This window comes from Budorcas taxicolor, chromosome 1 (assembly GCF_023091745.1).
Source record: "Budorcas taxicolor isolate Tak-1 chromosome 1, Takin1.1, whole genome shotgun sequence".
Lineage (NCBI taxonomy): Eukaryota > Metazoa > Chordata > Mammalia > Artiodactyla > Bovidae > Budorcas > Budorcas taxicolor.
Window position 1 is genome coordinate 123,446,284 of NC_068910.1, and position 72,089 is coordinate 123,518,372.

At 43.3% G+C, this 72,089-nt stretch overlaps 1 protein-coding gene and 1 non-coding gene across 2 annotated transcripts; one reads left to right on the top strand and one right to left on the bottom strand.

Annotated features, from left to right (window-relative positions):
* Nucleotides 1–9,241: 9,241 nt before the first annotated feature.
* DRD3 (dopamine receptor D3) lies at nt 9,242–55,233 on the bottom strand. The gene is made up of 7 exons (XM_052647037.1): nt 54,964–55,233; nt 43,733–43,845; nt 30,219–30,361; nt 18,677–18,873; nt 17,535–17,612; nt 11,249–11,594; nt 9,242–9,438 (listed from the first exon to the last, which is right to left on the bottom strand). The coding sequence occupies exons 1-7, from the start codon at nt 55,231–55,233 to the stop codon at nt 9,242–9,244; spliced, it is 1,344 nt and encodes a 447-aa protein (XP_052502997.1).
* Nucleotides 31,348–31,419, top strand: TRNAC-GCA (transfer RNA cysteine (anticodon GCA)). The gene has a single exon. It is a non-coding gene; the product is annotated as a tRNA-Cys (tRNA).
* Nucleotides 55,234–72,089: the final 16,856 nt, after the last annotated feature.

Here is a 72,089-nt window from a genome sequence, read left to right on the forward strand (position 1 = left end):
TAGTCTTGTTGTTTCTAAACGGTATCTTCAGAAGTGCAAAATTTTAAATTGTCCTAAGGTCAGTTTATCACTTTTTTCTTTTTTATGGTGCTTATAGTGTTTCAGCTAAGAAATCTTCACCTATCCTAAGGTTCAAAGATTTCTACCTACATTTTCTTTCAAAGTTTTAAAAGGTTTTTGTTTAGCTCTTACATTTAATTTTATGATCCATATTGAATTTGGGGGGATGGCATGAGGTATGGGCCTAAATTCATGTTTATGCATATGAATATCCACCTGTCCTAACACCGTTTGTTTAAAAGATTCTCCTTTCCCCAACAGATTGCCTTTGTTGAAAATCAATTAACCATAAATGTAAGGATTTCTTTCTAGACATTTTCGTTCAGTTGTTCTACATATCTATTATGTCAATAGCATATTATCTCGATAACTGTAGCTTCGTAGTGAGTTTTGAAATTGGGAAGGAAACATTCTCCTATTTTATTCTTCTTTTCAAAAATTATTTTGCCTATTCTGAGTCTTTTGCATTTCCATGTAAATTTTGCAATCTGCTTGTGAGTTTCCGGAAAAGAAAGAAGGTCTGCTGGACTTTGAACTGGATTGCATGAGTTATATAGATCAACTTGGAGAGAATTGCCAATGCAACAATACTGAGTCTTCCAATCCAGGAATATGGGACCTCTAGGTCCTTGATCATTTTTATTTCCTTTTAAAATTAAAAAAAAAATATTGCGTTGAAACTCACATCACATGAAATTAACCATTTTGAAGCAAGAATTCAGTGGCATTTAGTACCTCTATCTACTGTGCAAACACTACCTCTATTTAGTTCCAAAACATTTTCATCAAAGAAAACCATGAAAGAAAACCCCACAGAAAACCATGTACCCATTAAGCAGAGAAGCAGCATTCCTTCTCCTTCTGCTCTTGTCACTATGGACTTACCTATTCTAGATATTTCACATAAATGATATCATACAATTTGTGATCTTTTTCTGTCTGACTTCTTCCATTTAGCGTAACTTTTTCCAGGTTCACCTGCATTATAACAAGTATCAGTACTTTGTCTTTATGGCTGAATAATATTCCATTCTATCTATATCTGTAATGGAATTATATTATATACTATTATGTAATTGTATTATATATACCACAATTTGTTTATCCATTCATCTGTTGCTGTACATCTGTGTTCTTTCTGTACTTTGAGCTGTTATGAATAATGTTACTATGAGCATTTCTATGTACATATTTGTTTGAACTTTTCACTTTGGGGGGTATATACGTAGGAGTGGAATTGCTGGATCATGTAGCAATGCTGTTTAACTTTTTAAGGTAAAGGTCCTTGTTTTTAAAGGAGGAACACTTTCACTAGGGATGAGGATCCCATTTAGTTTTTAAGTTATAGTTTCCACCTAGTCATTTGGAATTCTTTGTGCCAGGAGACCAACAGGCAAGGAATGGAGCATTCTGGCAAGGACAACTGAATCTTGATCATTAGGAAAGGTTAGGGGTATTGTCACACAATGGGGACAGGGGAGGATACATCTGCTACCTGGACGATCCACTGAGGTATTTCTTTGTATCCTCTCATTCATTTTGATGGTAATGGATACGTGTAGCAGCCATGGCCTGAGAAAGTCGCCATGTCCCTCAGGACATTCTACCAAGTAAGTTACCTAGACCAGTACAGTGATAATCAAAAGTGAGGGGAATCTAGAATAGATAGGAGAAAGGGAAATGATGAGAATTACTTTGTTTTTGAAACCAGTTGCTGTGGCAGAGATTATAGTCTATCCCATTAACGTTCCATAGGAAGAAACCAACTAGATTCCTGTGGAAGCTGCTTCTAGAATTTATTATATGAAGAAAAGTGAAGCCAAATGGCATAAAGGGTAAACTGTAGTGAATCCCATGGTTTGCTACCCAGATGCCTCTTCAGGACTGAGGAATGTTTCTCCTAGTTGTTAGGAGTGTTGACAGCTGAAACCCTTCAACGGAAGAGAGCATCCTTGCCTAAATCATGCCTCCCTCCCCAGAAGTAGCCTGCATCCAATTAATGGCAAGGGCCATAAAGACCCTGCCCCTCCAGAAGTCCCTGTAGGATCATCTAAGTTTTTATGTGTGACTACACCACAGTTCCACTCCTCCTTGAAGTATAGGTGTTGTTCCCTAAGGCACATCCCATTAAAACGATCCATTCAGGGTGCAAATTTCCTTCTTAAAGAGTTTCAATATGAGCCCTAATAGTCTATGTAATTTGCGTTGGATCATTAAGAATTGAATATTCCAATCATGTGGAATAATGAGTCCACGGTACTCTGAACTGGTTAAACAACATTTAGAAGATTGTATTCTATTTGGGGCCTCATATTTTAAGAGAAGATCTTCCCTGGTAAAGGGAAGTAGTAAAGAATCAGCTCAGCAGTAAAGAATCTGCCTGCAATGCAGGAGGAGACCCGGGTTCGATCCCTGGGTCGGGAAGATGCCTTGGAGGAGGGTATGGTAAGCCACTCCAGTATTCTTGCCTGGAGAATCCCCATGGACCGAGGAGCCTGGCAGGCTGCAGTTCGTAGGGTCGCACAGAGGTGGACACGGCTGAGGCGACTAAGCAGCGTTTTAAGAGAAACACTAACAACATGGCTACACCCAGAGGAAAGCAGCCAAGGTGGAGAGTGTAAGAAAATGTAACACAAAGTAGAGAGATAGGCATTGAAACTTTGGAGAACTGTCAAAATGTGCAAAGACCATCAGGAAGATGTAATAGGGAGAGAATAGGGACCAAAAGGTGGATTTTATAAGAAGGCAAATTTTGTCTTAAAAGAGGGAAGGATTTTCTAAAGGATATCTTGTTATATGTCTTGGAAAGAAGTGAGCCAGTTTCTTAATACAATTGGGTGATAATGGATCAGCGATGTTGGAGAGAATTTCTACAATAACTAGGAGGCTGGACTAAAGTCCCCTCCAACTCTCAAATCCCATAATTATACACTGTGATGAATTGCATGCTTTCTAAGAGTCTTTACTATGGAGTTTTATGGAGTCTGCTCAAACCATAATACAAGACTCAATTATGTCAGTTTTTCTTAAAGGGAAAAGTACCCTCTTCCATCTTAGTCAGTCTGAAGTGGTGCTACATGGAATAGGAAATTTATGTGATATTCCATCAGCTTTCCTCCTCAGCCCCAGTGAGTTTGCTGTTGAACTCCTTTTTTCCCCTTAAGACACAGAGAAGCAGCTTAGAATTGTTTTTGAACAGTTTTGACTTTTATTAATAAGCATATGCATAGGCTTTTAGGACTCAGAAGATAATTTATATCCCTCTAGAATTATTTAAGTTGTCTCATCATAGGTTAAGAATTCAGACTTATCACTTTCACTGATAATAAAGTTGAGCTCCAGGAAGTCTGCAGACTCAACTTGGGTCACTAAAAGGACCATATGCCAAGGCTGAAATCAGACCTCTTATACTGAATGATGGGTAAAGAATACACCTGCAATTCAGGAGACACAGAAGATGCGGGTTCGATCCCTAGGTTGGGAGGATCCCCTGGAGGAGCAAATGGCAACCCATTCCAGTATTCTTGCTGGGAAAATCCCATGGACAGAGGAGCCTGGAGGGCTAGTCCAAAGTGTCACAAAAGAGTCAAACATGACTGAGCAGCAGCAGGCAATACTGAATAACAGAGCATTTATCACTTCCCCAAGTCTTCCGGGTTCTAAGTCCTCCCTCCTTTCAGATCACCCTCACCATATTTTATGGATTTAGTTGTGTTCCCACAAAAAGATATGTCCTAATTCCCCAGAATCTGTAAATGTGATCTGATTTGGAAATAGGGTCTTTGTAGATGTAATCGAGTTAAAATGGGGTTATATCAGATTAGGGTGGGACCTAATTCAATGACTTCTAAAAAGAGTGAAGCTTGGACACGGACACACAGAAGAGAATGCCATACGGAGATGGAAGCAGAGCCTGGAGTTGTGCTGCCACGAATACCAAGGATTGCTGGCAGCCACCAGAAACTAGAAGAGGCAAAGAAGGCTCTTCCCTTACAGCCTTCAGAGAGAGCATGGTCCTGCCAACACTTTGACTTTGGACTCCAGCTCCCAGAATCATGAAAGAAGAAACTTCTGTTGTTTCAAGCCATTCAGTTTGTGGTAATTAGTAGCTCCAGGAAACCAAAGCACTCGTCTTGGTCAGGAAGAAATAGACAGAGGAAGAGGAAAGTGTGATAGCCTCGGACATCATGAAGAACAAAGCTGGAAATATGTTCGGCTCTCTTTTCTTGGCCGGGAGAGGGACAGAGGCCCCAAGGTCACTTTAGCAAGCAAGCATCTGCTGTCAGTCTGGTGTTAGATCATGCTACACTTGAGCACTTGGCTGTGTGAACAGTGAAAGGGAACTATCCAATTGCCTAACAATCTGACTACAGATTCAGCCAAGGATCCTGGGCACATTTGGGGAATAAAAGACAAGAAAAAAATCAGTTTCATGTGGGAGGCTGAACAGACTGTGCTTAATAACTTGAGACAATTAGAGAACCAGCAAGGAGAGAGAAAGGTGCACTGTGAACCAGATAGGGTAGAAATAGCTGCCTAGGAGGGGAAGTGATAATAATAGTAACAACAATATCAATAATAATAATAATCTCTTACATTCGTTAGAGATTTGTAGTTGACCAAACACTTCTAATGTTAGCTATTTGATCTTTAAATGGCCTATGAGGAAGGCTTAGTCTTCAGGTCACCATTTTACTATGAAGAAGTTGGTGTTCATAGAGGTGAAACAGCTGCCCAAGGTCACTTGTCGCTGCTAGTCCTCCAGTCTTTCTCTCATTTCTGTCCATTGTTTTTCCCAGAAGCTGGTCAGAGACACCTTGGGTTCAGCCCAGCTCCCTCTCTGGCACATATCGATCCTTGGCCACGTATCCTCTCCTCCTGGTATCCAGCAGACTGCACAAAGCAGGGACTTGATGCACAATGGTAGAGGCTGGGTGATTAATTGAAGTGAGGGCAGGTGGAGCAAGAGGTTCCAGGTCTTGTGCTTGGCACAGACTTCGGGTTTGTCCTCACCAGTGTGTGTTACAAAGCAGAGCTGACACTGGCATCACCCTCAACTGAGTCTCCGTGTGTCAGAAGGTAGTCATGGAAACTCACTCCCTTTCTGAGCTGATGAGGAGAGAATTAGGTAGAAAGGAGGAATCAAATTAATTGCCTGTCATCCCCTTGCTGCTCTCTGTGTGTTGATTCAAATTAAGCTTTTTCAGTTTTCTGATGTCAGCAGATACCAGACGATCAGAGCACAGGCCTGGGAGTCAGGATCTCCAAGAGAGAGCCCGTTCTTAGCGAGTGCCTTAACCTTTCTCCCTCTTTAATTCTGACCTGAGCATTCAGGAAAACAAATCTCTTTGTCTGACCTCCCTTGATTTCTGATCTAAACTCCCTTGATTTCTGAACTAAACTCTCTTAATTTTAGCCATCTTTGACTGTACAGCCACCAAACAAGTCATTCCTCTTGTTGTAGAGAAAAGAGCAGAAATTCAAATTGAATTCTGCTTTTATTGAAATTCATCATAATTCAGAGAGAAGTAGTTAGATTAGTCGGCAGTAAATGTGCTGTGATGTGTGTTGCCCACGTGGAGGAAAGCAGAGGCAAAATCTTGAGAGTTTCTGTGAGAGATGTCACCACCAGCTCAGCAGCCATTTTTGCAGGGCTGAGGGGGGTTGCCAACAATGAAGCCCTTTCCTGTCTTATCTCTAGGATCACTTCTCTATAGCCAGATGGAATTATTTGAGGTACCTTGCATGTTCCTTGTTTGTTCTCTTATTCTTTCAGAGCTTTTCTCTGTCTGGAACACTCTTTCTACTTTTTAATTATGTCTCAACTATGGCATGTCTGCAAAGCCCTCTCAAGGTTGAATATGGGATTTCCAGACACCATGAATTCCCTTTAAAATAGGTGACAAGCAGGTCATCACTGTGCACAGGCATTTTACCTCCCCACTGGACCACAAGCTGCTGAAAACAAGGACTCTGGCTTCCTTGCTCCTATTTCCCAGCATCAAGCACCATGCTTAGCAAATAGAAAGTAACCAATCAATATTTATTGAATAAGGGGTTAATTTAGTAAATGAGTAATGAATGGAATTTTTTTTAGGATGGTGTTGTAGAAGAAGAAAATATTTACTTCAGACCTAAAGTTGAATGTTGGTTGTCATCTGTTTGGATATCCACACTGTTTACATTTCACCCAAACCGTATGGACTGCTCTTAGGTGTCTTTGGATTCCAGACCTGGTTTGCCCCAAGAACTCTGCCTACTTTATTCAGGCCAGCATCTCTCCTGGGATACTTGATCATGCTGGTTCTGGAAGTAGCGAGCTCTGAGGTTGAGTGTGCTGATTCGTGCTGGGAATGGAGAGGTGGAGGAGGCAGAATGCGGAACCTCAGGATGAAGAGGCTCAAATGAGTGCTTGGAAGGTGTGTTTGGGATTCCCCTAAGGGGCTCTTCCTGGCTCAGAAGGAAATTCTGGAAAGGAGATGTTGTTTCCCAATAGATACTATGGAGGGGAAAAGTGCCTCAGTTTAGTGATGGAGATGACAGTAGGACTTTTTCCTTGTATCTGTATGGAGTTTATGAACTTTATGGGGCTTGCAGGCAGTGTGGTAAAGTAGAAAGAGTACTGAACTAGGATTCAGCAGATTCGAGTACTTGTCTGTCAACCAGCGGTGGGACAACAATTCTGGGCCTCAGTTTCCTTTTCTGTGAATGAAGGAGAGGATAGAACCAATACTCCCTCAGGTCTGTTCCATGATTCTGCAAAAACAGATTACGAATGTCTCATGTGACTGGTTCAGAGGTTGAACATGAAAGGAGGGTTTGAGTAATGCCTTGGACTTTCAAGGGAGTCCAAGTGGAGGTGGGTGGGGCACGATAAGACTCTTCTGGGGATCTTTGTTCCATCTTTTTCTCCCCACCCCTTTACCACTCTCAGTGGTTAATTGCATGAGTTTAGGAATCAGGCAGACAAACTTTGTATCCTGGCTCTGCCACTTACTGACTGTGTGACCTGAGGCAAACCTGTTAACCTCCCTCTGCCCCAGTTTCCTCATGTACAAAATATTTATCTTTCTGAAGTTATCATAATGGTTGGATGACCTGATATAAATAAATGGTACAAAATATTTGCTATCACTGTTCTTCACATATATTTTGAGTACTGATGCTATTTATATTTCTCCTTTTAGGACTCTGATTTTGATATGAAATTCTATGATCTTTCACCCCATTGTCCCACCTATGTTGCTGTTTGTTTTGCATAGAAAAACTTAGGACTTACATACTTTGACTTCTTCTGATATTTAATTGTCTCAGTCCCTAGTTCTACTTGTTCCATAAATCTATTGTGCCAGATGGCGTCAGGTACAAGAACTAGTGGGCAGACAGGATTGTTATGGACAATAATATTTTAAAATATTGGCAATTAAAGCATTGAGGAGTAACAGTAGCTGATTCACTGGGGCAGCCCCGGGGCAGGGGTGTATATTGCCTCCTTATATACACTTACGGATTAAAGGAATAAGAAGGGGCAAAGGAAGCCTTGGATTCCATATAGAGTTCCTGTGCATTTTAAGGTTTTAACAGCATTGCAGCAAATATCTGTCATGCCTATGCACTAACAGGTCTTAACAATAAATTTATTGAAGCTCAGGATGATAATGTTTCATAAATTATCCACAGATTTTATTGATCCTGTAATCAATAAGAAAGAGCTTCTGTAGATGAAAAGGTAAATGTGAGAATATTCAAGTGTCTTCTAAATGCAATTTTGAATGACATTTACACATTGTTTCTATTATACCTTTAATCTAAATTGTCGGAGGATAATGTTTAGCATCTGCATTAGGACTTTTCAAAGACTGTCCTTATGTTGACTTTGGACAGCTACTTGGTCTCAGTTCTGGGGTCCTCTGGTAGCTTAGGTGAGTCTCTACCACCCTGAGACAAGTGAACAGTCAAACACTGGAGCAGGTGGTGGGTGCCATGAGGGCAGGAGCTATATTATTCATTGTCATATATTCAGAATCTGGGAGATGAATGGCACCTTGTGGACACTTATTACTCAATGGGTTTCCGGGTCTGAAAGTATTGGATCTCTGTTAAACAGGAGATGGAGATGTCTGCGTAGGAAAACCTCACATGAGATTATGAAAAGCACATCCAAAGCTTGTTCTGAACCATACGTTTCAATAGTGATACTATAGAGAGAATTGTCCTTCCTTTGTGACTCCACTCGCACCTTGAATTACTCTGAAGCTGACACTCTGAAAGTAAGGGAATGGAGTCAAAAGGGCTTCTTAGCTAGAGCTAAAATACAGAGATTGTTGTTGTTAGTCACTCAGTCATATCTGACTCTTTTGTGACCCCGTGGACCATAGCGCACCAGGCTTCTCTGCCCATGGGATTTCCCAGGCAAGAATAATGGAGTGGGTAGCCATTTCCTTCTTCAGGGGATCTTCCTGACCCAGGGATCGAACCCATGTCTCCTGCTTGGCAGGTGGATTCTTTACCACTGAGCCACCAGGGAAGCCCAAAATACAGGGGTAGCAGGATTTAAAATGAATCCCAGGTCCCAGTGTGGGACTATGTCTCTCTCAGGATGAGGAATTTCCCAAACTAAATGTAGCCAGTCAGAGTCTATGGAGAGGTGGAAGCACTGTTATATTTTAGGATGCAGTGAATGAAAGGAATGACCAGAGAGAGTGGGCCCATGAAAGTACAAGGTTAGCCTGACAGTTAATTAGAAATTTGAAGGAAGAGAGACTGGCTGTCTGCTAGATGGTTTACTGGCTGAGATTTCAAGGACCCCTGGCAAGCTGAAAATTATGAGCTCTGTTCATTTTTTCCTTCACTGTAATGAATCTTGCCTCTGATGACAATTGTGTTTGTGTGTAGAATCGTGTTCTATCAGCTTCTCTCTGACTTCTTGCTTATCATTCAGGGGCCCTAAACCACTTCAAGACTGCCAGACTGAAGTCAGATTTTAGCTGGGGAGGTAGAACATGCTGTTCTGGAAGAAGAAGTTGGTGACACCTGCCACACAGGGACATCCTTGCTCCAGGGATCTCCTTCCTTCCCCATTCAGAAAACATTGCACCATCGTTCTGAGCAGGTCTTGGCCAGCAGCACTGTGGCCTGGCAGCTAAAGGTGGGCACAGGGAGTCTTCTCTCCTATCCTCCTTCAGCAGGACAATATCTTGAGGAAGGCTTTCCGGAACTCGATGTTGAAGGTGGTATAGATCACGGGGTTGAGGGCACTATTCACATAGCCCAGCCACGTGGTGGCACTGTAGAGCTGTGGGGACACGTGGCATGCTCTGCAGTGGGTATTGAGAACATGGGTCAAGAAGAAGGGCAGCCAGCAGACAATGAAGGTCCCTAGGTTGCAAAGGGAAAAAAAAACTGGGTCAGGGATTTGTTTACTTCCTTTGTCGCAGCATGAAAATGAGTCCCCCTTGTCTACTTAATGGCAGCCAGTGTGCTGCAAGTTTAATTTTAATTTTAAACTTCTAATTTTTACACCAAACCTATGAAACAGGTATGATTAGTCACTTTCTTTCTTTCTTGTTTTTTTAGATGAGAAAACCAGATCCTTACATCTTTGATTCATCCTAGACCTTTCTCCCAAATCAGTTTTCTAGTCTGATCTTTAGATAATTCTTCATTAGCCTTGTCTACTTCTCAGTTCAATTCAAATGTTTATTTTATGTCTATCCATGCAAGATATGATTCTTGGCATTGATAGGGGAAAACCTTGAAGATGCAATTGACATAATTAAGGCTGTTAAGGAGATTAACATAGGGATTCCCTGGATATGAGAAGTCCCTAAGATATGACAAGTTGGGGGCTTGTCTCTGACAGTGAACAGGATACAGTTCAGTTCAGTCACTCAGTCATGTGTGACTCTTTGCAACCCCAAGGACTGCAGCACATCAGGTTTCCCTGTCCATCATCAATTCCCGAAGCTTACTCAAACTCATGTCCATCGAGTTGATGATGCCATCCAACCATCTCATACTCTGTCATCCCCTTCTCCTCCCACCTTCAAGCTTTCCCAGCATCAAGGTCTTTCCCAATGAGTCAATTCTGAATTTCCATCAGCATTAAGATATATTCACAAACTCTTTACATTCTAAACATTCATAAATATTAACATTTACAAGTATTAAAGTTGTTGGATTTCCAATTTTTATTAAATATGGTTACCTGAAACTTCAATACTTTGGCCATCTGATGCAAAGAACTGACTCTTTGGAACAGGATATGGTTACCTTAACTAACTCTATATGGTATCTGCAACTTATCAATTTTTAATTTCTTTATTTAAATAAAGTTTGTATTTTTCTACTATAAAAACTAGTTCCGGTTTTATACATTATGGAAAACTTGATAAATATGGAAAAGTAAAAAAAGTAAAATAATCAGCCACTATTGGAGAAGGCACTGGCGACCCACTCCAGTACTGTTGCCTGGAAACTCCCATGGACGGAGGAGCTTGGAAGGCTGCAATCCATGGGATCGCTAAGAGTCGGACACGTGAGCGACTTCACTTTCACTCATTGGAGAAGGAAATGGCAACCCACTCCAGTGTTCTTTTGCCTAGAGAATCCCAGGGACGGGGGAGCCTGGTGGGCTGCCATCTATGGGGTCGCACAGAGTCGGACACGACTGACGTGACTTAGCAGCAGCAGCATACAGTCAATCACTTTTGACATCTGAGTGAATTAATTTTCAGTCTTTTTTTCTTTATATTTAATCTAGATGTTATAATATCATGACAGTAGTCTTTTTGTATCCTCATTTCCCCCCTCAATATTTTAAAATAGGTAAGCATTTAGTAAATATCCAATATGTGCCAGATGGTTTGATTGAATTGTTGTCTTATTTATTATTTGGTTTATCCATTATAATTCCAAGTGATAGACGCGAAACACAGCTCAGTTAAGTGACTTGTTTGGTTTCATAAATTTCAGTCTAAGTGTTTTGAATTTCCATCAGCATTAAGATGTATTCACAAACTCTTTACATTCTAAACATTTATAAATATTAACATTTACAAGTATTAAAGTTGTCAGATTTCTAATTTCTGTTAAATATGGTTACCCAAGTATCCTCTACCAGCTCCACTGAATTCAGCCTAACCCAACGTAATCCAACCTATCCCAGCTTAACATGACTCAAACTCACCAAGCACAATGACCAGCATCTGGGTTGCCTTCTTCTCCCGCAGTGGCACTGCCCGAGGTTGCAGGGGCCCCAGCCTCAGGGATGTCGATAGCCTGCCATTGCTGAGTTTTCGAACCTCTAGGCTGAGTTTAGGGGCCATGGTAGGGCTGAGGGAGTTCCGAGTCCTCGCTTCCCTTTGCAAGTCTCCCTCTCCTTCTTGGAAGCCTGGTGTTCCCAAGGCAGTGTCTTGGCAGATGCTGTAGTAGCGTTTCAGCTCCATGTGTGTCTGGCCAGGGGAGAGGGGCTGTAGATGTAACAAGAGTGGGTCCTGACGTTTCTGGGGATATTGTTTATCTTCTGAATGTTCCTGAAAGGGAAACAGTGCAATGAAGGAAAAAGAAACCATCATTCTGTGAAACCTACAGAGGGTGCCTCTGAGAGTGGTGGGCTCATGGGAAGTTATGGTAAACAAAATGTGCTTGTGCCTTTACAACCAAAAACACCTACCACACATAGAACATCTGAGAATTACAATAATCCCTTGAGGAGGGGAGCATAGAATTATAGCCTGGACTTTCTGAGGTAGAATGACCTGGATATGTTAAATGACACCATTAGGAGGTAAGGAGAAAAATCTGGAATGTGGGAAAGTACAAGACCAATGACTCAATTTCTTCAACAAATAAATTGCAATGACAACAACAACACCTACTAGTTGCAAAGTATGGGTCTTACCTGAATTTTGATGCAAATAAACCATCTATAAAAATTCACCTGACATTTGAGGAAATTTTGAATGAACATTTAACATTGTGTGTGTGTTAGTTGCTCAGTCGTGTCGGACTCTTTGTGACCCCTTGTACTGTAGCCCACCAGATTCCTCATACTGGAGTGGGTAGCCATTCCCTTCTCCAGGGGATCTTCCAGACCTAGGGACTGAACCCAGGTCTCCTACACTGCAGGAAGATTCTTGACCATATGAGCCACCAGGGAGGAATTATTATTAAATTTGTTAGTGTGATGTGGTATTGTGGTTATATGTTTTATAAAACAGCCCATATCCTTTCAGTTCAGTTCAGCCGCTCAGTCCTGTCTGACTCTTTGCAACCCCATGAATCACAGCACGCCAGCCCTCCCTGTTCATCACCATCTCCTGGAGTTCACCCAGACTCATGTCCATCGAGTCCGTGATGCCATCCAGCCATCTCATCCTCGATTGTCCCTTTCTCTTACTGCTCCCAATCCCTCCCAGCATCAGAGTCTTTTCCAATGAGTCAACTCTTCTCATGAGGTGGCCAAAGTACTGGAGTTTCAGCTTTAGCATCATTCCCTCCAAAGAAATCCCAGAGCTGATCTCCTTCAAAATGGGTTGGTTGGATCTCCTTGCAGTCTAAGGGACTCTCAAGACTCTTCTCCAACACCACAGTTCAAAAGCATCAATTCTTCGGCGCTCAGCCTTCTTCACAGTCCAACTCTCACATCCATACATGACCACAGGAAAAACCATAGCCTTGACTAGACGGACCTTAGTCGGCAAAGTAATGTCCCTGCTTTTGAATATGCTATCTAGGTTGGTCATAACTTTTCTTCCAAGGAGCAAGCGTCTTTTAATTTCATGGCTGCAGTCACCATCTGCAGTGATTTTGGAGCCCCCAAAAATAAAGTCTGACACTGTTTCCACTGTTTCCCCATCTATTTCCCATGAAGTGATAGGACCGGATGCCATGATCTTCGTTTTCTGAATGCTGAGCTTCAAGCCAACTTTTTCACTCTCCTCTTTGACTTTCATCAAGAGGCTTTTTAGTTCCTCTTCACTTTCTGCCATAAGGGTGGTGTCATCTGCATATCTGAGGTTATTGATATTTCTCCCAGCAATCTTGATTCCAGCTTGTGTTTCATCCAGTCCAGCGTTTCTCATGATGTACTCTGCATATTAGTTCAATAAGCAGGGTGACAATATACAGCCTTGATGTACTCCTTTTCCTATTTGGAACCAGTCTGTTGTTCCATGTCCAGGTCTAACTGTTGCTTCCTGACCTGCATACAGATTTCTCAAGAGGCAGGTCAGGTGGTCTGGTATTCCCATCTCTTTCAGAATTTTCCACAGTTTATTGTGATCCACACAGTCAGAGGCTTTGGTATAGTCAATAAAGCAGAACTAGATGTTTTCCTGGAACTCTCTTGCTTTTTCCATGATCCAGCAGATGTTGGCATTTTGATCTCTGGTTCCTGTGCCTTTTCTAAATCCAGCTTGAACATCAGGGAGTTCACGGTTCACATATTGCTGAAGCCTGGCTTGGAGAATTTTGAGCATTACTTTACTAGCATGTGAAATGAGTGCTATTGTGCGGTAGTTTGGGCATTCTTTGGCGTTGCCTTTCTTTGGAATTGAAATGAAAACTGACCTTTTCCAGTCCTGGGGCCACTGCTGAGTTTTCCAAATTTGTTGGCGTATAGAGTCTTATAGCATATTTTTGGTTAAAATGTTATTATGTTTGCGATCTGCTTCACAACAATCCAGTGGGGTGTATGAATGTAGGTAGGCATGTAGTTGAAAGAAGATGGGGCCATGAGCTGATCATTGCTGAGCTTGGCTGATGGCTACTGAAGGCTTAGTTATATTTGTCTTTCTACTTTTTACTTTTGAAATTTTTAATAACAGAAAGTTTAAAAACTCAGGATTTTCATCTCAGCTTCCTACTACTTAGATGCATCCTTGGGCAAGTTAATTAAATGTCTCTGAGCCTCACTTATAAAACAGAAAAAAAATAAAAAGAAATAGGTTTGGGGTGAGCAGACTCAGAGTAGAAAATTGATGATATGCAGATGTTTTGGGTATTTTGAGGATGTGTGTGTGCTCAACAACAGCACTTCTTCCCACATTTGAAAACTCAGATACTGCGTAAATCTTGAGTAGAAGAAAGATTCCCCAACACCTGCACTAAAGCCATGAAAATCAGATATTCACTCTCCCTGACCTCCCCACAGGGCAGCTAGAACTCTGGCTCATGAACACATGAACCAAGCCCAGCCAGTTGGAGATTTGCACCTACAACCTTGAACTTGCTCATGAAGCAAGACTTCAGAATTCATCTAGCAGTGGTGACAGTCAGTGTCCAGTGTCCTTACTATTCTACCCAGACTGTTCCTTAGGCATGAACAGCATCTTCGGAAGCTGTTCTTTAGCCTTCTTGTTAAGCTTGAGCTCCTTGATATCCTTCCAGTAAATTCCTTTTTTACATGTTAGTCAGTGTCAATAACCAAGAACTTTCACTGGTCTCTCGTTAGTTCAAGGAATCATAGTCTTCCAAATACTCAGGGGCAGTATACTGCACACACTCAGAAACATTGTTGAATAAATGAATGAATGAATGCAAGTGGCCTTCAAGATAATTTCATGTTTTATAAACTGCTCACAGATGTGTTTGTAGGGATTCTATCATAATATGTTTTTTAAAAATTTGGTTTTCATTTTGATAGAATTTTCTAATAATTAATATAAGTATATTGTGATGTATCCAGCCTACCATTTGTAAGATTATATTTATGACTGAGCTGACATCTAGTGATCTTCTAAAAGGTGCATTATTTCTGAAACGAAAGGGCCAGGAACAAATTTCTGAGAGTGCTTATGAAATCTCACATTGGAGAACACTGATCTAATGCAGCCTGTCTCCCTTTCACAGATTTGGAAATTCAGTCCCACAGAAGGAAAGTGATTCTTCCTGTTCTCACATTACTGAGCATATTTTTCAGCTCTCTCTACAAACTTTTATCACTACCTCTCTGGCTGACATGAAGAAACACTGGACTCCTTGGGATCTGGCTGGCAGAGCCCTCCATTCCCAGATGGCAGGACAGAATCTAATTCTCCACACTCCAGACAATGCCAGCTTCTTGATTCTCCAATCTCTCCTACATAGTCACTATGTTTCCTTCATTTGCCCTTGGAGCTTTCTCAGACCTTGGATTTGTTGTAGGTAACTTTAAACCTCCTATCTACTAAAAAAAAAAAAAAAAAAAAATCATTTGCAGCAAGAGTCTGTAACTGCTATATGAGGCCCGGGTAAAAATTGTTAGTAAACTATATAGATATTAAGAAAAGTGGCAAGAATACACAGAAGAACTATACAAAAAAGATCTTCATGACCCAGATAATCATGATAGTATGATCACTCACATAGAGCCAAACAAATTCTGGTGGGAATGTGAAGTCAGGTGGGTCTTAGGAAGCATCACTATGAACAAAGCTAGTGGAAGTGATGGAATTCCAGTTGAGTTGTTTCAAATCCTAAAAGATGATGCTGTGAAAGTGCTGCACTCAATATGCCAGCAAATTTGGTAAATGCAGCAGTGGCCACAGGACTGGAAAAGATCACTTTTCATTCCAATCGCAAAGAAAGGCAATGCCAAAGAATGTTCAAACTACCACACAATTGCACTCATCTCACATGCTAGCAAAGTAGTAGTCAAAATTCTCCAAGCCAGGCTTCAACAGTACATGAACCCAGAACTTCCAGATGTTCAAGCTGGATTTAGAGAAGGCAGAGGAACCAGAGATCAAATTGCCAACATCTGCTGGATCATGGAAAAAGCAAGAGAGTTCCAGAAAACATCTACTTATGCTTTATTGACTACACCAAAGCCTTAGACTATGTGGATCACAACAAATTATGGAAAATTCTGAAAGAGAAGGGAATACCAGACCACCTGACATGCCTCCTGAGAAATCTGTATGCAGGTCAGGGAGCAACAATTAGAGCTGGACATGGAACAACAGACTGATTCCAAATAGGAAAAGGAGTATGTCAAGGCTGTATATGCTCACCGTGCTTATTTAACTAATATGCAGAGTACATCATGAGAAATGCTGGACTGGATGAAACACAAGCTGGAATCAAGATTGCTGGGAGAAATATCAATAACCTCAGATATACAGATGACACCACCCTTATGGCAGAAAGTGAAGAAGAACTAAAGAGCCTCTTGATGAAAGTGAAGGAGGAGAGTGAAAAAGTTGGCTTAAAACTCAACATTCAGAAAACTAAGATCATGGCATCTGGTCCCATCACTTCATGGCAAATAGATGGGGAAACAGCGGAAACAATGAGAGACTTTATATTTTGGGGCTCCAAAATCACTACAGATGGTGACTGCAGCCATGAAATTAAAAGACGCTTGCTCCTTGGAAGAAAAGTTATGACCAACCTAGATAGCATATTAAAAAGCAGAGACATTACTTTGCCAACAAACATCCATCTAGTCAACACTATGGTTTTTCCAGCAGTCATGTATGGATGTGACTATACATGACTATAAAGAAAGCTAAGTGCTGAAGAATTGATGTTCTTGAACTGTGGTGTTGCAGAAGACTCTTGAGACTTCTTGAACTGCAAGGAGATCCAACCAGTCCATCTTAAAGGAAATCAGTCCTGAATATTCATTGGAAGGACGGATATTGAAACTGAAACTCCAATGCTTTGGCCACCTGATGCAAAGAACTGACTCATTTGAAAAGACCCTGATGCTGGGAGAGAGTGAAGGTGGGAGGATAAGGGGACAACAGAGGATGAGATGGTTGGATGGCATCACCAACTCAAAGGACATGAGTTTGAGTAAACTCTGGGAGTTGGTGATGGACAGGGAAGCCTGGCGTGCTGTGGTTAATGGGGTTGCAAAGAGTTGGACACAACTGAGAGACTGAACTATACAGAAGTTAAACAAGGCTCTGTCATTCATGATTATGGGTTTTTGAAGCTTTATTCCTAATATTTACTTAGCTGTGGTGTTCAGGGAGAGGGATACTGGTCTTTTCTCTAACACTTTTAGGCTTCATTTGGCACTTGGCTTGCTTAGGGAGTCAGGGCTGGTTTGAATGGGAAGGATAAGAATTAGGGCAACTATGAAAATGTCTTGGTTTACCCCATATTTGATGGCAATTGGGCACACGAAATTCTCCCATTAGTCTCCTTTTTCTACTTTTCTTGGCTCTGCCTATGTCTGTTTCAGTCATGTCCTTTCCCTCTAATGCAGCTGGTTCTGGATAGTAAACTCCACAACACATCTAAGAGTCACTGGCTCCAGTCATTGGGCTCTACCCCAAGAGTCACATGCTTCTGGAATATCACTTGATAATGCCTATTCTGAAGCTTAAATCAGATAGATTCTCAGGTTTGTTATTTATCATAAATCGAGTAGGAAACTGGGGCCAAATTCATTTTGGGGTGGAAGTAGAGTCGAGTCAAGCCATTGTCTTGAGAAAAGGTCTCTTATTCTTTTACTACAACTAAAGGCATGGCTTACTTACCATTTTCCCTGTGACATCTGATGGAAATCTGGCCCTTATTGAAAACTGCCGAATGGGGTGCAACCGTAGACACGAAGACTAGGGTGGGTTGAAGGAGAAACAGTTGTGTGTTAAGCTCTACATAGTTGGGTCATATAGATGACACTATATGAATACAATGTGTTCATATCCTCAGTCTTGGGTCCTGACCTCCTATTTCATGGGGGCTAATATTCCTCTTCCACCCAAGCTTTGGGACTTTCAGTTTGAGATTATGATTCTCACTCAAGTCATTACAGGTTGATCTACATGTCCAGTTTGGACCTACCTTCAAGATCACACTCAGTTCTTACTCTATGAAGCCCTTTTCTGAGCATATTGACTTTATTTTCTCATAACCTCTCCAGCATTTAATATTTATGTGCTTAGTTGTCTTCATCTCACTTTGGCAAACATTCCATTCAGTTTTGGGCTGCTCATTAATTTTGGGTGTAGGTGTGTTTTATTTGCTTATCTAAGGTTTTAAACTCCATGAAGGTAGAGGCTGTATAATATCCCTGCTGTCTCTTGCTTAGCAGTTGCTAGTGGTAGGTATGTATCCATTCATGCTTCAAATGAATACACTTGAACCATGTACTAGGCACTGGAATAAGCAGAATTTACAGCCCAAGCAATTGGAATATTTCAATGAACTTCCTTTTCAGAGCCTCAAAAGACCTAACAAAATGTGCCATCAGCATCCCATTCCACCAGCTGGTTAGCGCCTTGACACAGAGGCAGATCTAGAAAGGAAAAGAAATTTCAACAGACCCCTAGTGATTCTTGATGTGAATGGTCTGGCCAAAACATCATTCCTGGAAACCCAGCAGCAGTGAATGGTAAAGCTGCTACACTGAAATTTCATACCTGTGTGATATCTGAACAGCCCTCTCGTTGAGGGCACTGAGAGACTTTGAAAGGAAGCAGAACAAGCCCAGAAAGGGTGCTCTAGGGAAGACTGTCAATGCACTGTTGAGATTGGATTTCCTCCAAGGCCTAGCCAATATCTGCAGGTTAAAAGGTGGCAGATGTGTGTCCCCGATGGGCAGAACAGGCAAGAGCATGCACTGCTGGACACAAGGCTGGGAGGTCGTGTCTTCCTTCTGCCTCTCCAGGATGCTCACCTGTTGAGGGAAGCCGGGTCTGACACTGAGGCACTGACTGTTCTGTCGAGTGAGGATCCGCTTCCGTCTCCTCTGTCTCAACACCACGTAAATCCTGGCATAGACGAGGACAGTCACTCCGAAGGGCAGGTAGAAGGACACCACTGAAGAGTAGAGGACAAAGTCAGGGTTGGAGATGGAGCAGATGCTGGGGTCTCCTGTGCATGAGAGAAGTGGAGAAAGCAAAGTCGTTGGCCAAGTACGGGATTCAGAGGTGAGCACAGAATAGGCTGCACACCACATGTGGCGTCTCCACCATCACGTCCACAGTGGAAGTCTGAGAAGTGCTGGGAGCTGGTCCTGTCTCCTCCTCCGCATGTCCCAGTTTACATGCTGCCTCCTCTGAGAAGGCTACCTGCCCCAAGTTTCTCAGTCAGAAGCAACTCCTACTTCCTTTGTGCCCCACATTTTCTGCTCTCATCACTCTGGTGTAATTAGCACTCATGGCCTGATTGTTAAGCTGTGGGGGAGGCTATCCCGTCTCAGACACCCACATTGTCCACTTGTCCTCTGTAGGAGGCCTAATTCGTCTTTTAAAAATATATTTATTTCTTAATTGGAGGGAAATTGCTTAACAATGTTGTGTTGGTTTCTGCTGCACAACACAAATCAGCCATGATTATATTAACACAAGTATCCCCTCCTTCTTAAGCCTCCCTCCCATCCCCCCATCACACCCCTCTGCTCCCTGTATTATATAGCAACTTCTCACCAGCTATCTGTTTTACACTTGGTAGTGTATATATGTTGATGCTACTTTCCCTGTTCATCCTACTCTTTCCTTCCCCAACTGTGTCAAGTCTGTTCTATATATCTGTGTCTCCATTCCTTCCCTGCAAATATGTCCACCAATATCATTTTTCCAATATCTGCAGGTTTTCCACCTAAACTCATGTCCATCAAGTCGGTGATGCCATCCAGCCATCTCATCCTCCATTGTCCCCTTCTTCTCCTGCCCTCAATCTTTCCCAGCATCAGGGTCTTTTCAAATGAGTCAGCTCCTGACATCAGGTGGCCAAAGTATTGGAGTTTCAGCTTCAACATCAGTCCTACCAATGAACACCCAGGACTGATTTCCTTTAGGATGGACTGGTTGGATCTCCTTGCAGTCCAAGGGATTCTCAAGAGTCTTCTCCAACACCACACTTCAAAATCATCAATTCTTCGGCACTCAGCTTTCCTTATAGTCCAACTCTCACATCCTTACATGACTGCTGGAAAAACCATAGCCTTGACTAGACAGACCTTTATTGACAAAGTAATGTCTCTGCTTTTTAATATGCTGTCTAGGTTGGTCATAACTTTCCTTCCAAGGAGTAAGCATCTTTTAATTTCATGGCTGCAATCACCATATGCAATGATTTTGGAGACCAGAAAAACAAAGTCAGCCACTATTTCCCCATCTATTTGCCATAAAGTGATGGGACCGGATGCCATGATCTTAGTTTTCTGAATGTTGAGCTTCAAGCCAACTTTTTCACTCTCCTCTTTGACTTTCATCAAGAGGCTTTTTAGCTCCTCTTCACTTTCTGCCGTAAGGGTGGTGTCATCTGCATATCTGAGGTTATTGATATTTCTCCCGGCAATCTTGATTCCAGCTTGTGCTTCATCCAGTCCAGCGTTTCTCATGATGTACTCTGCATATAAGTTAAATAAGCAGGGTGACAATATACAGCCTTGACATACTCCTTTTTCTATTTGGAACCAGTCTGTTGTTCCATGTCCAGGTCTAACTGTTGCTTCCTGACCTGCATACAGACTTCTCAAGAGGCAGGTCAGGTGGTCTGGTATTCTGATCTCTTTCAGAATTTTCCACAGTTTATTGTGATCCACACAGTCAAAGGCTTTGGCATAGTCAATAAAGCAGAAATAGATGTTTTTCTGGAACTCTCTTGCTTTTTCCATGATCCAGCAGATGTTGGCATTTTGATCTCTGGTTCCTGTGCCTTCTCTAAAACCAGCTTGAACATCTGGAAGTTCACGGTTCACGTATTGCTGAAGCCTGGCTTGGAGAATTTTGAGCATTACTTTACTAGCATGTGAAATGAGTGCAATTGTGCGGTAGTCTGAGCCTTCTTTGGCATTGCCTTTCTTTGGAATTGGAATGAAAACTGACCTTTTCCAGTCCTGTGGCCACTGCTAAGTTTTCCAAATTTGCTGGCATATTGAGTACAGCACTTTCACAGCATCATCTTTCAGGACTTGAAATAGCTCAACTGGAATTCTATCACCTCCATTAGCTTTGTTTGTAGTGATGCTTTCTAAGGCCCACTTGACTTCACATTCCAGGATGTCTGGCTCTAGGTGAGTGATCACACTCATCAAGGTTATCTGGGTCGTGAAGATCTTTTTTGTACAGTTCCTTTGTGTATTCTTGCCACCTCTTCTTAATATCTTCTGCTTCTGTTAGGTCCCTACCATTTCTGTCCTTTATTGAGCCCATCTTTGCATGAAATGTTCCCTTGGTATCTCTAAATATCTTGAAGAGATCTCTAGTCTTTCTCATTCTATTGTTTTCCCCTATTTCTTTGCATTGATCGCTGAGGACGGCTTTCTTATCTCTCCTTGCTATTCTTTGGAACTCTGCATTCAAATGGGTGTATCTTTCCTTTTCGCCTTTGCTTTTCATTTCCCTTCTTTTCACAGGTATTTGTAAGGCCTCCTCAGATAGCCATTTTGCTTTTTTGCATTTCTTTTTCTTGGGGATGGTCTTGATTCCTGTCTCCTGCACAATGTCACGAACCTCTGTCCATAGTTCATCAGGCACTCTGTCTGTCAGAGCTGGTCCCTTAAATCTATTTCTCACTTACACTGTATAGTCATAAGGGATTTGATTTAGGTCATACCTGAATGGTCTAGTGGTTTTCTCCACTTTCTTCAATTTCAGTCTGGATTTGGCAATAAGGAGTTCATGATCTGAGCCACAGTCAGCTCCCAGTCTTGTTTTTGCTGACTGTATAAAGCTTCTCCATCTTTGGCTGCAAAGAATATAATCAATCTGATTTCGGTGTCAACCATCTGGTGATGTCCATGTGTAGAGTCTTCTCTTGTGTTGTTGGAAGAGGGTGTTTGCTATGACCAGTGCATTTTCTTGGCAAAACTCTATTAGTCTTTGCCCTGCTTCATTCCTCATTCCAAGGCCAAATTTGCCTGTTACTCCAGGTGTTTCTTGACTTCCTACTTTTGCATCCCAGTCCCCTATAATGAAAAGGACATCTTTTTTGGGTGTTAGTTCTAAAAGGTCTTGTAGGTCTTTATAGAACCATTCAACTTCAGCTTCTTCAGCATTACTGGTTGGGGCATAGACTTGGATTACCGTGATATTGAATGTGTTAATATACAATATAATGTCTTCTCTTTCTGATAGACTTCACTCTGTGTAACAGGTTCTAGGTTCATCCACCTCATAGAACTGACTCAAATTTGTTCTTTTTCATGGCGGAGTGATATTCCATTGTGTGTATGTACCTCATCGTCTTTATCTGTTCGTCTGCTGATGGACATCTAGGTTGCTTCCACGTGCTGGCTATTGTAAATGGTGGTGCTATGAACACTGGGGTACATGTGTCTTTTTCAATTATGATTTTCTCAGGGTATATGCCCAGTAGTGGGATTGTTGGAGTAGTTCACTTCCCTGTGGCTTAGGTGGTAAAGAATCTGCCTACAGTTCAGGAGACCCAGGTTTAATCCCTGGGTTGGGAAGATCTCCTGGAGAAGGGAACAGCTACCCACTCCAGTATTCTTCCCTGAATAATTCCATGAACAGAGGAGCCTGGCAGTGTACAGTCCATGGGATCGCAAAGAGTCAGGCACAAATGAGTGACTAATGTTTCATTTTCATGGTAGTTTTATTCCTAGTTTTTTAAGGAATCTCCATACTGTTCTCCACAGTGGCTGTATCAATTTACACAGATGGCCAATACATACATGGAAAGATGTTCAACATCACTAAATATTGGAGAAATGCAAATCTAATTCAATCTAATTCATCTTTGTGCTGCTCACTTAAAAAAAAAAATTTACTGATTACATGCCAGACACCACTCTACACCGGGGCTACAAAGATGAGTAAGACTCGGTGTCTACCCTTGAAGGAGCTCACGGTCTAGACAGACAGACAATCCTCTCTGTATGCTGTGCTAAGTGTCACAGAGGGACGCAGCCTGGGAAGCTGGGTGGACTTTCACAGAGTAACAGAGCAGAGGCTCCCAGGAGGGATGCAGCCCCTGGAAAAGGGCCTGCTGGTGTGGAGGCCATCAAAGGAGCAGTGAATGCAATGAGAGAAAGGAGGAAGGCTTCCGTACTGAGAATACCAGGTCTCCAAGTTTGAATGAAGTGTGGAGCAGGTGGTGGCTGAATACAGGCAAGTTTATTTTTCAGAAATCCCTGTTCTGCTCAAGGGTGCGACCGGAGAAGAGCCAGTAAACATATTGCCATCATGGACAATGTGAATTGAGGCACGTCCTTGTCCTTGCTTTATGTCCTGAAATGCTCCTGGGCCTCCTCTCTAGGAGGGCCCTGCAACTTTGTCTTCATTAGCAGATGTTGAGATTCCTTCAACAGCCAGAGTGAGACCTGATACTTGTGCCGCCTTGGAAAAGAAAAGGGAAGAAAACTGGTATCTTCTGGGTGATTCCGAGGGCTTTATACACATTGTCTTACCTAATCATTGTGGCAACATGATGTAAGCAGGTGCCATTACTGTCTCTATTCTCAGATGAGCTGATGAAGGCTCAGAGAGATTCAGTAAGTGGCCCAACATCACGGAGTCTGAAAGGGGTGGAGCCCAGATGGATTCCTCCAGTCGTTCTGATCCCAAAGCCAATGTTCTTTCTAGGATTTTAACTCTCTGCTTCCCTCTACCACTGGGACACAACAAACTTGCACTCTGTCCCATCATCAACAGGTGTTGGCACATCCAGTCAATCTTGATGAAGGGGTGGGGATTGTCCAATCCACAATCTGGCCTCAGAAAATGTAGCCTCGGGTATGAACTGATGAGAGAGGGCCTTGGACCCCTCATTCTGCTTCCTGGTCTTTGGATGTAGGCAGAGCCCAGGCAGCCTGAGGTGGGAGACCCAGGTCTCCACTTACTAACTATCTGACCTTGGGTTTATTACTTAACTGTGCCAAACCTCGGGCTTCCCTTGTGACTCAGCTGGTAAAGAATCCACCTGCAATGCGGGAGATCTGGGTTTGATCCTTGGGTTGGGAAGATCCCCTGGAGAAGGGAAAGGCTACCCACTCCAGTATTCTAGCCTGGAGAATTCTATGGACTGTATAGTCTATGAGGTCACTTTCACTTTCATGCCAAACCCTCAGTTTCATTATCTGTGAAAGAAAGACAAAAATCCTGTCTCATGTAGAGGTTGTGAGACTAAATGCCAGCTATTATTATTATTATTAATATCATTTACTATTATTTATTATATACCTCCTCTGAAATATCAAAACACCTGGTGGCTCAGACGGTAAAGTGTCTGCCTACAATGTGGGAGACCTGGGTTCGATCCCTGGGTCAGGAAGATCCCCTGAAGGAGGAAATGGCAATCCAATCCAGTACTTTTGCCTGGAAAATCTCATGGACAGAGGGGCCTGGTAGGCTACAGTCCTTGGAGTTGCAGAGTCGGACACGACAGAGCGACTTCACTTTCACACTTTCATTTTCTGAAATATCAATAACCTCAGATATGCAGATGACACCACCCTTATGGCAGAAAGCGAAGAGGAACTAAAAAGCCTCTGGATGAAAGTGAAAGTGGAGAGTGAAAAAGTTGGCTTAAAGCTCAACATTCAGAAAACGAAGATCATGACATCCATTCCCATCACTTCATGGCAAATAGATGGGGAAACAATGGAAACAGTGTCAGACTTTATTTTGAGGGGCTCCAAAATCACTGCAGATGGTGACTGCAGCCATGAAATTAAAAGACGCTTACTCCTTGGAAGAAAAGTTACGACCAACCTGAAGAGCATATTCAAAAACAGAGACATTACATTGCCGACTGAAGTCCATCTAGTCAAGGCTGTGGTTTTTCCAGTGGTCATGTATGGATGTGAGAGTTGGACTGTGAAGAAAGCTGAGCACTGAAGAATTGATGCTTTTGAACTGTGGTGTTGGAGAAGACTCTTGAGAGTCCCTTGAACCGCAAGGAGATCCAACCAGTCCATTCTAAAGGAGATCAGCCCTGGGATTTCTTTGGAGGGAATGATGCTAAAGCTGAAACTCCAGTACTTTGGCCACCTCATGTGAAGAGTTGACTCATTGGAAAAGGCTCTGATGCTGGGAGGGATTGGGGGCAGGAGGAGAAGGGGATGACAGAGGATGAGATGGCTGGATGGCATCACTGACTTGACGGACGTGAGTCTGAGTGAACTCCGGGAGTTGGTAATAGACAGGGAGGCCTGGCGTGCTGCAATTCATGGGGTCGCAAAGAGTCGGACATGACTAAGTGACTGAACTGAACTGAACTGAGCTTTTTGAACTTGAAAGGGAAGGTATCACTTGGAATGAAAATTTGGAGAGAGACTTGTATGGAACAGTATTTGTAGAGGAGAGAAGGGAGCAACAGGTAAGAATGAAAACAAACCAAACTGAATGTGTTTAGTGCTCAGTGAGGCATTTTAATGACAACACTGCCACCAGAACCTTTATGAGCCACTCCAAATTCTCTGATTCTCTGAGGAGGGGGTAAAATTCAAGGAAAATTAATATCCTCTCACCAAAGCCTGTATCTTCATCCTTTAGGAAATGGCTCTTAAGACTCTGAACAGTGATCACCATATTGGCATTTCTGGTCATCTGGGGAAATGGGGTTGGGGGTGGGGAGAGGGTGGCACCTGGTGGTCTTCCTGAGTCTATAAGGAGCCATGCTGGCAGCCCGCCCCTGCCATCAGCGCCCTTGTTGTCAGAGACTGACATGTCTCCTCTAATGAGGAGGCACCTCCGCACGTCTGTAGTGAGAGGGGGTCAGAGGGGTGGCAGAGTCACTTTCCTCCTGTTCATCTGGTTGCCATCCTTGGTGTGCTGGGTCTCCATGAGTCTCCCCAGCTAGACCTTCTCCACTTCTTTATCCTTCTCTGGGTTCTGGGAGGCTGACCTCTATACTTTATACATTAACTACAACGTTTAAAAAGCCAGGAGCAAAAGTGGGTATAGCATGCTTCTGTTTCTGTAAAAATGGACACACACACACACACACACACACACACACACGTATGCATGCATGGGTGTGTGTGTGTGTGCACTTGTTTCAAGTCTTATCTTTTAGGAAGATTGGTGTTTGCTTCTAGGGAGGGGATGGATCTTTTAAGAAGATTGGTGTTTGCTTCTAGGGAGGGGATGGGGGCTGGCAGTCAAGGGTAGAGGAAGACGTACATGCTTTTACATGTAAGTATACGTGTGTGTGTGTGTATGTATATATCACTACCCTTTATGTTTTGCCATGTGCAAGCATTTTCCATTAAAAATATTGAGAGCATATGTATGAGAAACAGAGTGAAGAGAGAGCAGAGAAAGCCATAGTCATTTTGGGGTTACTGAGCAATGAAGACACCCCCCTGAGCCTGCCTTGTTATCCTGTCCTTCCTTCCCTAAGAACCTGCTGCCTGAGCTTAGACGGAGTTTTGAAGCCTCTCCCACAATTTCTCCACACTATGTGGCTGGTGAGGCCTGTCAGCAGGCAGAGTGACATGGCAGAAGGATGGGCAGTGAGCTGGGCCCTGCCTCAGCCTCCTCCAGGCAAGGCCTGGGAGTGCATCCTGTGGGCAGGGAAGAGTGAAGCACCACGCACAGTGGTGCAGTTCTGAAAGCTTCTCTCTGCTCGATCCCAAGGAGGTAGTGAGAGCAGGGAGCGCCCCCCTCAAGAGCTGGGCTTCCCCAGGAAACGAGGTGCCTTGTCTTGATTATTTAACTGAAACAGTACTGTGCTGTCAGCACGAGTTATTGAATGATGAATCAACGAGCAACGTGTACAGAGGAGCATTTTCCCTAAGAACATCAGCAGTCATATGCCGAAGCCTAATAGGGAAGGCCAGGAAGTTACTAAGCCAACTGATCTCAACAGCTAAGGGGCAAAGAATGATGGTGAGGACTCACCCACTGATTCATTCAGCACAAGTTTATGAAGCCCCTGATGTATTCTTGGGCTTCCCTGGTGGCTCAGCTGGTAAGGAATCTGCCTGCAATGTGGGAGACCTGGGTTCCATCCCTGGGTTGGGAAGATCCCCTGGAGAAGGGAACGGCTACTCACTCCAGTATTCTGGCCTGGAGAATTCCACTTTCACTTACTATAGTGTAATGCTGCTGCTGCTGCTGCTGCTGCTAAGTCACTTCAGTCGTGTCTGACTCTGTGTGACCCCATAGACGGCAGCCCACCAGGCTCCCCTGTCCCTGGGATTCTCCAGGCAAGAACACTGAAGTGGGTATAGTCTAATGAATACATTTAAAAGTAAAAAAGAAAGAGATAAGAGAGAAGCGAGCCTATACGTGCTAAGTCACAAGTCTTTTTTGCCTTCTCAATTCTATATTTGAAAATTCTTTTGGAAAGTTTTATTTCTGGAACAATTATGATCTCACTGGTGGCAACAAGACTGCAATTAGCTCATCATTCTTCTTCACTTTACGTGTTGACATTAACTGGGAACTCTGTCTCATGTCAGATTTTGAGACTGTTACCTGTGTGTGTGTGTGTGTGTGTGTGTGTGTGTGAGAGCATGAGTAAGACTGCCCCTGCCAGCCTCCAAGAATGAGTAAGAGAGATAACTTTGCCCAGCAAACATTGCTGGAGGTTTGCTGCTGGCCAGGTAAGGACCACTTTGGTCTAGCAATGGTAGTGAGTGCCCCATACTGCAGATTCCAACTTAGAAGGCATTTTCTCTGTTTGAAAAAGTGTTTATTTATTTATTTGGCTGTGTTGGGTCTTAGTTGTGGCATGAGAATTCCTAGTTATGGCATGTAGGATCTAGTTCCCTGACCAGGGATCGAACCCAGGCTCCTGCATTGGAGCACAGTCTTAGCCATTGGACCACCAGGGAAGTCCAGAATGCATTTTCTTATAGAAACATGGATATAAAGGGTGGCTTAGTTATCAGACGAATGCCCAAAGCACATTTAGACTCATCGAAATGGTATTTAGTGCCAGAGTCAGCCTCTGTTGTTATGTTAGAGAATGTTGCCTTGGCGTATGTGTGTGCACATGTGTTTGTGTATATAATGTGTCATTGGTAAGTGGAAATGGGAAACGGTAAAAAGTAATGCAAGGATGACAGCAACATCATATTTTAGGAGCACCCTGAATTGACCAGGCACCTCTTCATTGGATAACTTCTCAATTTAACCTCTAATATGGCAGAGAAACAAGCCTCACCTTGAGCAGGGGATATGTGCTTAGCATGTCTATGTATATTTTCCCAATTTAATCTTCACTTAATTGTAAAAAAAAAAAAAGCTCCATGAAGGAGGTGGAGTGAAGTTATAGCATATGTAGGCTTAGATTCTAGAGTCAATGAAAATTACAGAGAGTCAAAGTTCACCCTGAATCACATATAAAAATATATATGATTTGATTACAACCCTGAACAGTAATAAGTAAAGACATATGACACATGCAGTAATATGTCATCGTTTATAAAGAGTTCAACATAGCATGTAATTTTAGAGATGAAGTTGCTGCACTTATTTGCAGGACGCCATATATAAAAAGAAATGCTGAAAACTTCCTAACTAAATACGTAGACCAAGACACTTCCTCCTTGGAAGAAAAGTTATGACCAACCTACATAGCATATTGAAGAGCAGAGACATTACTTTGCCAACAAAGGTCCGTCTAGTCAAGGCTATGGTTTTTCCAGTGGTCATGTATGGATGTGAGAGTTGGACTGTGAAGAAAGCTGAGCACCGAAGAATTGATGCTTTTGAACTGTGGTGTTGGAGAAGACTCTTGAGAGTCCCTTGGACTGCAAGGGGATCCAACCAGTCCACTCTGAAGGAGATCAGCCCTGGGATTTCTTGGGAGGGAATGATGCTAAAGCTGAAGCTCCAGTACTTTGGCCACCTCATGTGAAGAGCTGACTCATTGGAAAAGACTCTGATGCTGGGAGGGATTGGGGGCAGGAGGAGAAGGGGATGACAGAGGATGAGATGGCTGGATGGCATCACTGACTCAATGGACATGAGTTTGAATGAACTCCGGGAGTTGGTGATGGACAGGGAGGCCTGGCGTGCTGCAGTCCATGGGATTGCAAAGAGTCAGACACGACTGAGTGACTAAACAGAACTGAACCGAACTGAGTCCAAATATTTGATTTTGTTCGTTTATGCTCTACTATTTTATTACTCCAAATTTGTTGATAAGGAAGCTTAACTTAGAAAAGTTAAGTAACTTGTTCAAACAGACACAGCTGTTAAGTAGTAGAACTGAAGTTTGAATCTAGGTTTTTCTGACTCCAGGGCCTCTGCCTTCTTAAATGTATTCTGACTTCTAAATAATTGACCAGCAAATGACTCTTTGAAGACTATTTATAAGTTAAGATTTACCTGAATTTATGTGTAATATGTTACATAAATCTGTACACATAAGTACATAGCTACGTGACTTGTACATGTATGCCAGAAATTCATAAAAATGGAACATAGCAGGAATTGAATGAACCAATTCAAATGGACAAAGAAATCCAGATGAACACTAGAACAGGAGTCAATTAGTTATCTCTTAGTGAATACTCAGTGTTTACTCTCAATGCCTATAACTTCACTATATGTGCTAACAATTTTCTTTCAACACATGAAATTCCTGAGGCTGAAAGATGGTCATAGAATAGACATGGAAGGTTCTGAAGCACAAGAGGTGTAGATTTGGATCAGTATTGTATTTAAAAGTCCTGGACATGTCAGATAAACACGTTTTTTATCCATTTGTCCATCCATCCATCCTGCCAACCATCCATCCTTCTGATAGAAGATGTACCATGTGCCAAGCACCATGGTCAAAAATTTCTGTATATTAAAAATATAAAATACATCCTCCTAGTTCCCAAATGCTATCCTAGTTCTCAAATGCTAGAAATGATTCTTACTGAGTAAAAAGCTAGAAATGTATACCCTGCTCAAGGGCTTTTATGATATGCTACTTTGCGTTGTAAATTCATTACAAATTATCATCTTTTCATTAACAAATCTCACCTGAATTATTCATATAGCATAGTTTTTTTTTTAACTGGCATATTTCTTCAAATGAATACAATGGTATTTCTTTCAAAATAGGAGTAAGCCAAACTTCATTAATTGGGGCAGAAGGTGGCTCCTGTACCATTAATTGAAGAGATTTTGCTTTCTATTTTATTTATAATCAATAGAGGCCAGTGCTTTGCAGTCTATAGAATCCTCATATGATTACAAAGTACACTGCCTTTGAGGTCAGACATTTCAGGGATGAACACCACCCACAGCCATTCAGATGCACTATGAATCACTTGGCTGTTGGAGTGACACTGTCATTGTTACCTGTGGTGTTGAAGCCAAGGAGGAGAGGGCAAGACACAGCAAAGGACAGCACCCAGACAGCTGTGATCATGAGGGCCACACGTCGACAGGAGCTCTGTCCCGTGCCTTGCTGGTAGTGAACTGGCATGACCACAGCAGTGTACCTGTGAAAGGAAGGGGACAGAGAATAGATGTGATCAGTTCAGTTCAGTCGCTCAGTCGTGTCTGACTCTTTGCGACCCCATGAATCAGAGCACCCCAGGCCTCCCTGTCCATCACCAACTCCCAGAGTTCACTCAGACTCACATCCATCGAGTCAGTGATGCCATCCAGCCATCTCATCCTCGGTCGTCCCCTTCTCCTCCTGCCCCCAATCCCTCCCAGCATCAGAGTCTTTTCCAATGAGTCAACTCTTCACATGAGGTGGCCAAAGTACTGGAGTTTCAGCTTTAGCATCATTCCTTCCAAAGAAATCCCAGGGCTGATCTCCTTCAGAATGGACTGGTTGGATCTCCTTGCAGTCCAAGGACTCTCAATACCATTGTTTGACTTGAACATTAAATATTTGTTTTTCACAGTTCAGGAGATTGGGAAGTCCAGAATTAATGTACTGGTAGACTTGGTATCTGGTGTTAAACCCACTACTTGGTTGGTGGACAGCCATCTTGCTGTGTTCTCTCATGGTGGGAGAGGTGAGGGGAGCTCTCTGGAGTCTCTTTTATAAGGGAAAACCCCATTAATGAGGGTGGATTCCTACTCAAAGGTTCCACTTCCTAGTGCCATCACAGTGGTGGTTAGGATTTTAATATATGAGTTTGGGGGTGGGGGATGTAAACATTCAGTCTGCAGAACACGCTTTTAGATGGTCAAAGCTGTTTTTTATTCTTGTTGGATATTGTCTTTTCTGTGGTATATCCACACATACCCTTCCAGCTGCTTATTGGACTTACCTGTACAATTGTTCCATGGTTGTCCCAAACTCAAGCTATCTGAAGTAGATCTATTTCCCTACATCTCTTAATCTGGCTCCACTTCCTGCCTTTCTTCAAGACATCCACACCCAACACTCAGGCTTTCTGACAATTTCTTCGGCCTTTCCATATCATTTGCTCACCCATTCATTTAACATTTCATTCATCCAGCATTAGCTTCCCTGGTGGCTCAGATGGTAAAGCATCTGCCTGCAATGCAGGAGACCCAGGTTCGATCCCTGGGTCGGGAAAATCCTCTGGAGAAGGAAATGGCAACTCACTCCAGTATTCTTGCCTGGGAAATCTCATGGATGGAGCCTGGTAGGCTACAGTCCATGGGGTTGCAGAGTCGGACACGACTGAGCGACTTCACTTCACTTACTATTATCCAGGCCTTATTCTGGAAATACCAAGATGTGCAAATGGGACAATGGTCTCTTTCTTTATTAAGCTTGAAGGTAAATAGAGTGGATGGATGAAAAAAATGTTAAGATAAAATGAAAACTATCATGAAAGAATTAAGTTGAGTGACATGTTTAAGGGTAGCTGCTGCTGCTAAGTCACTTCAGTCGTGTCCGACCCTGTGCTACCCCACAGATGGCAGCCCACCAGGCTCCCCCGTCCCTGGGATTCTCCAGGCAAGAACACTGGAGTGGGTTGCCATTTCCTTCTCCAATGCATGAAAGTGAAAAGTGAAAGTGAATTTGCTCAGTCGTGTCCAACTCTTCGCAACCCCATGGACTGCAGCCTACCAGGCTCCCCTATCCATGGGATTTTCCAGGCAAGAGTACTGGAGTCGGGTGCCATTGCCTTCTCCAGTTTAAGGGTAGAGGAGGATATAAAGAAGGGGCGAACTGACACCAGATGGGAGGAAATGAGTGGGGTGAGAGGGAGCCAGCCATGAGGGAAGGTAGGAGAAGAGCATTTTAGGCAGAAGGACAGCAGGTCCTGTAAATTTATGCGTTATAGTAACTTCCCTATTTGTCCATGCACTTCTACCACCTTCTATCTGTGATGGCCACAGCCTCCTGGCTGGTTTCCTGTGCCAGGTTCCAAAATAGATTTCGTTATGATTCCCCACCCCACGGTCGCTCAGCTGACAACTGTCTAAGATGGGCAGAATTCTAAGACGGCGCCCAAGGTTCACGCACTGTAGAACGAGCAGAACTCCTGGGATTAGACTACAGATCAACAGATTGTGTAACCGAAAGGGAGATGATTCTCGGTGGCTGGGCCTAGTCAGGCGAGCCCGTAAAAGGAACTCAATACTTCCTGAATAAGAGAGAGTCAAAGCATGAGAAATTCTCTCCCTGGCCTTGAAGAGGCAACTTGCCACGTTTGGGAAAAGATCATTTGGCAGGGGACAGCATAAGGCCTACAGGAGCTGAGAACAGCCCCTGGCTGACAACCACTAAGAAAGTGGGAACCTCCATCTTATCATTGTAAGCAACTGAATTCTACTGACTACATGAATACATTTGAAAGAGGAAAACACAAGTCAGCCTATACCCATTTTCAGCCTCGTGAGATCCTGAGCAGAGAACCTGCCTACACTGTGCACAGACTTTTGACCCGTGAGATAAAAAATGGATATAGTTTGTCACTACATTTGTGAAAATTCGTTACATAGCAACAGAAAACAAATACAGTGTCAATACTAAGCCTTCCCCAACATGACCCCAACTTGTCTTGCCAATTTGGCTTCCCATTGGTCCCTGACACTTACTTACAACTCCGGCCATGTTAGCCATGTAAGCCATGTTACTGATGGGTGATCTTCAATAGTCTTTGTTCAATCCATTGTCCCTTTTCCTTCTCCAGGTAGCTCATATTTTCTCCCCTTTAATCTCAGATCAGCTCTCAGTAACCATGTTATGAACCCCTCTAACTCTAAATGCATAGTACTCTTCTGACAATCAGTCACATTGCTCTTCTGCATGCAGCGTCTTGCCTCACTAGTGAACTTAGAGAGATAGACTCCGTTAAGCTGCTTAATGGCTCAACTCATCTTAGAGCCTTGGTATTCCATACAGGTCCTTGCACAAGGCAAGTAGTAAGAAGCTGTAGGCTGATTGCCTCATGGATCCTGTAGGTGTCCTACCCCAAAAGAGGACAATTCTAATTCTATCCCAGCTCAAGGGATCTAATATATACAGCTGAGTCTACAAATGCTGAACATTTATTTACTATTGAAGTATGATTGATTTACAATGATGTGTTAATTTCAGGTATATAGTAAAGTGATTTAAAAAATATATATATATATATTTGTGTGTGTGTGACTCTGTGTGTGTGTGTGTGTGTGTGTGTGTGTGTGTGTGTGGGCTTCCCAGGAGGCGCTAGTGGTAAAGAACCCACCTGCCAATGAAGGAGACTTAAGAGATGCATAATTGATCCCTGGCTTGGGAAAATCTCCTGGAGGAGGGCATGGCAACCCACTCCAGTACAGTTGCCTGGAGAATTCCATGGACAGAGGAGCCTGGCTGGCTACAGTCCATAGGGTTGCAAAGAGTTGGACACCACTGAAGCAACTTAGCATGCACACACACACACACTTTTTCAGATTCTTTTCCCATATAGGTTATTATAAAACATTGAGCATAGGTCCCTGTGCTACATAGTAGGTCCTTGTTGTTCATCTAGTTTATATATAGTAGTGTGTATTTGCTACTCCCAAATTCCTAATTTATCTTTCCCGCCCACCTTTCCCCTCTGGTAATCTTGTTTGTGTTCTATGTCTGTGAGTCTGTTTCTGTTTTGTAAATAAGTCCATTTGTACCATTTTTTGGATTCCACATATAAGTGGTATCATGTGATAGTCGTCTTTCTCTGACTTAGTATGATAATCTCTAGGTGCATCTATGTTGCTGTGAATAGCATTGTTTCATTCCTTTTCATGGCTGAGTAGTATTCCACTATGGATATGTACCACAGCTTCTTTATCCATTCATCTGTTGATGGACACTTATCTTGGCTATTGTAAATAGCACGTATGCTCAGATTTTCATGGTCCTCTCGGTATCCAGGGAACCTGGAGGCCAGATGCAGAGCAGGAACCCCCTTAGCTCCTCTTGTGCACCCCAAGGCTTGGGGCTGAGGAAGGACAGACCCTGAGCTGGAGGTGGTGAGGCAGTGCTCCCCAATGCTCCAGCTATCTGACTCATCTGCCTCTTGTGAATCTGGCCTTAGAGTTCATGTGTTAACAATTGTTTTCCCAAAGAGCCTTGCAAGTCAGCTCCAAGGGCAAGGATGGATGCAGACTTGATAGAACTTGGCCTTGGCACCCTGGCATGTGACAGAGGTGATTCTTTCTCAAGAAGGAGAAACAGAGCCCTTATTTAGTAAGGTCAAACTTAGATCCCACCAGCAACTCCAAGGACGGCCCATGATGGCCCAGTTTCCTTCTCCTGATGCACATTACAAATCCTCCCTTTAATCCCTAACTTGGAGATGAAGGGGCGGGCAAATACTGCCTGGCACTCCTCTGGGCTCTCACTCTGCTCAGGACTTCAGGCTCTGCTGGGGCTTCAAGTCAAATACATCTACCGGGGCCTGGCCCTTAGCAGTGATCCCTTGAGGCACCTCGGAGGAGAGGCTGAGCCTTGAGTCCTGTAGCTGCCCTGGCCAAACACCTGCTGAGGGTCAGAAAGGAAAGGTAAGATGCACTTCCTGCCCTTCAGACCTGCAGCTGGACCCAGGCCTTCATTTACATAATTACCTTTGATGTAGAAGAACCTGACCATCCCATTCATTCAGTGATATGCTGCTAAATGCTTAATAACTGGCTCTGCAGGCGAAAAAGAGCCTCAATTTATGCCATTTGTCAATTTATGTGGTACAAATACTCCCAACATTGTCCATTTCAAGTTACACCAGTGGTTTAGTAACTGCCTCAAAAAGCTCCTAAAGTTTTGCCATCAGCTCTCACTGGCCATTACGAGCTGACTCCACCACTGATAGTTGCTCATTTTCCTAAATAGGCTTTAATGTTCAGCAACTTCTTGGAGGTTCCAATTTGTTCAATGAGTCAGTAAACATAGGGAGCACTGTCACTGAATGATTACATGATGGGAACAACTTCCCATAGCTAGTGGTGGCAGAGGCCAGGCCTCTTCTGGCTGCCCCGCTGTGTCTCCAGGGCATTGCAAGTCTCTGAGGCCTTGTGGGGACTTCACAGGTGGTGCAGTGGTAAAGAATCTGCCTGCCAAGCAGGAGATGTGGGTTCAATCCCTGTGTCAGAAAGGTCCCCTGGAGAAGGAAATGGCAATCCACTCCAGTATTCTTGCCTGGAAATACCATGGACAGTGGAGCCTGGCTAGCAGCCTCAGTCCATGGGGTTTCAAAAAGTTGGACACATCTTAGTGACTGAGCAGGCACGCACGAGGCCTTGTGGGGACAAGGGCTTCTTCAGGAAACATGGTATTGAAGGGTGCTTTGTACTTTGAGAGCAACCAGCTGCCTGGAACTGAGGTTCCCCAAGTAGCTTGATTCTATTAATTTCCTGCAGGTCCTGTTAAAATGCATATTTCAAGGCCACACCCTTGGATATTTGTTTCACTCCAGAAGTGTGTATTTTTGACAAGCAAGTGTATCTTTTAATTAGACAAGCTGGAGAAAGTCTGCATTGGGGAACATTGCTGTGTCAAAAACTCCTGTGAACTTGGGTTAGAAGTGAGAGATGAGACTACATCTTGCCATTGTTAAATTAAAATTTTTTCTTAATTTTAAAACATGATTAAACTTTTAGAATAAGTAACACCCCTTTGCACCCCCTTCACCCCAATTTGCTTCCAGGGCTTTTTCTCCAGGAAGCTTGCCACAATGGGCTGAGACCCAGAGGCTGTTCCGGCATTGGCCACCGGAGGGCGCCAGAATGCAGCAAGAGCTCCGCCAGCGCGGCGGGGTGAGAAGTTCACGGCTCACCTGGGGGCTCTCCAGGCACCGTGGGGAGGTGGGGAGGGAAAGCTCGGGAGACCCCCCTGGTTCCTGCAGCCCTGCAGGGACCCCGAATTCCCACTCAAGCAGACTGCTTAGCCTCTGGTCTGCCCCCGAATCGATGGCAGATGACCGACCTTAGGCCAAGGCAGGCTGGGCGTGGGCCCGTGCCCTCCCTCGGCGCTTCCAGGTCCTCAGCCAAGCGCCAATGCGCTGCGTGCGCTGTCCCGATTGCAGCGCGCCTGCCCAGGCGCCCTCCCTTTGAGCTCTGAGCTTTTTGGGTCCTTGCTGGCGTGGCGGGGAACACTGGCGGTGTGCTCAGTGGTAAGCCAATGGGCATTGGAAAACAGGCTGATTAGCGACTGAATCCCACTTGGCCTGCCGCTGAACTGTGGGGCCATGGACCAGAGATATGACTTCGTTGAGACCCAATTTCCTCATCAGCACAGTGGGGATGTTTCTGCCCGATAGGGCAGTTTTGGGTATTGAATGAGATGATCTCTGTGAAGTTTTTTAGCACAATGCCCAGTACCTATTAAGCATTCAAAAAACAGTATTATTATTGTTGTCATTATTATTGTGCTAGCCAGGGGATCTGTAACTGTTCATATCAATCAGTTTTGGGGAGGTGGGTGTCTGCACCTTATTCCTGATTATCAGGGACCATTAAGTTTATTTATTTCTCAAACAAACAAGTATACAGCACTTTCTTCGAGTCAAATAACGGTTTGAAGTGCTCTACCAATATTAACTCATTTGTTCTTCACAACAACCCTTCTTCTATGATCCCCACTAAATGGAAGGGTGCTGAGGCCCGGAGAGGTGAACTGACTTATTCAAGGTCACATTGCTATGAACTGGTAAAAAAAAGTGGAAGTGTTAGTTGCTCAGTCATGTCGGACTTTTTGTGACCATAGCCCACCAGGCTCCTCTGTCCATGGGATTCTCCTGGCAAGAATACTGGAGTGGGTTGCCATGCCCTCCTCCAGAGGATCTTCCCAACCAAGGGATCAAATCCTGGTCTCCTGCACTGTAGACAGGGAAGCTTATGGAGTGGTAGAGCCAGGATTTCCAGCCAGGCACCATGACTCAGAGCGAGGGGGCCCAGAGTGTGGCTAAGCCTCTGAGAAAGGCAGTGAGCTGGAAGAGAAAGAGGCTGCCTGGGTCTTTCCTCCTTTACCTACCAGCTGTGAGATCTGGGCAAGCTTATCTGCACAGTCTAGCCTAAAGACTCTTTACCTGTAGAATGCAGGTAATACACCTGCCTTGCTGGGGTGCTGTGAGGGTCAGCATAAACGACAAGCTCTTGGTGCCTGGCCTGTAGTACATGCTAAAGACACGGTAGCTATTGGGTTGGCCAAAAAGTTCATGTGATTTTTTTCCTTAAGATGGTATGGAAAAATCTGAATGCACTTTTTGGCCAATGCAGCATTTCTACTGCTATTGCTTTTAGATTCACTCATGTTAGGATCAGCAGAGTGGTAGCCAGGTCACTGAAGACAAAGGAGATGTCCTGGCTTACTCCCAGGAAATGGCACCTAGAAAGCTGGGTGCCAGCCTGGCCAGAGGCCCCTCCCTCCAAGCCCCGTCCTCGCCTCCAGCAACGAAGGGGCCACTCGTTGGCACAGACAGAGGGGTGGTGTGTGAGTCAGAAGATTCATGTTCTAGGCTCAGAACTAAGAGGCTGTGGGACCCTGGTGAGCGTTTAATTTAACTCATTCCTGCACCAACAAGTTAAGCTCTTACTGCCCCTCTGACTTCCAATTCTGTGACTGTGGTTCATGGGGTTGCCACTTTACTGAAGGTCTCAGGTCCTCACAGAATTCGACCTCGGCCTGGAGCCCTATCGACCGGTGGGAGGTGTGTGTGTGGGAACCGAGGAGAGTGCGTCCTGAGAACGCTGCTGCGGGACGGCAGGAGGCTGGGCCGGGAGGGAGGGCCTGAGTCTGACTCCCCGCCTGGGTTTAATGAGCCCCCAGCTCTGTGAGCGCTGCTTTTCACCACCTTTTATTTGGTCAGACAGGGGGCTCAATAAATCTTTAGTTCTGTGGACTCCCCTCGTGGAATTGTTGAAGGAGAAAGCTTTTTGCAAATGACTGGAAAGCCCATTGCAAACATAAAGTGCTTATTTAGATGCAAACTAAAAAATCCAAGGTGCCTGTGACTCATCCGGTACCTATTGTGCTTGCTGCAAAGACGCGGAGGCTTGCCTGTGTGATGGGTGCCATTTGAGAGCCACTTAAAGAACTCCCTGGTGAATGAATTTGGTTGCATTATTCCCGGGATCCTTGCGGAGGACCCATATTCTCACCGCTCGCGCGGATCTTGTCCTCCTCCTTTGACACTTTCTCAGCCCTCTCCCCGAGTTAGCTCTGACCCAGGGTGCGGCGGGAGGGGTTGGCCCACTGGGAGGCAAGGAGCCAAGGGAGGGGGGCTCTGGGGGTGGTGTTCACCCACTCTGCTTTTTAGAAAAGAAAAGGCAGCATTAATGCCAGCATCCAGAGCTATGCCTGAGAATCTAATGACAATGGTATTACTTGCTTTCAAAAACCCTTTTATCATTTCCTTTTCTTTTCTATCTCCTACTACCCTATTATTACAGATCAGGGCTTCATGACCAAAAAATGCTGAATCCATTTGGTCAAGTTTGTCAGATGGGTGACTAGCATTGTGTGAAGACCAAAGGTCTGCATGAATGATTGCATTTTTAATGAATTGACCGGCTATTTGGCATCCCATGAACAGAATTTAATGCTGTGTACTACAAACTGCTGTGAAGGATAATAGAGACAGCTTTTCCAAGGCCTATTTTCAGTCCTAGAAGAGGGAGGAGTCTACATTTTAAGGTTGGTGAGGGTTGGTTCCTTTAGACCTACAAGCCAAGAGGGGAGCATCCTTGTCCATTGGGGTCTAAGATGGGAACTTGTCCCTCAGGTTGCAGGTAGGTGAGTGCTGTGTACTCTGGAAATTCTTCCTGTATGAGACAGAAGCTAATGCAAAGTTTGCTCTTGTTGGTTGTGTCCTAAGTGGTGCAAGTAGAAGTATGCGTTAAGCACGGCTGCTGCCAGCAAAATGGTGCTTTTGTGCAACTTACAAAAAGATACCCTCTCCTGGCTGGTGAGTTGTAAAAAAGTACCCTCTCTTGGTCTACTCCAGGCTTGGGCATGAAGCCCTGGCTGAATTCAGTTCCCACACTCTAGCCACAACCGGCACAACCTCCCCTACCACCCCATGCGTGAAAGTGTGTGTGGGTGGAGTGTGTAGTTCAGTTCAGTTCAATTCAGTCGCTCAGTCGTGTCCGACTGTTTGTGACTCCACGGACGCACGCCAGGAGCACGCCAGGCTTCCCTGTCCATCAACAACTCCCAGAGGTCACTCAAACTCATGTCCATCGAGTCGGTGATGCCATCCAACCATCTCATCCTTTGTCGTCCCCTTCTGCTCCCACCTTCAGTCTTTCCCAGCATCAGGGTCTTTTCAAATAAGTCAGTTCTTCCCATCAGGTGGCCAAAGTATTGGGGTTTCAGCTTCAGTATCAGTCCTTCCAGTGAATATTCAGGACTGATTTCCTTTAGGATGAACTGGTTGGATCTCCTTGCTGTCCAAGGGACTCGCAAGAGTCTTCTCCAACATCACAGTTCAAAAGTATCAATTCTTTGGTGCTCAGCTTTCTTTATAGTCCAACTCTCACATCCATACATGACTACTGGAAAAACCATAGCCTTGACTAGATGGACTTTTGTTGGCAAAGTAATGTCTCTGCTTTTTAATATGCTCTTCAGGTTGGTCATAGCTTTCCTTCCAAGGAGCAAGCATCTTTTAATTTCATGGCTGCAATCAGCATCTTCAGTGATTTTGGAGCCCCCCCAAATAAAGTCAGCCACTGTTTCCACTGTTTCCCCATCTATTTGCCATGAAGTGATGGGACCAGTTGCCATGATCTTCGTTTTTTGAATGTTGAGCTTTAAGCCAACTTTTTCACTCTCCTCTTTCACTTTCATCAAGAGGCTCTTTAGTTCTTCTTCACTTTCTGCCATAAGGGTGGTGTCATCTGCATATCTGAGGTTATTGATATTTCTCCCAGCAATCTTAATTCCAGCTTGTGCTTCATCCAGTCTAGCATTTCTCTTGATGTACTCTGCATATAAGTTAAATAAGCATGACGACAAGATACAGCCTTGATGTACTCCTTTCCTGATTTGGAACCAGTCTATTGTTCCATGTCCAGTTCTATCTGTTGTTTCTTGACCTGCATACAGATTTCTCAGGAGGCAGGTCAGGTGTTCTGGTATTCCCATCTCTTTCAGAATTTTCCATAGTTTGTTGTGATCCACACAGTCAAAGGCTTTGGTGTAGTCAATAAAGCAGAAGTAGATGTTTTTCTAGAACTCTCTTGCTTTTTCAGTGATCCAATGGATGTTGGCAATTTGATCTCTGATTCCTCTGCCTTTTCTAAATCCAGCTTGAACATCTGGAAGTTCACAGTTCATGGACTGTTGAAGCCTGGCTTGGAGAATTTTGAGCATTACTTTGATAGCATGTGAGATGAGTGCAATTGTGAGGTAGTTTGAACATTCTTTGGCATTGCCTTTCTTTGGGATTGGAATGAAAACTGACTTTTTCCAGTCAGTCACTGCTGAGTTTTCCAAATTTGCCGGCATATTGAGTGCAACACTTTCACAACATCATCTTTTAGGATTTGAACTAGCTCAACTGGAATTCCATCACCTCCACTAGTTTTGTTCATAGTGATGCTTCCTAAGGCCCACTTGACTCCGCATTCCAGGAGTGTATAGGCATACCCTCAAAGATGGGAGAGGGTAGGGTTGGAACTAGAAGGCTAGAGGCCCAGAGCCTGTCCTAGGAGCTCTCATTATGCAGCTCTTCCCTCACTCCTCCAAGGCTAGTCTGATTCCATTCTCATGTCCTCTCTGAAGGTGCATATTTGTGGTGTACACATTGGCTATCCTCAGGCAGGGATCCCTGGATCCTTGTTCAAGGCTCTGAAATAGGTACAGCAGGGACATTCATGGGCGATGAGCTAGGATGGTGTAATTGTTGGGTGGTGGAGGTGGTCATGTAGCAAACCAAACACAGTCCATTATTTCTGTAAATCATACATTTCTGAAAACATGTACTAAATGTCCAGCAATCACACAAAAGGCGTAGATGCTATGGGAGGAATTCTGTTCTCAGAGAGCTAAAAATATTATAAAATCCCTAACAATCCCTTTACTTTTTAACAGCTTTTATCAAGATATAATTCACACAGTTCATCTAAGTATAAAATTAATGTGGGTTTTTTGGTATGTTTACAGAGTTATACAACTGTTCCCCTTTATTTTTAACACATTCTTTGATGGTATTAGTTTTAGTGTTATAGACACATTCTTTGATTTTCCTTCTCAGCATAGCTAGTCAAGTAATAAAAGTCAAGTGCTAGCCAATCAAATGATAAAAGTCAAGACCATTGAGTTGGCTGGTAGGTTTGCAGTATCCCCAGAGGGTTGGGTTTCCACGTCCAGTCACTGGTCACACATGCAGGGAAGTTTAGGGCAGAACTGTGGGTCATGTGAATGTCACACGTAGGGCCGTGAGGAGGGCCTGCCTCAGGATTCCTGCGAAAGGAGCCTGGCGATGCCACAACATGTTTACAGGGGAAGCACCATGGGAGGTCAGGGGTGACTGAATTAAACTGTAGATGATTTGGAAGGGCTTCGCAGAAAAGGGGACTGGTGTGATCAGCCTTGGAGCATAAGAGAGCCAGAGGGCAACCCAGAAAGAGATGAGATTGCAAAATAGAGTGAGGCCATACTGTGGAAAACTTTGACTATTAGGCTGTGAAGGTAGCTTCCATTTCTATTCCTCAGGCCAAGGTGACTGAAGGGTTTTGAGTAGGGCAGTGGACATTCGGGCTCCAATTCTGGGGGAATAATCCTGAGCGTGGTGGAAGGGCCAATTAGGAAGCTGTGGGAGGTCATAGGAGTCTAAAAGAAGCAGGTGAGGAAAGAAAGGAAAGACGGGGCATATTCAGAAAACATTTCAGAGACAGAGTCTATAAGCACTGATTGTTTAGCTACATCAGTGTATCTAAACAAGGAGAAGAGGAAGAGAAGGGAGCTGAACAAAATCCAAGATTCGAGAAGAATGATGTTGCCAGTGAGAGATCATCAAGACGGTTTGGTGCTTTGATGGTTTGGTTTTTAACATTTGGCCTCATAGGAGCCAGTGGTATATCCAGGTAGTAGTGTGGTCTGGATATCAGATTAGAGGTGAGGCTGGAGATTCGAGGAGGCTTAGCACAAAGCCTGTGATTATTACCTTGGGAATTGGATAGACATGAATTCAAATCCTGGCACTGCTTCATACTAGCTGTGTGACTTGGGAAAACTTCATTATTCCAAGAAGCTGGAAATGAAGCTAATAATATTACCTAAGGGTTATTGTATCACCACCGCGATGGACATGAGTTTGAGTAAGCTCCGGGAGTTGGTGATGGACAGGGAAGCCTGGCATGCTGCAGTCTATGGGGTTGCAACAAGTCGGACACGACTGAGCGGCTAAACCGACTGGCTGACGGGTTGTTGTGAAAAGGAAATGGGTTAAGGTTTTGACATGCCTTCGCACAATGTGGTAAATTCTCAGTAGATGGCAGATTTTATCTGGGGTCACCTGTTGAAGCTATGGAGTGGATGGATAAAGTTCTGGGAGAAAGAGTGTAGGAAGACAAGAGGTAGATGGCGAGTAGGAAAAGGGGAGATGGAGGCTCTTGACCGGCCACAGAGGCCGCAGGCTGGACAGCGACCTCCTTTTCCCAGGGTGCTCCGCGGGTCTGGAGGTGTCCATGGGAACCATGACAAATCTGACTCAGGATGGAGGGAGGGACAGAGGAGAGGAAACATAGAGAGGAGGGAAGAGAGGAGCGGAGCACCCAGAGCTGGGGCAGGGCTCGCTTAGGGCTGGAAAGTGATGCTGTTCTGATGGAATACACACAGGCTCGAGTCAAAATCGTAGAAGTCACTCCAGCAACTGAAAAGCAATTCTACAAAACATCGTTCTTGTTTTTCTTAAACTCTATGAGGGAAATAAATATTTAACAAACAGGTCATGGCCACGTTTTCTGCAATTCCCTTTCTTCCTCATCCACTCCTCTCTCCGTCCTCACAGATACTCCCAAACTTTTCTCTCTCCTCTCTGTCTTTTGCCCCTGGCCCCTTTGTCTCCCTCCCTTTACCAAAAACAAACAAAAGAGCAGCAGGAACGTTTTCTCCTAATCTCACCTCTCTGTCTTTCTGCTTTCTCGCTACAAAGTTAAGAGTCCTGAAAGCCTCGAGGATGGTGAAAAAGTGAAACCAGAATCCTCCTTAGGGATCTGCGGGAAAGGAACACTTCCAGAATAGTTATTTCTCTCCTATCACAGGAGTTTCATCTCATCAACAAACCACCGTTTAAAAGAAAAAGAGAGAAAAGAAAATGTCCCAGTGTTAAGTTGCACTTCACAATGAGCCCCGTGCCCTAGATGCCGAGCCTGTGCCTTCAGCACAGCAAGGGCAGCTTCCCTAGGAGGGGTCCCTCACCACCTGACCTAGTCACCTCTCTCCTAAGCCTGGAAGGAAAGCCCAGCCTTACCTGTCAATGCTGATGGCACAGAGGTTCAGGATGCTGGCTGTGCACATCATGACATCCAGAGTGACGAAAACATCACAGCAAACTCGGCTGAAATTCCAGACCCCACCTGTCACCTGGGCATCAGAGACAAGGACGTTAGTGTTTCCTCCCAACAAAGGGACAGCAACCCAATCAACTATACTGCCTTCCCTGGGCTGTCCCGCACAGATGTAGACATGCCATCTCTGTGGGTACAACCTCATCACCAAGGGTAGGCAGACCTTGAGCGAATGTCAGGGTGCCCAAGATTGCTTGCCTGAGAAAGGTCAAACTGGCGGAATGTCAGTACTGAAATGGATCTTCTGGATCAAATATTCCAGCATTTCTCAAAGTGCAGTCCTCAGTGGGGTGCTCATTAAAGACATAGATTTCTGAACCATTTCCTGGACCAACTGAGTCACAGTGTCTGGATCTGGGGCCCATGAATCATCTTTTTAAAATGAACACTCCCCACCCATCACACCAAGGTTTGTGAATCACTGATCTGTTTCAACTAGAGTCTCTTGATGAAAGTGAAAGAGGAGAGTGAAAAAGTTGGCTTAAAGCTCAACATTCAAAAAACGAAGATCATGGCAACTGGTCCCATCACTTCATGGCAAATAGATGGGGCAACAGTGGAAACAGTGGCTGATTTATTTTTCTGGGCTCCAAAATCACTGCAGATGATGACTGCAGCCATGAAATTAAAAGACGCTTACTCCTTGGAAGGAAAGCTATGACCAACCTGAAGAGCATATTAAAAAGCAGAGACATTACTTTGCCAACAAAGGTCCGTCTAATCAAGGCTATGATTTTTCCAGTAGTCATGTATGGACGTGAGAGTTGGACTATAAAGAAAGCTGAGTGCCGAAGATTCGACACTTTTGAACTGTGGCGTTGGAGAAGACTCTTGAGAGTCCCTTGGACTGTAAGGAGATCCAGCCAGTCCATCCTAAAGGAGATCAGTGCTGAATATTCACTGGAAGGACTGAGGCTGAAACTGAAACTCCAATACTTTGGCCACCTGATGTGAAGAACTGACTTATTGGGAAAGATTTAAGGTGGGAGGAGAAGGGGACAACAGATGTTAAGATGGTTGGATGGCATCACCAAGTCGATGGACATGAGTTTGAGTAAACTCCGGGAGTTGGTGATGGACAGGGAGGCCTGGTATGCTGCAGTCCATGGGGTCACAAAGAGTCGGACACGACTGAGGTTGAGCTCATCATGGTTAAGTGATGTGTCCGTAGATGCACAGCTCGTGGTAAAAGAGCTTGGGTGACTGCCAGATGTGTGCGCTGTGCCAAGACTACCTCTTCGAAGCCCTCCACCCAGTGCAGAGCCCACCCTGTTCAGGAAATAAGCTGAGGACACATTTTTCGTAAACCTTCCCTCCACAATAAAAGTCTATCTGGCTTCTGGTTTTAAAGCTTGGAAGCTTTAACAGCATCTGTAAGAGCCTATGCCAGTGCCCCCACCTTCATCACCGTGGTCCTGCTCACCAAGATGTGGGGGGAAAGGTGCGTCCAGGGCATTGGAAAGGGGCCCAGATCCTCTTTACTACTCACAGAATCAGAGAAGATGGTTCTGACTTCATGCATGTACACATGTGTTCTGAGCTCCATAACTCTTCCGAGTAACATATATAAATAAGTCAGGAATTTAGATAATTTAAGTTATATTCTAGCTCCTTTCTATTTTATTAATTTTTAAAAAATTTTTTGCATAACGTAATTGAGCCAGAGAGATATGTCAGGGAGACTATCACTTTCATGCACACATGCTGCTCTTGGGGCCCGGAGGCTTTTGTGCTTTTGCCAGCTTCCAGCCCCTGGGGCTGCCATTCTTGGGCACCATGGGTCTTAAGGGGAAACCTGTGAGGCTGGCCCCCTAGGCTTAGCTGGGTGTTCTTGATAGCTCTGCTGGCAGGCCAGATGGCTATTTAAGAGAAAGGGGAGTGAAACATAGGTTCAGTAGCCTCTGAAGTAGCTTCTCAAGGAAAAAACTGCCAACAATAGTGCACGAAAATCCTGTTGTTCCTCTAATTTTTCTCATCCAAGAGTCTTGTTATTATCACCAGACCACTTCACTGGGTATCCTTGTTTTATGGCATTAATGCATGTTCCTGGAAGGCTCTCTCTGTTTCCCCTCCACTAATAACTTTTCCCCATAGAATTATTTCCTTTTCAGCATTTGATCTTCTCCCTATATTCGGTCATCTCCAGCCTCTAGTATGAGAAACTCTTACCAAAGGTATTTTAAGAGCAACAATGAGAAGTTCAAACTAGTGATGAGGTCATCATTTTTGTTCATTTAGTTGTGGATTTACTTTCTCTCTTTTAGTCCAGTCATTTGGTGCTATGTAAATAAAAGCCTAATAATGAATACAGAGGAATTCTGAAAAAGAAAAAATTTTTAAAGGGACATCTGTTTAAGGCAGCCAGGAGAATGGAAGACGGTTTTGCTCAGTCCATAGGACAGTTCTTTGCTATAAAAGCTTCTTGCAAAAGGTGAAATTTGTATGTAGTAGTGTGTTAGTCACTCGGTTGTGTCTGACTCTTTGTGACTCTGTGGATTGTAGCCCACCAGGCTTGTCTGTCCATGGCATTCTCCAGGCAAGAATTCCGGAGTGGGTTGCCATTCCCTCTTCTGGGGTATTTTCCCAATTCCAGGATCAAACCCGCAGGCAGAATCTGCATTGCTGGCAGATTCTTTACTGTCTGAGCCACCAGGGGAATTTGTATGCTAAATCTCTTTTAACATCTCTTTGTGTGCTAATCTCTTTATGTAACTTAAATTGGGGGAAACCATTTTTTTTTTTTTTTTGGTGAAATTGTGAGTGCCTGTTTGTTTATGCGTGTTGGGGGACTGTGTACGTGAGAGAGGATCATTAGAACAGTAGCAAACTCCAGGCTTGCTGGACGTCCTGTTCATTCATTCATTCATCCGTAACACAAGTACCTGCAAAACTCCTATTAGTTCATCAGAGGAGGGTATATTATGTGTTTTTTAAAAAGAGTTCTTCAGGCCCCGTCCTTGTAGAGTACTGAAGAAGCAAGGCATTCTAAATAAAATAGAGATCATCATGAGATGATAATATCATTAATAGAAGCTAACATTTATTGAGAACTCAGTCTATGTGGGTCTGCAATCCACATGACCCATTGCAGAAATTTCTGTAACTTTGGAACTTGATCCCTGAGTTGTTTTTTTTAACTGTATGTGCTCTCAACACTTTTTGAGGACAAATTATACACTTATTTGATAGGAGATTAAATGACTGCTACTTAATCAATCTGATAGGAGCAAGGAGTTTTTCTTGTTTGCCGCTGCATCCCTCTCCTAGAGGAATCACAGCCTGCAAATATATTCTGACAGGATGAAGGGTCTCTGACATAATCTGTGTTAATACTAACAATTACATACATGGCCTCTGGGGCTGGTTATTGTCCTGTGAGAGAGGACTGTTGTTATCTTCATTGCTGAGAAAGAGACTAACGTTTGATGAAGTGCAGCATCTTGGCCCAGGAAGGCATGGATCTAGAGACAGACGGGGCCCTGGAATGTAGATTGTTACACATCGCTGTATGGGGGTATCGGGTGAGGAGGGGGCAGCTGTTGGAAAGGGATGGAAGTGGGTGGACACAAGGAGGAAGAGAAAACCATGTGCTCATCAGGGAATTTTGTGGGACGGACCACATCACCAGCCTTCCAGGGAATGGGAGACCTTCTGATTGCTTGCATCCCAGGATTCCAGAAAAACAGTGCAAAACAGTGGGGGCCCGCTGACTTTGGAGCTAGTGAAAGTACATACCGGGCAGGTCCCTGGTTTCTTGAGCTCCTCAGGGCCAAAGCCCTCAAGCTGTCCTCTGTCTTCCAGGCCCCCTCTGTGCTACCCCATTCTGGCTCTCCTCTCCTCCCGTCTCCAGCTCTGCCAGCAAAATACTCTCCCCTTGATCTCAGCTCAGTGTCAAGAAGAAAACAACCTGATTAGCTATTTAAGTAATTCCCACTAAGGTGCCATCACTTGGCCTTCTCTGGAGCTTGCTCGTCAAGATGTGTCTCTAATTGGTGGTATGTATAATGAAAATATCTTTATTTTTTTTTTAAAACGAGTCCTCCACACCAAGTAAATAATAGTGAACAATCAGTAGCAGCCAAGAACATGCTAAGTAACTCTCACAGCAACCCAGTGAGGTAAATATTCTTTCCAATACATAGAAAAGAAATGGGAGTCTGAGAGGGGTTGAATAATTTGCCTAAGGACACATAGCTAGTAAAAGCAGCTGGAATTTCAAACCTTAATGTTAACCGTTACTCTGTTTAGCCTCTCAGAGGTCAGCACCTTGACACGCTGCCTCTGAGACGTGTACAATTTAACTCCATTCTCATATCACAGGAGGAGGAAGACTTGGCCTTGGTCCATCATCCATCCACCCACGCGTCCGGTGTTTATTGAGGGCCCATTATGGGGCTGACGCTTTGCTGGGGTGGGTGTACTGAAATGAATTAAACTTGTGAGATGAATTAAACTGTATTGTGAGGCCAGAATACAGTGCATGTGGCGGGGGGGGGGGGGGGATGGCAGGGGGTGGCGGGGGAGCGGGAAGTCATGTGTGAATGGGAAGGGGTGAACTGAAGGCCCGGGAGAGGCACACTAAGAAAATCTCTACGATAAGTGCTGACAGATGAGTACAGGGTTGGGAGAAAATGGAAGGTAAAGTGATTTTTGAAATTAAAGCAGGAGAAAAGCAGAAAAAAGAAATCTGATTGACTTAAGGCTTTTTAAGAGATGTGATTCTACCTTTCCCCTAAATTTTAATGAATAACTCACTTCAGAATTAAACAGCAGCCAGGTGGTGTTACTCTCACTTGCTAATGAATATAACTGACTCCCTTTGGCAATACAGAAGGGGGTGGAGCAGGAGAGTGGCTTAGGTACTGAAGTTGGCTATTGATTTTCAACAGGCACAGCCAGGGCAGCATTTCCCAAATTCACTGATAAGGCAGCATTTTCCAAATCACCTGAGGCTCTTGTTAAAATGATTTTTAGTCCCAATTCAGGATAATAAATACCTCCAGTGATTCATGCTGCCTGGGAGGTTTGGGAAATACTGGTCCACAGGATGTTGTGGGAGGGCGGGGCATGACTTTGTCTTCCAAAATGGTTATCCCTAAAGAATATATGTGTAATATATGAATATATTTGTGTGTATAATGAAGTTAATTTCCTATACGGCAAAGATTAACACAACATTGTAAATCAACTGTATTTTAATAAAACAAAAAAATATTAAAAGAAAAAGAAATGGTTGTCCTAGGGCTCCTGAAGCATCCTTTATCCCTTGGGTGCCTTTAACCTTATAGCTCTTTCTCAGAAGAGTGTTTTAAATGCATAAAATAAAATACAATGAATCACAAAGGATACCAATGATATCAAACTGTAGTTACAACATTTTTAAAAATATATGTGATTCTTTAATCATGCATTAAGTGACAAGACCTAGGTGCAGGCCTCAAATTCCTATAGTTTCAGAGTACTGATGAGCGTAAATGCTATTTTGGTGTCTGTAAAAACTGAAATGCGATTTGAAAATATATACATCTGTGACTTCTACTGGTGACACAAAGGATTTCTTCTCCTGTGGCTTGATGCTGACATTCATAATTGAAGGAAATGCTTAATTTTGGTTTAGTGAAAATAAAGAAGTAATTTTATTTATATCCAAGTTGATGAACTCCCCAGATTAAGAATTTCTGCTCTAAGGGGTGGAATTTTAGTTGTTTTGGGGTGATATCCAAGGGGTAGATATGGAATTACTTCTCTGATTAGCCTCTTCACTCTAGTTTTGCTTGCCACAGTCCAGTTTGGTACATTTAGGGTAGACCCATCAGTCTGTATTTTGAACAAGCAGCTCCCTGTAATGAAGGTTTAGCTCAACCCTGAGGCCCATTCCCACAGAGAATCCTGGTCACTAGGATATTGCCAGAAACTTCTTGAGGTTGGATGACACTTTAGAAATGACAGGAGAGGGATGTCCCTGGTGATCCAGTGGCTAAGACTCCTCATTCCCAATGCAGGGGGCCTGAGTTTGATCCCTGGTGGTGGAACTAGATCCCACATGCCACAGCTAAGACCTAGCACAGCCAAATAAATAAATATATGTTTAAAGAAAAAGAGAAATGACAGTAGAAACACTCTCCAAGCCCCTCCAGCTTTCAGTCTATGACTTCCATCAAAATCTAGAGTTTGGTGAAAAGACTCCTGGTGTTTTTGTTTCTAGAGCTTAAATTGCTGTCATTTGGGGTTTTTTGACAATGGTGAAATTTTCCTTTAAAAAGTCTTTATTTTTAATAATCAGGATCATTACAAGGTCCAAAGGCATCTCTCTCCCCAAACTAGCGCTGTTCTTTTCTGTCACCATTTTCTGACCTGGACCATGCTCTCTGTGATGAGTGCCCCTGCCTGAACCCACTTGGCACTTTTTTACTTGTTTATATTACCTAACCCTCGAATCTTTCCTTCAGTCCACATTGGGACCCAAATACTCTTCGGTTAGTATTCTCAATGTTCCCCTGGCTGCTTACGCTGCCTTTCTGCCCTGATACAAGTGCATTAAACATCACAAAAGGTGCTTAACCAAGTGGAACAAGATGGGATGTTTGTGCTTGGAGAAGGAGCTCTAAACAGATTGCAGCTTCTAAAGCAGGAAATTAAAAACTTGAGAGGGAATCTGAGATAGAACTATTTGGTATAACCCAGAAAAGAGTTTTCACAAAAATGCTGCAAACTGAATTAAAGAGATGGCCAGGGCCCTCTGGAATATAATGTACTCTGAGGTCACCTGCATGGTTTTTGTCCTCAACTTCTCTGCCAGCCCTGAGGACAGAGAAATCTGAAGAAGGATAGTGACTGGCCCCCTCTAGTCCCTTTTAATATATTGTCCAAGCCCAGCCTTCTTGCGTGCCTTCACGATGAAAATGCTACCCATTAAAGCCCCTGTGGTGCATTCTTGCTGACAGTGTTCCTTCTTTCCAATTGTCCTTGGATTCCACTTGGAATCCCTGAGCAGTTGATGTGTTCTATGGAAGGTACACATAACCTGTGCCAAACTGATTATTCTCTTCAGTGATTAATTCAGAAAATTGTGTGCCATAAACCAATCCAATCCAAGTACATCTGGATACTTCTAATAGAAATTCTGGGATATAGATTTTTCTCTCTTGCTGTGAATGGCATGGTGTGCAATGTGAGGTCCTTTGCCAAAGGATAAGGCTAGGATATGGAAGAAGACAGAGCTGAGAGAATTGTAGAGAGAGGGAACTGGCACCCTGTTCAAACTGTGCCGGCAGTCCACCCTGCCACAGGACAGGAGAGCCAATGCATTGAAGACAAACAATGTTCATTGTTTAAGTCAACTGGAGTTAAGGTTTCTTTTACTTACAAATTAAAGTGTATTAACTAAGATACTTATAGATCACACTTTAGTTATCAGAGCACTTTTTCAGTTGATGCCAGTTGAGCCTAAATCAACCCTTTGAGCTAGGGAAAGTGTAGTCGTCATTTTCATTTTATTCATGTAACTCCATGCCTTCTGACTCCCAATTCTGAGTCATTTTCATAGCATGACTGTATCAAAATAACATTCATCCCAGTGAATTCCAGCAGAAGCACAAAGTTATATGACATTTTATTGCCTATCTCTCCCCCACATCTTGTTTTAATAAAACCCACATTTTCACTTTTTCTTTTCTATCCTCCCTTGTGGCTAAAATTGGCCTTATATTCTGGTTCTGGCCAATTAGACTTAAATGAAGTCCCTTAGAGAGATCTTCAAGCTACTCCAGGAAGGATTTTTTTTCTCTTTCCCTGCTGTCCCCACCCATCCTATTTTTGAATATGGCCATGATGCTGAGGGCGATAGTAGCCCTCTTGTGAGCAGCATGAGGAAGTGAGTCAGTTTATCAAGGATGGTGAACAGAAAGAATGGGAGAGTCTGATCCTTGATGACACCTGAGGCAGCTGACCCAATACCCACACAACCCCTTTCTCCAGAATTCTGGTTATGTAAGAAAAGTAACTCCTATTTGTTTAAGCCACAGTGAGTCAAATTTTCCAATATTTACAGCCAAAACATTTGTAACTCAAACAAACTGGTGTCTGGCATGATGAGCCAATTTTCCTTTGAAGGAGGAGGTCTGGCCAATGTGAGCCAATATTCCCTTCAAACAGTATGGATGCATTCAAATCAAAGTACAGGAAGCTGGGAATTTGACAGTTAATTTTACACTCTCATGGTGTCTTCTCATATTCATCCTGTCCCCCTGAGGACCCCCAGGCCCACAGTAGTCTCTCTGGTCAACACCGCATCCTTCCCTCTCTCTCCTCTTTGGTATGACCTTGTAATTTCTGGACCAGCTACCCAGACTGTACTGTCATTAAGACAAGTTAGTGGGAGTAACAGTTTGTTCTTCCCTGAGACACATGGATTTATATATTCATGATTCCTTTAAGAGCTCAAAGTGCTCTTATTTCTCTTTAACCACCCAGTCTGCTTCTGAAGTCCACAGGAAGCTGGCATCTAAGACTAAGGAAAATATACAGACTGGGGTGGGGTAGGGAGACCTGATCCTCTGGAATAGAATCTTCTGTTGTCTTAATTGGTTGTCTGTTAATGATAGTTACTTAATGCCATATTTTGTCTTTTGTTGAGACAGGCCCTTAGTTGACTGTTGGAAAAAGTGATGCAGAGTTATTGAGTTGCATTTACTGGAGCCTTGAAGCAAATGGGTAGGACCAAAAAGACGTCACAAAGCCTATATTTCCCAGTGGAGAGATGGCTTTGCGCCTCCAAATCTTTTTGGTTTGATTTCAGACTTATATGACCATCCTCTTGACCGCTGAATGCCTGCTTGTTGCAAATAACCTGTTGGACAGAGGGTGTATTGGTTTTGATAAGGAGAAACAAGAGCTTGCCCAGTGGAGAAAAGCCACAGATATAACCTGCAGGGAGTCCACTAAGGCCTTTGGAGAGAATTCATGCTGGCCTTCTGCAGACTCAGGTGCTCCTCTATGCTCAGCAGTAGAGTGGGGGCACCAGCCATATTGGCAGTTGGGGCCAGAAGGGGATACAGTGGGTGTCTCGTGTGGGAAAGTCACACTGTCCATCTCCTATACCAGTATCTACAGAGATTCTCCAACCGTGATCCATCCAGAGTCCTGGAAACAATCACAGATGGACAGCCAAAGAGGGCCTAAGTGCACAGACACCAAAAGCCTGGTTTTATTTCAGATGCAATTAAGATGCTTATCAGAGGGAAAGTTCTGTTCCTGCATTTTTTTCTGACATCCGTCCTTCTGAAAGACTGAAGAAATCCTTGTAGTGTATAGGATAGACAGAAACACTTTTGAGTGGGGTGTAGGGATGTTCTGAAGTATTGCCTGATCCATCCACACTGGGTCATGGCTGCTAAAGTCTTCCTCTCTCTTGAACAGAAATATATGCTTCTAACTCCTTTACAGTATCATTATTAAAAAGTTGAAGTAAATAGTTTATTGTAATAATAGATGTAGCTGCCGATGGTGTAAGCAGAAATGGTCTATTTAATGCATACTGTTCGGAGCAGATTCATTTAACCATTCATACATCAACTATTTATTTAGCACATATTATGTGCCAAATAGTATATTTGGACTATGGGGAAAAAAGCACAAAGACATGGCTTCTGACTTCAAGAATGTTTCTAATTGGGTCAGGAGGGCATGGCAACCCACTCCAGTATTCTTGCCTGGAGAATCCCCATGCACAAAGAAGCCTGGTGGCTACAGACCATGGGGTCACAAAGAGTTGGACACGACTGAGTGACTAAGCACAGCAATTGAGTTGATGGAAAAGTCAAGATAATTAGAAGACCCTTTACCATCAGGAACATCCTAATGGAAGAACAAATGCGTAGTTTTCACTCTGAGTATTCCCTTAGCCTTGAAATCCATCCTAGTCAGCCCAGTTGCTTTTATTTTTGAATTTCCTTTTCTGTCTTCTTGATTTTGTTCCTTCATCTCTCCCCGTTGAGATCATAAGTCTAATTTTAGTTCCCAGTCATTCTTTAATATGGTTACTCGGGTAAGCAGTCTGTGTTCGAGGTTTTTGCTCTCCTGTGATATGTCATACTTAATTAACTGTCATCTTCACTATTAATATTAACTGAGATATTAATTTGATGAATTTTAATTTCTCTTAATCATGGCATCATTTTGAGCCTTCATTGGATACCTCTTTAGAATGATGATACACAGTGCAGAGGGGAAATATTAATAGTGTATTAAGGTGTTTTTAAAAAACTCCTTAGTAATTGCATGTTTTCCTGGTAGGAATGTCTGTTTCTTGAACAGGTGTGGGCACCGCGATCTCCTTGTTAGCAAATGGATGTTTTGTCTTGATCACCTCCTGACTCTGTTTTGCGCTTTCCAGTGAAAATACTTTCAAATTTAAGAACTGTCTCTCTCTGGAAGAATTCTCCGGGATCTGCTGCATTATCTAACTGGTGAGGGCTCTGTACTATTAATGCAGGCATCGAAAATAAAAATTTGGTCTTTTCCTGTGGAAGCAGAGTGTGGAGAGCTGGTACCCAGGAGGAAAGCGCCGAGTCCAAGGGCCACTGAGCCATCAGCAGTCTGATCCGTTCGCAGACTGTTCTTTCTCTCTTTTTCTCTGCTCCGTTTCTCTTACCTTCCCATCCCCGTTTCCTGTTTCCTCTCATTCAGTAAAAAAGATTTCATTAAAAAAGAATTCCTCTGCCCTTGCTGCACATCCTCACCCCTAGGTATTCGTATATTGAAACACTGATGAGGATGGCCACTGGACTGCCTCCCCCAACCCTCCATGCCTTTGCAGCATGACTGACATGGGGAGTAAACCTGGTGCATTTTGTAGGATGAATCCCATTACTCAGGTCCAGTCACCTGGATGCTGGAGGCCCGGGGAAGAATCACTCCCGGCTCCCTGTCTCTGGCGTGGGCAAGTAACGCTGAATAAATGCCGCTCTCAGGACCTTCAGTTCCCTCGAGAAAGGGAGAGTAACAGGAACTCTCCTTCCTTCCCCAGACCCTGCATCATGGCAGGGAGCATTCTGAGCCCAGGCGCCAGATGCTCAGGGAAGAAGACAAAGACAAGCACGGTCACATGGGCAGCTTGCACGTGCGACCTACTCACCTCCAGGTACACCACCCAGGGCATTACCAGGGTGGCCACCAGCAGGTCCGCCACAGCCAGGCTCACCACCAGATAGTTGGTGGTGGTCTGCAGGGCCCGTTCCTTCAGCACAGCCACACACACCAGACCATTGCCGAAGACGATGGCCAGGATGAGTGCGCAGTAGGAGAGGGCGTAGTAGGCGTGCGGGCGGGCCCGGCCGGCCCCTGTGGAGTTCTCTGCTGCACAGGTCACGTTGATGTGGCCCCCCAGCTGGTTGAGAGGTGCCATCGTCTGGAGGGAGCGGGGTAACCCCCACACGTTTCCTGGGAGGAGATAGAAAACAATGTCAGTCAAATTAGACTCTTTGGAGTTTGACTTGCCTGGGTACATTTTTCGATTTATTTCTTCAACAGATATTTTATTGAGCACTTTCTATATGCCAGCCACTATTCCAAGCCCTGGATATACAGCAGTGAGGAAAGGGATAAAAATCCCTGCCTTTGTGAAGCCTCCATTCCAGAGGAGAAGACAGCAGTAAGGTACATCAAACATGTAGTTTGTCTGATGAAGATTTTCACAGGGGGCTCAGTCGTGGCTCTTGCCATTGCAGGGGATGCAGATTCCATCTCTGAGTGGGGAAGATCCCCTGGAGAAGGAAATGGCAGCCCACTCCAGTGTTCTTGCCTGGAGAATTCCACAGACAGAGGAGCCTGATAGGCTACAGTTCATGGGGTCACAAAAGAGTCGGACACAACTTAGAGACTAAAAAAAATGACAACGGTGTGTTCGATGATGATATGTATTTTGAAGAACAATAAATTAGGGAAGGAGGTGAGGATAGGATGAGGATTGTGTGTGTGTGCAATTCTCTGCTAGTGTGGGGAAGTCACAGTGTCTCTCTCCTATACCAATATCTAGATGGACATAGTGACTTTCCCACACTAGACACCCAGTAAGGGTTCTGAGTGCAGATTTTAACTTGAGTAATCAGGAAGCCCTCAGGGAGATGATCACTGAGTCATGACTTGGAGGACCTGAGGACGCCGACTGCACAGAGCCAAGCAGGGGGAACAGCAGGTACAGAAGGCAGCGGCTGGTGGGGGGAAGGGGCTGCAGGGAGACCAGAGTGCCTGGAGCCAGGTGAGGCAGGGGCAGAGTGGAGGGGTGTGGTTGAGAGGTCATGCAGGGCCCTTGAAAGAACCTCCCTTGGGCTCTGAGTGAGCTGGGTAGCCACTGCAGGATTATAACCCCAAGTCTACCACTTCCTAACTCTGGGGACTTGGGCACGTCACTTCACCTTGCTGAGCTTCATTTCCCTCCTCTGTGAAATGGGGAAATAATGGAACTTGTCCAGATAGGGATTTTGTGAAGATTAAATGAGTTATAATATATGTAAGACATTGATAGCCATGCCCAACAGCTAGAAAGTGACGTGTTAGCTCTTTTTCTCTGATTGGTCCTTTTCTCGTAGCTTCCCACTCCGCTTTCCTTATTCCCCTCCTGCTCACCCCACTCCCATTGCCTGCACTGGCCTTCTCCCCTGCCTCCCTCTGTCTCTCTTCACTTCCTTCAGTCTACCATTCTTTCTCTTGGGTCTTAGGTAGTAGGACATGGTGGTTTTGGAGACTGGGTTATGGGAGAAAGTCTGAAGAGTAATGGGGTTTAGAGGCAGTATAGTGGTTTTTATATTTAGGAAAAACCCACATGTGGAATTTTATTTGAAACCTCCTAATTATTTCATTTTATATTTTTGGCTGTGCTGCACAGCTTCTGGGATCTTAGTTCCCAGACCAGGAAGTGAACCCACACCACGGCAGTGAAAATGCTGGGTCCTAACCACTAGTACGTGCATGCTAAGTTGCTTTCTGTCAGACTCTGTGACCATATGGACTGCAGCCCCCCAGGCTCCTCTGTCCATGGGATTCTCCAGGCAAGAATACTGAAGTGGGTTGCCATGCCCTCCTCCAGGGGATCTTCCCGATGCAGGGGCTGAACCTGCATCTCCTGCAGCCCTAGCATTGCAGGCCGGTTCTTTACCATTGAGCCACTGGGGAAGCCCCCTAACCACTAGATGACCAGGGAATTCCTGAAGCTTCCTAACTTTTAAAGACTCATTACTAATTTAAAAAATATTTAAGCCTTATGAAGTCTCCCATCCCCCCAAAAAATATCCCGCATCCATGGGTCAATGAACCATATGTCACCAGTTTTTGATACCTGACCTAGTTCAATGCTCTCACTTTTCAAACAGGGAAATTGAGACATAGAGAGATTAGTAACATATCTTAAATCATACAGCTTCTTAGGGAACCAGCATGCAGGCCTTCCAGTGCTCTTCGGCATCTGAAAGCCATAGTAGCTGTCATATTACTACCCACTAGGAAAAGCCAACCTTCCAACTGTGGGGACGTTTGACGTAGAGTGGGAAAGGCAACAGAGCCCATCAGTTGGCCAACGACACCAACCTGTTGCAGCCAGAAGGGACTCTGGGCCCTTAAAGCCAGCTGTGTGTGTCCATGGGGGACAAGAGGGAAATGCCTTTGTGCCAAGGGTAGCAGTGCCTTTGGTCCGGGAAGATCCCACATGCCACATGCTGGGAAAACACAAAGCCTGTAGCCTATAGCATGACCCTGAGACCTGGGCAGAGTGCTTCCCGGGGTCTCTGTGCTTCCGAGGCCTTCACTCTGGACCCCATTTGGTCATAACCTCCCCAGAGGATGAAGCTGTGCCTTCCCATGGCACTAAGGAGCAGAACCACTCAGAGTCCACATTCCCTTTCTAGACTATGCTCTTTATCTATCTATCTGTGTACATATGTGTATATATATGCATGTGTAATATGTAATTTAATTAATTTATTAATTTATAGCCATGCTGGGTTTTCATTGCTGTGCAAGCTTTTTTCTAGTTGTGGCGAGCGAGGACTACTCTGTAGTGTGGTGTGCGGGCTTCTCGTTGCAGTGACTTCTCTCATTGTAGAGAATAGGCTGCAGGGTAAGTGGGCTTCAGTAGCTGCATCTCCTGAGCTCTAGAGCGCAGGCCTGATAGTTTTGGTGCACGGGCTTTATTGCCTCGTGGTATGTGGGATCTTCCCGGACCAGAGATTGAACCCGTGTCTCCTGCACTGGCAGGAGGATGCTTTACCGCTGGACCGCCAGGGAGGCCCTCTAGACCATACTCTTGGTATCAAGATCACAGGATTCTCTGCCCAGACTGCTTGGACCCTATTTCTAGGGCAGCACCAGCCTCATTTTGGATTTGTCACCCTGAAGGAAGACTGCGGCATATGTTTGGGACCCATGGGCCCCCGGGGTAGCTGTTTGGGGGAGTTTGGATGAATAGCTTGGAGGTAGCCTGAGATGGGGAGAGAAGACAGAGCGCCTGGGACAGGATGAGGAGTGGGGTAGTTTCTCCTGCCTTCTCACATTTTGCCTGGATCCTAAATTCAAACCTGGCCTTCCAGGTTTTTGAAAAGGTACCTTTATTAAGGCAGGAGGAGTAAGCATCTCCTTCAATACTGTTTGTTAGTTATAACTAAACTATGTAGACATGTAGTATATGGGCCTCCATGGGAATTCTTGCTCCAGGACCCGGCTTGGTGGCCAGCATTTGCTCTCAATTCTGCTAACTGCAGCTCTCCTTTGATTTGGAGATTGGCTTATTCCTGGCTGTCATTTTGTATCTCATTTTGAATGTTTCAGCCTGGAATGTGAAAGTGTTAAAGTGAACAAATAATTAATTGTAAGGGGCGAGCAGTTTGGAATGAATTCAAAGGATTGTTTAAAAAAAAACAAACGTTCTTTGTCTTGGCACACTGTTTGCACTAAATATATTTTAAAGCATAATAATAATTTTTGATAATAATTATAATTTTCTCATTATTCGGAGAAGGGCAGCCGCTACCCTGGAGATAGCACTGTTACTGCCAAGAGCTTTTGGAAAAATACAAAGCTTTCTGATTGTTCAAGGATATTTTCACCTTTGAGACAGGCTCAGGCCTGGAACGTTTTTGCTTCTGCAACTAGGCCATGTTGGAAATCAGTGGCCAGGAATCACATTTTCCTGGGGTCTGCAGTTGGGTAGTGATGTCTTGGCCTTATCTCATCTTTTGGATAGGACGGAAGCATAAAACCTTGGGATATTTGTTACCATTGTGCTGGACATTTTACTCTGCTGAGGTTTGGCAGCTGCTTAAAAATAGCACAGCTGAGTGTCAGTGACTAATTATATGAAGGGAAACCCTTGACTCTGAAAATCAATTCTGAGCCTGATGTTGGAATCACCATTGCAATTTCTGATGTACTTACTTTTTGCGTTACACTATCTCTAGTCTTAGATTCTTTAGCGTAGCTGTGGGGTAAGCCTTGGTTGCCCAGGCAGTTCCTGATGGGTTGTGGGTGTGGGAGATGAAAGCAGAAAATGACTGAGATGCTAGGTTACTCCCTATTTCTCAGCTAATTGTTTCAACTTCCTCCCTCCTTAGATTTTATTTAGGATTTTTTTTTTTTTTTTTTTTTTAAGCAGCACTGCTTATATAACACAGAACAGGGCTGGATTTTCTTTTTTCTTTCTTCTTTTGATAGATATGCCATCAAGTAAACTGTTCTCCGGTAGGAGAAGTAAAGAGTCTAGAGAATTTCTGAACTTAATATTCACTCTCTAAGTGGACTTCCCTGGTGGTCCACTGGTTAGGAATCTGCTTGTCAATGTAGGGAACAAGGATTGAATCCCTGATCAGGGAAGATTCCACATACTATGGGGCAACTAAGCCTGAGTGCCACAGCTACTGAGCCCGTACTCTAGAAGCTATATGCTGCAACTGCTGAAGCCTGCACAGGCTAGAGCCCAAGCTCTGCAACAAGAGAAGTCACTGCAATGAGAGGTCCATGCACCGCAACTAGACAGTAGCTCCCTCTTGCTGCCCCTAGAGAAAACCCACACACAGCAATGAAGACCCAGCCCAGCTGGGAAAAAAAAGTCACTCTCTAAGTCAGTCAGTTCCATCACTCAGTTGTGTCTGACTTTTTGCAACCCCATGGACTGCAGCACACCAGGCCTCCTTGTCCATGGCCAACTCCCAGAGTTTTACTCAAACTCATGTTCATTGAGTCAGTGATACCATCCAACCATCTCATCCTCCGTTGTCCCCTTCTTCCCCTGCCTTCAATCTTTCCCAGCATCAGGGTCTTTTCAAATGAGTCAGTTCTTCACATCAGGTGGCCAAAGTTTCAGTTTCAGCATCAGTCTTTCCAGTGAATATTCAGGACTGATCTCCTTTAGGATGGACTGGTTGGATCTCCTTGCTGTCCAAGGGACTCTCAAGAGTCTTCTCCAACACCACAGTTCAAAACCATCAATTCTTTGACTCTCTAAGTAATTCATAACAATAGCCTGATTTCCTCATCAGCAAAATGAGGACAATCATATCCACTCTATAAGGTTATTGTAATGATCAAATAAAATTATACATGCAAAGTCTTGGCACTATTGACAACTGGGGCTGGAAAATTCTTTGTTGGGGTGAGGGGGTACTGTTTTCTATACTGTAGGACTTTTAGCAACATCCCTGACATCTACCCACTGGATGCCAGTAACATGGCCCTCCCTCCAGAGGTGACAGTGAAACAAGTCTCTGACATTGTCACTGTCCCTTGTGGGGCAAAATTGCTCTCCCCATTGAGAATCATGGCTCTAACATCATGTCCGGCACATTTCACTTAAAATATTGTAGCTTTTATTGTTTAAGGGCAAGTGGGAATAGGGGAAGGAGTCAAATAAACTACAATTGCAGAGTGTCTAGTGGACTTGGAAATTAGGAGATTACTGATGACCTCAGTGAAGGGTGTTAGTTAAGAGTGGATGGAAGTGAGAAAGTGGAGAAGGCAAGGACTAGAAGATTATTGCTGGTCTTAGTCTTTCAAGAATCATTATATATCACACTACTTACAAATTTTAATGAGCCTTTTAATTTCTTACACAGTATTTAGAGTTTATTGTAGCATCTCTTTGTTCAGTTCAGTTCAGTCGCTCAGTCGTCTCCAACTCTTTGCAACCCCATGAATTGCAGCACACCAGGCCTCGCTGTCTATTACCAACTCCCAGAGTTCACTCTAACTCACATTCATTGAGTTGGAGATGCCATCCAGCCATCTCATCCTCTGTCATCCCTTTCTCCTCCTGCCCCCAATCCCTCCCAGCATTAGAGTCTTTTCCAATGAGTCAACTCTTCGCATGAGGTGGCCAAAGTATTGGAGTTTCAGCTTTAGCATCATTCCTTCCAAAGTATACCCAGGACTGATCTCCTTTAGAATGGACTGGTTGGATCTCCTTGCAGTCCAAGGGACTCTCAAGAGTCTTCTCCAACACCACAGTTCAAAAGCATCAATTCTTCAGCACTCAGCTTTCTTCATAGTCCAACTCTCACATCCATACATGACTACTGGAAAAACCATAGCCTTGACTAGATGGATCTTTGTTGGCAAGGTAATGTCTCTGCTTTTCAATATGCTGTCTAGGTTGGTCATAACTTTTCTTCCAAGGAGTAAGCGTCTTTTAATTTCATGGCTGCAATCAGCATCTTCAGTGATTTTGGAGCCCTCCAAAATAAAGTCTGACTATGTTTCCACTGTTTCCTCATCTATTTGCCATTAAGTGATGAGACCAGATGCCATGATCTTCGTTTTCTGAATGTTGAACTTTAAGCCAACTTTTTCACTCTCCTATTTCACTTTCATCAAGAGGCTCTTTAGCTCCTCTTCACTTTCTGCCATAAGGGTGGTGTCATCTGCATATCTGAGGTTATTGATATTTCTCCCGGCAATCTTGATTCCTGCTTGTGCTTCTTCCAGCCCAGCGTTTCTCACGATGTACTCTGCATATAAGTTAAATAAGCAGGGTGACAATATACAGCCTTGACATACGCCTTTTCCTATTTGGAACCAGTCTGTTGTTCCATGTCCAGTTCTAACTGTTGCTTCTTGACCTACATATAGGTTTCTCAAGAGGCAGGTCAGGTGGTCTGGTATTCCCATCTCTTTCAGAATTTTCCACAGTTTCTTGTGATCCACACAGTCAAAGGCTTTGGCATAGTCAATAAAGCAGAAATAGATGTTTTTCTGGAACTCTCTCGCTTTTTCCATGATCCAGCGGATGTTGGCAATTTGATCGCTGGTTCCTCTGCCTTTTCTAAAACCTGCTTGAACATCTGGAAGTTCACGGTTCATGTATTGCTGAAGCCTGGCTTGGAGAATTTTGAGCAGTACTTTACTAGCGTGTGAGATGAGTGCAATTGTGCAGTAGTTTGAGCCTTCTTTGGCATTGCCTTTCTTTGGGATTGGAATGAAAACTGACCTTTTCCAGTCCTGTGGCCACTGCTAAGTTTTCCAAATTTGCTGGCATATTGAGTACAGCACTTTCACAGCATCATCTTTCAGGTTTTAAATAGCTCCACTGGAATTCCACCACCTCCATTAGCTTTGTTCATAGTGATGCTTTCTAAGGCCCCCTTGACTTCACATTCCAGGATGTCTGGCTCTAGGTGAGTGATTACATCATCATGATTATCTTGGTCATGAAGATCTTTTTTATATAGTTCTTCTGTGTATTCTTGCCATCTCTTCTTAATATCTTCTGCTTCTGTTAGGTCCCTACAATTTCTGTCCTTTATCGAGCCCATCTTTGCATGAAATATTCCAATGGTATCTCTAATTTTCTTGAAGCGACCTCTAGTCTTTCCCATTCTGTTGTTTTCCTCTATTTCTTTGCATTGATCGCTCTGGAAGGCTTTCTTATCTCTTCTCGCTTTTCTTTGGAACTTTGCATTCAGATGCTTTTATCTTTCCTTTTCTCCTTTGCTTTTTGCTTCTCTTCTTTTCGTAGCTATTTGTAAAGCCTCTCAGACAGCCATTTTGCTTTTTTCATTTCTTTTCCATGGGGATGTTCTTGATCCCTGTCTCCTGTACAATGTCATGAACCTCTGTCCATAGTTCATCAGTCACTCTGTCTATCAGATCTAGTCCCTTGAATCTATTTCTCACTTCCACTGTATAGTCATAAGGGATTTGATTTGGGTCATACCTGAATGACCAGTGGTCTGATGCTATAAAGAGCAATATTGCATAGGAACCTGGAATGTTAGGTCCATGAATCAAGACAAATTGGAAGTGGTCAAACAGGAGACGGCAAGAGTCAATGTCAACATTCTAGGAATCAGCGAACTAAAATGGACTGGAATGGGTGAATTTAACTCAGATGACCATTATATCCACTACTGCAGGCAGGAATCTCTTAGAAGAAAAGAGTAGCCATCATGGTCAACAAAAGAGTCTGAAATGCAGTACTTGCATGCAATCTCAAAAATGACAGAATGATCTCTGTTCATTTCCAAGGCAAACCATTCCATATCACGATAATCCAAGTCTATGCCCCAACCAGTAACGCTGAAGAAGCTGAAGTTGAATGGGTCTATGAAGACCTACAAGACCTTTTAGAACTAACACCCGAAAAAGATGTCCTTTTCATTATAGGGTACTGGAATGCAAAAGTAGGAAGTCAAGAAACACCTGGAGTAATAGGCAAATTTGGCCTCGGAGTACAGAATGAAGCAGTCAAAGGCTAATAGAGCTTTGCCGAGAGAACTCACTGGTCATAGCAAACACCCTCTTCCAACAACACAAGGGAAGACTCTACACATGGACATCATCAGATGGTCGACACTGAAATCATATTGACTATATTCTTTGTAGCCAAAGATGGAGAAGCTCTCTACAGTCAGCAAAAACAAGACTGGGAGCTGACTGTGGCTCAGATCATGAACTCCTTATTGAGAAATTCAGACTGAAATTGAAGAAAGTAGGGAAAACCACTAGACCATTCAGGTATGACCTAAATCAAATCCCTTATGATTATACAGCATCTCTTTGAGTGAGTGTCTAATCTGCTTTAAAAATCAGAGGGACATTGTGTGGTCAGGCCCCCATGAGCTATGACATGCATTCTGCTTTGATGATATTCTGTCCCTCAGTGTGGAACCACAGTCTGCCTGGAATATCTGTCCGTTGCCTGTTTGGGCTCCTGGTTCCATACCAGACTCCCATTTGAGTTTGTTAGGAAGTTGCTCATTAAGATTTATACGGTTTTAATTATTTGTTTTCTTTCTTTGAGGACATGGAGTAAGCAAAACACAACAAAAACAAAAACACCTTGAGTTCTTAACCTCCTTCTGAAGATAAGAGTCACTACCACTTCTGGCTGCTCCTCTGTACTAGGCACTAGTACTTTGCAGATATCACCTCATTTTAATATTTATAATAACCCTGAAGGTGGATACTGATATCTTCTTTTTACAGATTAAGAAACTGAGACAGAATTTCAGTAACTTTCCCAGGATTTCACAATATAGGGGTCTGAGTTGAGCCCAACTTTAATCTTGTGTCTTCCTAAATCCAAAATTTGTGACTTATTTAATGTATCTATGCTGGTTCCCCTGGTGGCTTAGATGGTAAAGCATCTCCCTATAATGTGGGAGACTCGGGTTCAATCCCTGGATTGGGAAGATCTCCTGGAGAAGGCAATGGCAACCCACTCCAGTATTGGAAATGGGTTGCCACTGAAAATCCCATGGATGAAGGAGCCTGGTAGGCTACCATCCATGAGGTCGCAAAGAGGCGGACACGACTGAGCAACTTCACTTTCACTTTCTTTCATTCTGGGGGTGGCCGTAGCTATGGGCAATCATTTCCAGGTGACAACAGGGTTGCAAGACCAGTTACTTGTGTCACAGACCCCTGTCTTTTGCCATCTCTGAACTTTCACTCGGTTACATCCTGATCTCTAGTCTCCAAGGCTTTTCTGGCTTGGGAATTCAATTCAGACTTGCTATGTTGCCTGAAAAAATTAATAATCATGACTAATTTATTTGTTTATAAGCATTATTTTATTTAAACCTCATAACAACTTGATGAAAGAAATAGGTGCTATTATTATCGCCATTTTTGCAGATGAAGAAAGTAAGTAACAGAAAGGTTAAGGATGTCACTGAGGTCATACACCAGTAATTATGTAGCTGATTCAACCCAAGAGCTGTCTGTTTCCAGAGCCCCATGTTCTTAACTTCCCCATTATTCAGGTGAGAGACAAGCCAGAAATGGGGGCTAATTTTAAAACCTCACTTTTTCAGAGTATCTTGTGCACATGACCTGACCAAGCTCAGAGAAGACAACGCAGGTGCACACTGCACGTAGGCACCGTGGGAGTTACATTGTCATTATCATCAGAGATAGTCTTTAGCATTTCTATGGCACTTTATTCTTCAAAATTGTGCCTAATTTATGTTCCTACTGAAGATTCATAAGTGAATTGAAATCCATAGCTTATTTATATATTTGGGCACATTTACATTGTTGGCAAATATACAGAGAAAAATCATGCCTGGTTATTGAGATCCAGTAGCTAAGGTAATATAGTTTTTTCTTCATTAAACTTGCCCATTAAAGCAGAGCGTCCCCACTTTCCATCACAAATTCTGATATCTGAATATCCTACTATTTTGGTCAGAGGTAAAATGGGGAACTCAATGGATTAGTCAATCAATAAGCAAATATTGATTGATGACAACTGCAATGTATTAGAAACTGAGTTTAGTACTGGGTAAAGTCTACTTGGCATTTGTTTTAATTCACATTCCATAATAAGCAGACTTCTGTATAGGTTCATTAATATCAGGTATGCATTTTGATGCTGTCAGTATTTACTCTGTTCAACACCTCTGCACACTGCTGGCCAAGCAGACCCTTGAAAATGTTCAGCTATAAATAAACAGTGTCTGAGTAAGAATCTTTCTCATATTGTATCTGCTTCTCTTTGGTTACAAGAAATCCAATGCTGTATCAAGCAGCAATTCTTCACTCTTACCTAAGGACAGGCATTTTACTGACCTTTCGGTGTCAGTAAGCAAACGGCTTCACCTATAAACTTCAAGCAGGATGCAGAATGTGTCTAGATTCCAAGTCTCACTTGCTATTGCTGCCTTATTATTTGTGCATTCATTTTGATAGTATTTGATTAAACTGAAGGCATGAACTGGAACAAATGCCTAATTGCAACAACTTCCATTGACCCAATAAGCTACTGTAAGTAATGAAAGTCCCACAATTAAACAACAATATCCTCAAAATCATCTGCCATCATTAAAGAAAACATACACAATCATCATCTCAAGTACTGCATATCTCTGTTGGGAATAATTGGATTCTGACTTGGAAGCAGCCTAACTTAAAATAAACCATTGAAAACAGTGCCTCTCCAAACCCTCAGCTCTGGATTACCAGGGTGCTGAATTGGGGAGTTTAAAATAACAGACCCTTTCAATTAAGTAAAACCCTTAAGAGGAAAATAATCAACTTCCATACAAATCTCAGGAATAGTAACAGCTTTTTATTTTTCATTTTAAAAGTCTGCCTTGATATAGTTTCTAGAGCCCATGAAGATCTAATATTGGGGGGAAAACGAGAAAGAAAATACATTCCTACTGTCCAAAAAATGAGGAGAAAATGAAAACAGTTTCCTCAGGGGTTCAGGTTTTTGAGAGAGGGTATAGAGTTGTAATGTATAGTCTCAGAGAACCACAGAACCCCAAGCTGCTTAAATAACCTCTTAGGAAAACACTGTGTATTAAATTAGAAATGAAATAAAACTACTTACCCTGAAAATTTCTTCTGATTTCTGGAGGCGGTGGGGTTTAGCACTTCAGCTCCTATAACCATTTATGAACAGCAGACTTGCCCAAGCAAAGCAAACTTTGCCATTCTCAGGACACAGAAACTGTGGAAATGAACAGAAATAAAATCACCCATTTTTGCCTCTAAGGTGAAATCATTTGTGTGCTGCTCTTCCAGCTTCCCTATTAGATCTTACTGCATGTTTCATGACTGCTTTCAAATGCATCATTTTCTCTAGAGGATTTGGGAGGGACCCTGAACTGAGTGTCGCTTGGGTCAGCCCTTCAGAAGCTCTGTCCTTGGTGCTGAAAGAGAAGTGTAGCAGGCAGAAGCAGAATCCGTTTTCTACCTTGCTTTTCTCTTTTCCCTCTGTGCCTCTACGTGCTTTGTGCTTTGCTTTTTAGTACATGTGTATTTTCCCCTCAATGCTGTTTTGAATCTCAGTTTCCCACTGTCTTTACTTCTATGGCTTTAATTTTTTTTGAATAATTCTCACCTTTCTCAGTTTAATTGTCATTCCAGCTTTTGGTGGGTGTAAAGATGATTGGTTCAGAAGAATGAGCAGATCAACAAATTGATACCACAAGTGGTTAATAGAAATCAGTACAATTTAAAACACAACTGACAGAATAATTGAACTTGGAGGTGTAAGCCTGTCTTGGAAAAGAAGGTTAAAGGAAATATATTACAGAGGAAGCAAAATCAAGGCATGTAACTGGTGATAAAGATGAAATAAGCTTAATACTATGAGAAATTTAAAATGTTTATTTAGCGGCACTACTTGTTTTCGGAGAACTTTACAATAACATTTGCCAATTCATTCTTATGGCTCCTCTGAGGTATATGCGAGTAATTAAAAAAAAAATTTAGAACTGATTAAAGGGAGACGCAATGAAGGACAGTCAGTGAAAGTCAGTTTCTGAAGCAGCACTAAAATTTAGACAATCTTAATTCATGGTCACCTGTTCATATAATGTTTAACCATGAAATCCTAACTATCCCCTACTTTCTTGTTTTTGACTTCTTTTCCTTCCTTCAGAAAGGGTGGGAACTGTTTCACTACCCTCTCCACTGGCAGTGGATATGTTTGGCAGCTGCAGTGTGGACTGTCATAGGGAAGCTAGTCCTCGTTTGACTACGATAGAGATCTCTGCTGGCTGAGAAAGGCCGCAGCAGCAAGGTCTAAGTATGGCTCTTAACAGCAGTCATCATTTATTGAGCATGTACTAGTAGCCAGTCATTTTACTGCTATCTCTCTTTTAATCCCTTCAACAACTCTAAAAGGTAGGTAATGTTTTTACATCCCTAATTTATAAATAGGGAAATTGAGACTTAGAAAATTTCTGAAGATCACACAGCTAACGTGTAGTAGAGCCAGGATCTGGATCTTGCCATCAACTATTTCTGGAGTGCGTTCTCTTAACTGCTATGCTACAGTTGTCTCAAAAGTGGAATATTTAGATTTCTCAGGAGTCTGACGTATGTCATGTGTGCACGCATACTAATTCGCTTCAGTCGTGTTCAAGTCTGTGATGCTATGTGCTATAGCCCACCAGGCTCCTCTATCCATGGGATTCTCCAAGTGAGAATGGAGTAGGGTGCCATGCCCTCTTCCAGGGGATCTTCCCCCAATAAGTCATACAGAATAATAATTATGATGACAAAAATGATGATATTCAATGATACAATATTATGGTGACTTATCATTTATAGTGCATCCTCTAATTCATGTTCCCATCTGTATCTTACATAAATCCTCATGATGCCCATTTTTACAGAGGCTGTTGTGGATTGAATTGTATCCTTTTCAAGTTCATAATCTCGTAATGTGACTCTATTTGAAAATAAGATCTTTAAGGAGGTGATGAGGTAAAAATGAGGCCATTATGGGGTGTCTAATCCAATCTGATGGGTGTTCTTATAAGAAGAGGGAGAGACACCAGGGAGACACAGAGAAAAGGCCACATGAAGGTACAGCAGGAAGGTAGCCATCTGCAAGCCAAGAAGAGTCTTTAGGAGAAACCAGACCTGCCAACAAGCTGATCTTGGATTTCTAGCCTCCAGAATTATGGGAAAATTAACTTATGCTATTGAAGCCATCCAAGGACTTCCCAGGCAGCTCCATGGTAAGAACCTGCCTGATAATGCAGCAGATAGAGAAATTAACTGACATGCCCAAAGTCACACATCTAAGCAGTCAACTCAGTGCCTTAGAGAATGGGCAGGGGAGGATGAATGAGGGGTCCTTTTTCTCAGGATTTCAGTGTAGGTGACAGTCAGCAATTGCTCCTTTTATCTGGCACTTTCCATTCATACAACACTGAACAAGTTTCATTCTTTTAAGTGAGTGAAACTCTTATTCATGTTTGGCATTGAAGATTTTGAGATTGCCTTCTGGGAAGGACTCCAGAACGCCTACAAAACAGACATGCTTGGGCAGAAATCAAGAAAAATATAGATCATTTTCATTTTCTTTCCAGGAACCCATCTCAATAGCATAACTGGAACAGCTCATGTACCAGTCATCAGTGCTTCATCAAGGAAGTCTTCATCTTTTGAAGCTGAACTGGGGGATTTAGAGCGACAGTTAAAAGGTGGTAGGTTTCTGATACATAGGCGTGTTCAGGAGTTTTGTCTGAAAGGGAATTGGTGTGAATTTTGTGGTAGAAATGCTTCTTTGAAGTCTTTGAAATTTGGCTCCAGGGTGGCAACTCTTCGGTTTCTCTACAGGAATCTTGCCTTCAGCACCAACCACTGAGTGCAACATGACTTTCTGACATCACTTTAAGCTGCCACAGAGCTCATACTCAGCATGACACTGTGGAGACCAAATGAGGCAATGTGGGGAGTCAATTTTCAGGGCTCTGTATAAACAGAGGAACATTTTGTTTCTCGGTGTCAAGGTCAAGGTAACTAGGATTTTTCAGTGTGAACTGGTAGATTTGATTGTCACGATGATCTTAAATTGCATAAATACCATCAATGAATAGCCCTTTGGCATGTTTTTCACTGGAATCAGACTTCCAGTTGCAGAGTGCAAAGGTACTCTGGCAAACGTAGTAAGTGGTCCAGATAGTATGGTCGCATCGTCCCAATCCCTGCCCCCAAGCCTCACCGGTGATGTAGTGGTCTTGCCATAAATGAGAAAGCCCTGGATTTTATGTTTGAATTCACTCTGCTACTGTAATAAATGTGCTAAAGAGAAAAATAGTTCAATTAATTTATTATTGTTTAGTATGGTGCTCCAGTCTTTCTTCCTTTCTATCAGAAAATGGCAGCAAGTTACAATATAAGCTTCCCAGCCAATCAGATTAGTACCCATTCCACTGTTTTTCAGGTAGGAGAGTAAGAGTAGGAAGTAAATAAGTGATATTTTCCTTTGTTTTTGCATGCAAGCACAAGTTTGTCTGCTTGCATCTTACTCCCTTTTTATATTTCTGTCTTCACTTTTCTACCTATTTTCTTCCTGGTTTTTTTTTTTTCCTATCTCCATCAGATAATCTTTCATTCTTTAACCTTTTTCTCACTTTCCCCAATATTTGATTTCTTTTCTTCTTCCCCGAATTACATACAAATGGGAATGGGGATGGAATAGAATTAGAAAAATTTAACTCATCATTTATTTAAAAAGGAATTTGGGTTGATGAGTATGGCAGGTTGTATCTTCCAAAGAGGGCTTCCCTGGTGGCTCAGTGGTAAAGAGTCCACTTGCCAGTGCAGAAGATGTGAGTTTGATCCCTGGGTCAGGAAGATCTGGAGAAGGAAATGGCACCCCAAAGACAGTTGCCCCACAACCCTGGCTGAGCTTCCAGCTGGAACCTAGCATCAACTTGTCAACCCTAAGAGTAAGTCATTTTGTAAGTGGCTATTCTAATCTCCAGTTGAGCTGTCCAGTAGACGCCATGTACAACAGAGACAAGCTATCTCTGCAAAGCTCTGCCCAAATTTCAGATTCATGAGCATTATAAATGTCTGATACTGGTTTAAGCCAATAATTTTACTATATGGCAATAGGTAATATATTGAGTTCAGTCTTTAGAGCACTTGTCATATTTAGTGTTCAGAACAGCACATTTCAAATTCTATCAAATCCCATCACATTCTGAAGCAATTGCCATTTAATTATTTAGAGTGGGTTTTTTTTTTGAGTCTCAGCTGCTGTTTATATAACTGATTTTATAAAACTGTGTTACTCAAAGTATTGGGCCATGGACCAGGAGAAGCAATGGTAACTTTACTTTGGAAGTTGTTAGAAATGGAGAATCTTGGGTACCACCCCAGACTTGCTGAATCTAGAATCACTGTCTTAACAAGAGTCTTAGGTTATTCATTAAAGTTTGAGAAGCACTGGTGTAAAGAACAAGCCTGCTAAAAGTTACATTTACAACAGGAAGAGTTTGTTATTTATTTTCCATTTGTTCTTACCACTCTCCTGGAAATTAGGAGGATGTATGTAGGGGGTAGAGATGCGGGAGATGGAGGAGAAATGTTATGACAGAAGGAGAGATACCTAAGAAAGCAGAAGGGGCCTAGAAGCCCTGTACTAGGTGTGGCATGTTTCAACTGGTTTACATTAAGAGGTGAAGGGCATTGTGGGGAATAAGATGGAGGATTAATAGATGTTCCTTAACTTTTTCATAGTTGATAACATTCTGTTATAGGATAGGTTGTGCTTTTTTTTTTTTTGCAAATGCCTATGAAAAATATATGTTTATTTTGTAAAAATTCTTTTAAACCCTTTAGGATTTCCCAGGAGGAAATGTTCTCTCCCATTAGAAATAAACTATTATTATTGTCATAAATTGAGGTTTGAGTGTTCACACACCATGCCTTTCTTGGGTAAGTGCCTTTATAATAGTTTGATCCCTGCCCTCGAGCACAAAGGAGCTCCTTTATCTTCATATCTGATTTTTCAAGATTCTCAGCATGTATAAAATGTATCTGCAGTTTGTTCTCTGTGGGTTACATTTTCTAATCCTCCAAAGTTCAGTTCTCCCTAGCAGACAAGACTTGTAGAACTTTGTATGTTAATAACAATAATCTTGCATTCAGTGGTAGCTTTTGTCCCCTCCACAGCCCCTTTGCAAACTTGTCATTGATGTCCAGATAGCCTACTGCAGTACTGTGATTGAAATACAGTCACTCTCAGAGTAAAGAAAAATGACAGATTATTACAAACTAGCTGGTTTGAAATAGGACAAATACAAGCATCCAAACAAGGATATTTGGTATCACTAGAGCTCTTGGGGGAGTTTTTAAAATTTCAGATTTATTGGGTGGCATGCCTATCCTAGAAATGCTCATTTCCTCCTCTTTTCTATCTTATTTTCTCTTAAGAGAGGATTTCTCTCTCACATTGGTTTCAACTCTCTTATGGTTTAAAGATGTCAGATTAAAGTGCTGATGGTCATCAGGTTCTGGTCATAT

What these genes read in the sequence shown, in the direction of transcription:
- DRD3 (XM_052647037.1), bottom strand. Translation starts at nt 55,233, where the DNA reads ATGGCACCTCTCAACCAGCTGGGGGGCCACATCAACGTGACCTGTGCA. An exon ending in TGTGCCATCAGCATTGACAG is followed by an intron (nt 30,362 to 43,732) that starts GTAAGGCTGGGC and finishes TTCCTTTCACAG; the next exon opens with GTACACTGCTGTGGTCATGC. An exon ending in CCTTGGCTTCAACACCACAG is followed by an intron (nt 18,874 to 30,218) that starts GTAACAATGACA and finishes TCTCATGCACAG; the next exon opens with GAGACCCCAGCATCTGCTCC.